The sequence below is a fragment of the Myxine glutinosa genome, chromosome 8 (assembly GCF_964187855.1).
Source record: "Myxine glutinosa chromosome 8, kmMyxGlut1.1, whole genome shotgun sequence".
In the NCBI taxonomy this organism is placed as follows: domain Eukaryota; kingdom Metazoa; phylum Chordata; class Myxini; order Myxiniformes; family Myxinidae; genus Myxine; species Myxine glutinosa.
Window position 1 is genome coordinate 135,951,903 of NC_136268.1, and position 72,089 is coordinate 136,023,991.

The window sequence follows — 72,089 nt, forward strand, 5'->3', positions numbered from 1 at the left end:
GACCTTGAGCAAAAGAGAGGGTGAAGAGAACAGAGAGAGGGTGAGACAGAGCAGCAGAGCAGGATTTTAGGACCCGTGGGCTGATGCCGTCGGGTCCAGTTGCAGAATCAGGGTCGAGGGTTGACAGAAACTTTTCCACCTTGTCAGGAGGAAAGGACACGGAGTCCAGGAGCAGCAGGGTACTACTGGGTATGGTGGGTACAGAGAGGGATGGGTTTGGGACACAAGATTTAGAGGCAAACACAGAGTTGAGGCATTCAGCTTTTTCACGTGCGGAGTCAGCTGTGTAGCCGTTTGAGGTAAGGGAGGGGATGGAGGGGGAACAAACACCAGAAACGGATTTGACCAGACGCCACCAGGATTTGGAAGAGGGAGACAGATAAGAGAGTTCGGTCTTGAGAACGGAGAGATATTGTTTCCTGGCTCTCCTGAGGGTGGACACACACTTGTTTCGGGCTTTGTGAAAGGAAATGAGATTTCCTTCCGTTGGATTTGCTTTCCAGGAGACGAAGGCAAGTTGTTTCTGGGCAACAGCCTCACCACAAGATTCCGTGTACCATGGACGGGAGGAAGGGTATGACAACTGAAGACGAGATGGGATAAATCTGTGCATGAGAGAGAGCAATTTACTTTGGAAGAATTCCCAGGATGAGTTGATGTCAGAGGTGGTAGAGATGGGAGACCAGTCCAGATGATTGATGGCTGCTTGAAGACCGTGCCAGTTGGCCTGAGTGAAATGCCAGACTCGTCGACGCTGAGCAGGCTCCCTGAGGATGGTCAGAGAGATGTCCACTTTAACAAGGACATGATCAGATGATCCGATCGGAGCAGAAGAAGAGCAGCAGACATTTTCAGGGAAGTTAGTCATAACCAAGTCCAGAAGAGAAGATGTTCCGTTGACTGAGATCCGGGTCGGGAAATTGACAGATTGTGTCAGTCCCAGTGAGTCGCAGAAGTCCTTTGCTGAGGAGCCATGGCTGGTGAGAGAGGTACCCACACCCAGCCAACTGGCATGATGACAGTTGAAATCACCACATATGAGGAAGAGAGAGTTGGGATGAGTAGATAGAAGTTGGTCCATATCATCAGACAGCGAGATGTAGATTGAGTCATCACTGTTTGGTGGACGGTACAACACACATATGAACAAGAGGTGGGAGCGAAGGGGAAGCCGTAGCCAGAGGTATTCCTGGGGGTGAGGTGGAGAGAGTGCAGTGCAGGGCGAGTGAGGAAGAGAGTTTTTGATAAAGATAGCAACCCCGCCTCCAGGACGAGGCTCAGGTCTATCATACCGGAGGAGGGAGTAGCCCGGGAGAGATACTATGGAATCAGAGACATCATAAAGGAGGAAAGTTTCTGTTAAGCAGATCACGTCTGGTTTGACAGAAGCAACCTGTATGGAGAGATCAGTTAAGTTTGAACGAAGGCCCCGGATGTTTGAGGTCCATACCGTTAATGAAGAGGAAGGGGGAGCATCAGATACAGAACAGGGGGGAGGAGGGGTAGGGTAAGATGTGGAAGAGGTGGAAGAGGTAGGGAGAGCTGTTGAAGGTGTGTCAGAGATTTCAGAATAGCTCGGAGAAAGGGAAGGATGGGGCGGACAAAAGGTTTGATGGTGATTGGGTGAGCCACAATGAGGTGTTATTTGAGGAGGGGGAAGAGCGAGGCAGAAGGTTGGGGGAGATGGAGGTGAGAGTTTGAAGGGGGAAGAAGCGGGGAGGACGCTTTGAGGAGGCGCAGTGAGAGGGGGGAAATTGAGAAGCAATGAGGGTGGGGAGATTTGAAGGGGAGGGTTGAGGGGGGAGATTTGAAGGGGAGGGGTGAGGGGGGAGTTTGGGAGGGAAGGGGCAAGGGGAGGGATTTGAAAGGGATGGGATATGGGGGAGATTTGGAGGGGAGGGGTGAGGCAGGAGTCTAGGAGGGGAGGGGCGAGGGGGCGTCTTGGCGGGGAGGGGTGAGGGGGTAGTTTAGGAGGGAGGGGACAAGGGGGGAGATTTGAAAGGGATGGGTGATGGGGAAGATTTGGAGGGGAGGGGTGATGGGGAAGATTTGGAGGGGAGGGGTTATGGGGAAGATTTGGAGGGGAGGGGTGAGATTGGATTTTTGAAAGTGTACGATTTATGGGAAACGAACATTTATTGCAAAATGAGTTTCTTGTGACCTTCGAGTTAAAAATACGTTTAAGGACGCTGGATGGAGGATGGAGTGCAGGAGAGTTTAGGGAATGTAGAAAAAAGGCACTATAGGAGATGGATATTTTTTTTGGGATGAATTGATTTGGTGAGCAAGTCGAAAGCAGCCTTTTAAAGAAGAAGAAGAAAAAGGTGTTATAAAATATGACGGAATACATAACTTGAGGGGAAAGTGTAAACATTGAAGGTTAATGAGTGAAAACTATCTGGGGAAATGGGGGAGAAACACGTGGTCGAAGAACGAACGAACGAATAAGAATGAATAAACGAATGAGAACAGAGAAGGAAATGTTATTTTTTTTTTTTTTTTTTTTTTTTTTGAGTTGAGATTTACACAAGGAAGTAGGCTATGGGTGAAAAGCCTGGGAATACAGAGAACGAAAGTTATTGGATCACAAAAGACGGACCGCTGAGAGAAAAACAAAGCCTCAAGGTTGTACAGTGCACACTGTACAAGGCCTCAAGACACGACACGGCAAACAGACGATCAATTTATGAAAGATAAACACCGAGAAACAACCAAAGTTGCACACAATAACTTCACACACCGAAAGATAAATACAGTAACGTTACCGTGTGGTAACGGTAACGGTAATGCCAGAGATAACGTTACCGTGTGGCAGGCGGTGCTTATCGCTCCCAGCAAGGTGCAGCAGCAGCTGTATGGGACACCTTGCTGGCGGTTCTCCACTGATGATATGAAGGTCGCATAGTGACTGATATAAAAACCGAAAGGTTCACAGAGTTACAAGTGTATGGAAAGCCTCACTGCGTTGCCCTGATGAAGCCCCAACAAGGGCGAAACCAGGTCGGTAACTGTGAGTTTTGCATGCACTTGTGACAGTATCTGAATTTATAATCCGTAATGACGCACTGCTAGATGGTTCCTCTGGAGCTTTGCAGGCAATGCGGACATGCTTGGCGATGACGTCATGCTGTCCGCTCATTAGGTTGGAGAACCAGATTACAGATACCATATATATATATATATATATATATATTTTTTTCTGACTATATATTTTTTTTTTTCTGACTATATATATATATATATATATATATATATATATATATATATATATATATATATATATATATATGTATATATAATAATAAGAATACATTTATTTTATATAGCGCTTTTCAAGAAGCCCAAAGGCGCTTTGACAGAGTACAAAAAACAAGTGCAAAAAAGACAAAAATCAATAGGTAAATAATCAAAGCAAAAGGAAGGAGAAGGAGAAGAGATAGTCAGGGGTTAAATGCTGTGGGTTAAATGTTGAATGCAGTGTTGAACAGGTGGGTCTTGAGTGATGTTTTGAATGTGGTGAGTGAGGAGGAGTCACTGATGGTGTGAGGTAGTGAGTTCCAGAGGGTGGGAGCAGCGATGGAGAAGGCCCTGTCCCCCCAGGATCTGAATTTGGTCCGGATGGAGGGGGTCAGGAGGTTGGTACCAGCAGAGCGGAGGTTGCGGGTGGGAGTGTGTCTGGAGAGGAGGTCAGTCAGGTAGGATGGGGCCAGGTTATGGAGGGCTTTGTAGGTCAAGAGGAGGATTTTGTACTGGATTCTCTGGGGGATGGGGAGCCAGTGAAGCTTATAAAGGACGGGGGTGATGTGGTCACGGGTCCGGGAATGGGTGAGTAGACGGGCAGCGGCGTTCTGAATGTATTGGAATTTATTGGTGATTATTGAGGGTGAACCATAGAGGAGGCTGTTGCAGTAGTCCAGACGGGAGGTGATGAAGGCGTGGATGAGCGTTTCTGCAGCCGTGGAGGAGAGGGATGGACGGAGACGGGCGATGTTTTTCAGGTGAAAGAAGGCTGTCTTTGTGATCTGTTTAGTGTATTTGTCGAAGGAGAGGGTTTGGTCAAAAATGATGCCAAGATTCTGGATGTGAGGGGAGGTGGATACTGGGAAACCGTCGATGTTGAGGGCAAAGTTATGGGTGGATTTGGTGAGCGTTTTTGGGCCAATGATGATTATTTCAGATTTATCATAGTTAAGTTTGAGGAAGTTGATTTGAAGCCAGGATTTTATTTCAGTGATGCAGTTTGTCAGGATAGAGTGGGTGGCGGTGGAGATGGACTTGGTGGAGATGGACTTGGTGGAGATGAAAAGCTGGATGTCATCGGCGAAGCAATGGAATTGGAGACCATGACGGCGGATTAAGTGACCAAGGGGGGACAGGTACAGGATGAAGAGGAGGGGGCCAAGAACTGAACCTTGGGGGACACCTTGGGGGAGGGGAGCAGTGGGGGATTTGCAGTTATTGATGGAGATGAACTGGCGTCTGTCAGAGAGGTATGATTTGATCCAAGAGAGGGCAGTGCCGGTAATGTTAAAGGTGGTTTCAAGTCGGGTGAGGAGGATGGTGTGATTGATGGTGTCAAAGGCGGCGCTGAGGTCGAGGAGGATGAGAATGTTTCGGTTGCCGGCGTCAGAGGAGAGGAGAAGGTCGTTGGTGATTTTGACGAGAGCAGTTTCAGTACTGTGGTTGGAGCGGAATCCGGATTGGAATGTTTCATACAGTTTATTGGCAGAGAGGTGATGTTTGAGTTGAGTGGCTACAGCACGTTCCAAAACTTTTGACAGAAAGGGTAGGTTGGAGATGGGTCTGAAGTTGTTTAGGGTGTCAGGGTTTAGTCCAGGTTTTTTCAGAATGGGGGTAACAGCAGCAATTTTGAGGGATGGTGGGACGATGCCTGTAGACAGGGAGGAGTTTATTGTTGCAGTGATAAGTGGAGAGAGAGCAGGAAGGGAGGCCTTGACAAAGCTGGAGGGGATGGGGTCAAGAGTGCAGGTGGCAGTTTTCATTCCTATGAGGAGTTCAGAGAGGTCATTAGGGGAGACTGGGGAGAACTGAGACAGGGGGTGGCAGGATAAGGGGGGGGGGGCAGGTGGTTTGAGGGGTAGCGGGTGCGGTGGTGGTTAAGCTGTTGTAGATGTTGTCAATTTTGCTTTGGAAGAATGAAAGGAAGGAGATGCAGTTTTCTACTGTGAATGACTGGGTGGCGGTGTTCAGGGGGCTGAGGAGTTTGTTTATTGTAGAGAAGAGTGCTTTTGGGTTTCCAGAGCCAGAGTGGATAATTTGAGAGTAGTAGGCGGAGCGGGCGCGGGAGAGGGCATCTTTGTAGTGCTGTAGGTGGTCCTTGTAGGCTTGGGAGTGAATTGTGAGACCTGTTTTATTGCGGAGTCTTTCAAGTTGGCGAGCATGAGTTTTCATCAGGCGGAGTTCAGGGGTAAACCAGGGAGCAGAATGGGTGAAAGAAACTGTTGAAGGAACTGCGCTCCAACGCGAGTCGAAAGAATTGACGCGACCAAAGACGGAATTCGTCCGAGTTGCTTTATTGAAACAAAACAGCTCAGGTATTCTGACAAGCCCGTTTATCGGGCAGCAATATATATACACATTTATGTCGGGAAGTTTGCCCGGCAAAAGCTATACCGGGCATGCCCGGGTGTCAAGGGCGAGCCTTGGAAAGTCGAGTCTGGACCTGCCCGGGCGTGTTTGGCTCCGGCCTGGCAAGTCGAGGCTGGACATGCCCGGGCGCTCTGGGCGAGCCCTGGAAAGGCGATAGCGGGCATGCCCGGACGCTCTGGGCGAGCCCTGGAAAGGCGATAGCGGGCATGCCCGGACGCTCTGGGCGAGCCCTGAAAAGGCGATAGCGGGCATGCCCGGACGCTCTGGGCGAGCCCTGGAAAGGCGAGAGCGGGCGTGCCCGGGAGGTTCGGGCGTGCCCGGGAACAGTGAGTCTGGGCATGCCCGGGAGAGGCGCGTCTGGCCGTGTTCTGGCCGGTGCAAGGCGATTGTGTGCATCCAGCGGTAACCGCTACACACGCCCCTCCAGAATCGACCTGCACCGGCAGGGTCAATTTAAGGGGGGTCCGGATGACCCGGCCGAAGTGACCCCTGGAGGGTCGTGGGGAGGGGTCCAACGTGGTGGTGGGTGGTCGAGCGGGGGGAACTGTGGACGGGGGGCGGCCTCGCCACCCGTGGTGGTTGGTCGACGTCCATGTGCGCCGGTTTGAGGCGGTCCACAGAAATCCGGTCCGGCCGGCCGCCGAAGTCGACGATGAAAGACTTGTCGCCCCGTCGCAGGACCCGGAAGGGCCCGTCATACGGCGGCCGGAGTGGCCCCCGGTGCGCGTCATGACGCACAAAGACGTACTCCGCTGTGCGAAGCGCCGGGGGGACTTAGGACTGGGGGCCACCGTGGCGGGACGTCGGCACGGGGGCAAATCGTCGGGCGGCCTCCTGGAGGTCCGATCGCTGGCGAGCGGCGGACCAGGGACTGGTAGCGTCGGGCACGAATTCGCCCGGGACGCGGAGCGGCTGGCCGTAGACGAGCTCGGCGGCGGACGCCTGGAGGTCTTCCTTGGGGGCTGTGCGAAGGCCCAAAAGGACCCACGGCAGCCGGTCGGCCCAACCGTCGTCCTGAAGGCCGGCCATGAGTGCGGCCTTCATGGAGCGGTGAAACCGCTCGCACAGCCCGTTGGCTTGGGGGTGGTAGGCCGTGGTGCGGTGCAGCGTGACCCCCAACGAACGGGCGACCGCGCCCCAAAGCTCAGACGTGAACTGTGGGCCGCGGTCGGACGAGATGTCCGCTGGTGAGCCGAAGCGCGCGACCCAGGTGGCGATGAACGCCTGCGCCACGTCGGCGGTGGTGGTGGAGGCGAGGGGCACAGCCTCCGGCCACCTGGTGGTCCTGTCCACCATGGTGAGCAGGTGGGTGAACCCCCGCGAGGGGGGCAGGGGACCCACCAGGTCCACGTGGACGTGGTCGAAACACCGTTCAGGCACGGCGAAAGGTGCCAGCGGGGCCTGGGTGTGGCGGTGGACCTTGACCCGCTGGCAGGCCGTGCAGGCGTTGGCCCAGTCGCGGATGTTTCGTCGAAGGCCGTGCCAGAAGAAACGCGCCGACACCAGCTTCTGAGAAGCTTTCCGGCCCGGGTGAGAAAGGCCGTGGATGGAGGCGAAGATGCGGCGCTGCCAGGAAACGGGCACGATGGGGCGAGGCTGGCCCTGGGAGACGTCGCAGAGCAGGACGGTGCCCGCGAAGGGAATGTCGGCCAGGCGGAGGCCCGTGTCCGCCACACGGAGTGCCTGCACCGAGGCGTCGGTGGTCTGGTCGGCCGCCATGAGCGCGAAGTCCAAGCCGAGGTGGACCGCGTTCGCGCTGTCCCGAGAAAGACAGTCGGCCACGGCGTTGTCTTTGCCGGCGACGTGCCGGATGTCCGTGGTGAACTCCGACACGGCGGAGAGGTGGCGCTGCTGGCGGGCCGACCACGGCTCCGTGACCTTAGCCATTGCGTAGACCAACGGCTTGTGGTCGACGAAAGCCGTGAACGGGCGGCCCTCCAGGAGGTGTCGGAAATGGCGAACGGCCAGGAATAGCCCGAGCAGCTCGCGGTCGAACGTGCTGTAGTTTAACTCGTTCGGCCGGAGTTGCCGGCTGAAAAAAGCGAGTGGCTGCCAAACCCCGTCCACCCATTGCTCATGGACGGCGCCCACCGCGTAGTTGGAGGCGTCCGTAGTGAGGGCGATGGGCGGGTTGAGCACCGGGTGAGGCAGCAGCGTTGCGTCGGCGAGGGCCCGTTTGGCGCTGGCGAAGGCCGCGTCCATGGCCGCGGACCAAACAATGTCATGCTTGGCCGGCTTGCCCCGGAGGGCCTCGTAAAGGGGCCGCATGAGCTGAGCAGCGCGGGGCACGAATCGGTGATAAAAATTCACCATGCCGAGGAACTCTTGGAGGGCCTTGATGGAACGGGGACGCGGGAACGTGGTGATGGCCTCGACCTTGGTCGGCAGCGGCACGGCCCCGGTCTTGGTGATGCGGTGGTCCAAAAAGTCAACGGTCGTCGCGCCGAAGTGGCATTTGACCGGGTTGACAATTAAGCCGTGCTCGCTGAGGCGACCGAACAGTGTTCGGAGGTGGAGGAGGTGCTCGGCACGGGACGTGCTGGCGACGAGGATATCGTCCAGATAGACGAAAAGAAACGGCAGGTCGCGCAGCACGCCGTCCATCAAGTGCTGGAACGCCTGGGCCGCGTTCTTGAGGCCAAACGGCATCCGCAAAAATTCGAACAGGCCGAACGGCGTGATGACGGCTGTCTTCGGGACGTCGGCCGCCCGGACAGGTACCTGGTGGTAGCCCCGTATCAGGTCAATTTTCGAAAAGATGACCCGTCCCGCCAAACGGGCGGAAAAGTCCTGAATATGCGGGATCGGGTACCTGTCGGGGGTGGTAGCGTCGTTGAGACGGCGGTAGTCGCCACACGGGCGCCATCCACCCCCCGGCTTTGGCACGATGTGCAGTGGCGAGGCCCACGCGCTATCGGAGCGCCGCACGATGCCGAGGTGCTCCAACGCGTCGAACTCGGCCTTCGCCATGGCGAGCTTGGCCGGGTCGAGGCGGCGGGCCCTGGCGTAGACCGGCGGGCCCGTAGTGGGTATGTGGTGCTCGATCCCGTGCCGCACCGCGACGGCCGAAAACGTCGGCCGCGTGAGGGCCGGGAATTCCGCGAGCAGGCGAGCGAACTCGTTCGCTGCCGGGAGGGCGCACGCCAGTTCGGTCGGCGCGGAGCTGCTCATCGTGCACGCCAGGGAGCTGAAGGTCTCGGCATTGACAAGGCGACGACGTTTGACATCGACCAGCAGCCCGTGCGCGCAGAGGAAGTCGGCGCCCAGCAAAGCCATGGGGACGCAGGCGGTCACAAAAGTCCATTGAAAACGCTGGCTGCCGAAGCAGAGGGTGACGACGCGTGGGCCGAAAGTGCGTATGGCCGAGCCATTAGCAGCGACCAAAGAGGGGCCGCAAACGGCGTCCCGCCTGTCCTGCTCGGAGGCGGGTATGATGCTCAGTTGGGCGCCGGTGTCACACAGGAAACGCCGCCCATACGCTTTGTCCCGAATAAACAGCAAGTTGCCTGAGTGGCCGGCGCTCATGGCTGGGAATGAACGCCGGCCCGGCCGTTTCCCGACCTGCCGAAAGTGCACGGGGGCCAGCACGTCCGAGCCTTGTGTCCGAACCTGGCGTGGTAATAACACCACGCCCAGTCAGGTGGAGGCCCCGGCCGTCGTGTCGGAAGCGGGCGGTGCGGCGTGGCGGCCGCCAGTTGCACCGGCAGTTCGTCCTCCAACCGCGCAGGGCGCTCGGGCGTCGTGGGCGTCGCCTCGGACGGCGGCGGGCTCCAGGTAACCGCGCCGATGTGCTGGCCCGCCGAGGAGATCTTATCGGCTTCCCTGGCGAGGGCGCGGGAATCCGTGATCAACGTGCCAGCCAGGGCGAGGCGTACTGGGTGAGGCAGCTGGCAAAGGAACAGCTCGCGGAACAGAAAATCCGGAGAGTGCTCACCGAGCAACGAGAGCATATAGTCCATGCGCTCTGACGGGCGCGTGTCGTCGAGCTCGGGTAGAGCGAGCAGGCGCCGTGCGCGTGCTGCCGGTGAGAGGGCGAAAGCGTCGAGGAGGAGTGTCTTCAGCGCGTCGTATTTGTCAGCAGCCGACGGGTGCTCGAGGAGGCTCAAGGCGCGGGCCGCGGTGGCGGAACCGAGCGCCGCCACAACATGGTGGAAGCGGGTGTCGTCCGCGGTGATGCCTCGCAGGGCGAACTGAGAGTCCGCCTGAGCGAACCAAACAGCCGCATGAGCCTCCCAGAAGGTAGGCAGTTTAAGCATCACTGCCGTATCCATGTCGGTAGGTCACCAATGAAGGAACTGCGCTCCAACGCGAGTCGAAAGAATTGACGCGACCAAAGACGGAATTCGTCCGAGTTGCTTTATTGAAACAAAACAGCTCAGGTATTCTGACAAGCCCGTTTATCGGGCAGCAATATATATACACATTTATGTCGGGAAGTTTGCCCGGCAAAAGCTATACCGGGCATGCCCGGGTGTCAAGGGCGAGCCTTGGAAAGGCGAGTCTGGACCTGCCCGGGCGTGTTTGGCTGCGGCCTGGCAAGTCGAGGCTGGGCGTGCCCGGGCGCTCTGGGCGAGCCCTGGAAAGGCGATAGCGGGCATGCCCGGACGCTCTGGGCGAGCCCTGGAAAGGCGATAGCGGGCATGCCCGGACGCTCTGGGCGAGCCCTGAAAAGGCGATAGCGGGCATGCCCGGACGCTCTGGGCGAGCCCGGGAAAGACGAGACCGGGAGGTTCGGGCGTGCCCGGGAACAGTGAGTCCGGGCATGCCCGGGAGAGGCGCGTCTGGCCGTGTTCTGGCCGGTGCAAGGCGATTGTGTGCATCCAGCGGTACCCACTACACTGTTTTGGTTTTTATAGGCGCAAGCTGGTCAAGGCAGGAGGAGAGAGTGTGGTTGTAATAGTCAGTGAGGTCAGAAGGGGTGTGGAGGTCAACGAAGGGAGAAGTGGACATTTTTTCAGAGAGGGTGGATGAGAATGAGGTAGGTGAAAGAGCGTTTAGCTTACGGAAGTTGATAGTACGATAATGCCTTGGTGCTGGGGTGGGGATGTTGATGGTCATAGTGATGGCTAAGTGGTCAGAGAGGATGAGGTCGGAGCCAGAGAGATGGTGCAAAATTAATCCAGTAGAGCAGACAATGTCCAGAATGTGCCCACGGTTATGGGTAGGAAAGTTGACATGTTGAGTGAGGTTAAAGCAGGTGAGTAAATCAGTGAAGTCAGGGGTTATTGTGGAGTCAGTGGAGTCCATGTGGATATTGAAATCACCGAGGAGGAGGATTGAGGGGGAGAGGGAACAGAGCTGGGTCAGAAAGTAGGAGAAGTCAGACAGGAATGATGGGTGTGGTTTGGGAGGGCGGTAGACGACAGCCATGACTGACTGCGTGTGACCAGAGAGTTTAAAAGCCAGGTGTTCAAATGATGGAGCAGATGAGAAGGAGATGAGGCTGGTCTTGATGTCCTGTCGGTGTATTACGGCAATTCCACCACCTCGGCCCTCCGAGCGTGGTTTATTGATGTATGAATATCCATTGGGTGTAGTGAGGTTGAGTGGGAAGTAGTCCAGAGGTTGTTGACAGGTTTCAGTGAGACAGAAAGTCCAGTTTATTATCCAGAATGTAGTCGTTCAGGATGAGGCTTTTGTTGTTGATGGACCGGGTATTGAACAGAGTGAGCTTCATGTTTGTTTGTATGGTGGGGATGAACTCAGGTGATTTAGCCAGGGTTTGCAGACAGGAGGTGCGATCGTGTGCATTGCTGTGACCAGGTGCGCTAGGACGATGAGTGGGAGTGCGCTGAGCCGACCAGAGTACGGGAATGAAGTGACCTGTTTGTAAGTAAACAAACTTACGACCAGAGCCTCTATGAATATATCTGGGTCGTCGCAGGAGTCCATGGTATTTGATTGCAGAGATGCATGATGGGGTGGAGTAAGTGTTGAGCAGAAGTAGCGTTGCAGCGGAGTACCTTAGAGCCATGTCAGGCAGGAGCGAAGGGGACGAGGACAAGGTCGAGGAGGACGAGTAGGCCTTGCCAGTGGAAGCGGCTTGCCAGAAGCGGCGAGCAAGACAGTAAAGGCCGAAGCGGCAGACGAGGCGCAGGACAGTTCGGGAGCAGGCCTGAGGCAATGGTGGAAGAGCCGGGCAGGCGAAGCCAGGAGCAGAGCCGGGACCGAGCAGAGAGCAGACCAACGGCCAAAAAGCCGCCACGACCACCAGAAAAGCAGACTATGTACAATGACCCAGTCGGAGAAGCAAGCGAGCAAGACATATATATATATATATATATATATATATATATTTTGTAGCCTTTTTGAATCACTTATTGTGATTTTTGTTCCGTTAGCAGCTTGCACAGAACATTATAGATTTTCTTTATTTCACCATATTAACATTTGTAAAGTACAGACTCTCCTCCGAGTTACGACATAGGCGACTTACGACGACTCGCACTTACGACCGTCGCAAAAATCTCAGTTGCCCCTTGTGCCTCCCACTGACAACATCCCTTATGCTCCATCGCCAAGAAGTGTGTGTGTACCGTACTGCCATCTGGCTCACAAGAGGAAGAGTGCATCGACTGACATATATATATATATATATATATATATATATATATATATATATATATATATATATATATATATATATATATATATATATATATATATATATATAATTAGTGCTGTGCCGATATCTGAACCAGCAATCAGAACAGGCCGATATCACCTATTTTTCTGGAATCTGTATCGACAGATTACAATCAGTGTACAGTTCTGATGACAGATTAAAGTTGGACTCTGCTCTATACAACCCCCAAACCTTAAGTATCTTTCACCCTTGTTTAGAATTAGAGCGAATTTCAATGATCAAATTGAAGAAAACAAAGTTGCACCTTGTGCTTTAGAAACACTGAGTTCAAAGTAAAACGCGAAGGCTCGTACTGTACCATGCGATACGCGATGGCTCTTCCTGACTTCCTGGCAGGGTACGTGTTCATGTTGACGTCATACGTTCCAGGCGTGCATCAAATTCAAAGTGTCCGTTAACTTAATTATTTTCACATTTCAAAGGTGGACTCACAGTATTCTGGCTCCCCGAGCAAAATGAGGCACATTATACATGCAGTTTGTAAATTTACTGCTTCATTCGTTAGACCGAATGCTGTGACGTCATCTCACGCAATCTCACGTGATCCAAACGAACATTGCTTTCCCAAAACACATTACCAAACACATGGAGCTCTATTTATTCCTCTATCATAACAATGACTTCTTTTTTTAATATCTTCCTCCTCCTCTGTTACCCTCGTTATTTCCCGGTGTGCCTCTTCACTCCATCTTTATGGCTCCCAGTTTCCCCTTGGTTTTCCTCTGTGTATTTTTTTTAAATCTAACAAATGATGCTATGGTGGAATACGGACTTCGAAATATGTAATAAGTAATATATAATAAGTCCATGAGCGGTGATTCGACTTACGACCACTTCGACTTACGACCTGCTTGTCGGAACGTAACCCCGTCGTAACTCGAGGACAGACCCCTTGACAGGTAACACATTCTGCTGTTCTGGTACCCATACCCCTAATAAGCTTCACAAGAAAGTCTATCGGAATAGCCTGGATTTCACTTGTAATGTTTTTCTTTCAGTTCATTGCGTGTGTGTGTGGCCTGTCCCTGTTCACTCTGTCTTTTAAATATCCCCACAGGAAATCATTCAGGAGGGCTGAGATCAGATCTGGGAGACCAATTAACATCTCCAAATCTAGAGATCAGTTTTCCAGGAAAAAGTTGGTCACAGAGATGCCCACAGATCCATGCATAGCCAGTTCCATGTGGCATGTAGCCCCATGTTGTTTCATGGAAGTTTTTGGCCCACATGTGTTTATTCATTTTATTGATGGTGCATCACGAACTTGGAAATGCCTTATGAATTATCTTGTGCCAAAATCGTAAAATATCAATGGAAGAAATACTGCTCAACCATAAATGTGACCAGGTAGTTGGTGGACAATTTGCCATCCCCAAGGGTTATGTTTTATTTTTTTTAAATCTCCAGTTAGTCTGATAAATATATACATTGTATAGCTTATATAGACACACACAAAGAAGAAGGCTAAACGTCTGTCAGAAGAGGCAAAAAATATTACAGACAAAAGAAGAGAGATGAAAACCAAAGGTGCATCAAGAGAGGACATTAACCGGATAAATGCCGACTTCCAATGACAAGCTCAGAAAGATTAAGTCAAATATTTCAAAGAGGCATTTACAGAGATAGAAAGTGCCAACAGAGCAGGAAAAGCAAGATATCTTTTTATAAAGATCAGAGAGATCACATGAAAGTTTAGGTCTCGGATTGGGATTCTTAAGAGTAGAACAGGAAAATATCTGACAGAAGAGACACAGGTGAAAGAAAGATGGAAGTATTGTACTACACCGAAACTGTGTACAAATGAGATAGCAATATGATGGAAACCTTCAAAGAAAGATAATATGACCAAGAACCAATAGCGATAGAATGTGAGGGATGTAGAGCCCTGGAAGAGATGGAAAAGCACCAGGTACCGACGGAATTCCAATGAAACTCTTTAAGGGAGTTTGGGAGAAGAAAATCCGAATATTAACAGCCTGGAGCAGGATGGTGAGGACTAAAAGGTGGAAGCAGTCAGTTTACATAACATTGTCAAAGAAAGGAGATCCATAGAATGTTCAAATAACCATATAATGTTCAAATAACCATAGAATGTTCAAATAACCATAGAATGTTCAAATAACCATAGAATGTTCAAATAACCATAAAATGTTCAAATAACCATAGAATGTTCAAATAACCATAGAATGTTCAAATAACCATAGAATGTTCAAATAACCATAGAATGTTCAAATAACCATAGAATGTTCAAATAACCATAGAATGTTCAAATAACCATAGAATGTTCAAATAACCATATAATGTTCAAATAACCATAGAATGTTCAAATAACCATAGAATGTTCAAATAACCATAGAATGTTCAAATAACCATAGAATGTTCAACTAACCATAGAATGTTCAAATAACCATAGAATGTTCAAATAACCATAGAATGTTCAAATAACCATGGAATGTTCAAATAACCATAGAATGTTCAAATAACCATAGAATGTTCAAATAACCATAGAATGTTCAAATAACCATAGAATGTTCAAATAACCATAGAATGTTCAAATAACCATAGAATGTTCAAATAACCATAGAATGTTCAAATAACCATAGAATGTTCAAATAACCATAGAATGTTCAAATAACCATAGAATGTTCAAATAACCATAGAATGTTCAAATAACCATGGAATGTTCAAATAACCATAGAATGTTCAAATAACCATGGAATGTTCAAATAACCATAGAATGTTAAAATAACCATAGAATGTTAAAATAACCATAGAATGTTCAAATAACCATATAATGTTCAAATAACCATAGAATGTTCAAATAACCATATAATGTTCAAATAACCATAGAATGTTCAAATAACCATAGAATGTTCAAATAACCATAGAATGTTCAAATAACCATAGAATGTTCAAATAACCATAGAATGTTCAAATAACCATAGAATGTTCAAATAACCATATAATGTTAAAATAACCATAAAATGTTCAAATAACCATAGAATGTTCAAATAACCATAGAATGTTCAAATAACCATAGAATGTTCAAATAACCATGGAATGTTCAAATAACCATAGAATGTTCAAATAACCATAAAATGTTCAAATAACCATAGAATGTTCAAATAACCATAGAATGTTCAAATAACCATAGAATGTTCAAATAAACACAGAATGTTCAAATAACCATAGAATGTTCAAATAACCATAGAATGTTCAAATAACCATAGAATGTTCAAATAACCATAGAATGTTCAAATAACCATGGAATGTTCAAATAACCATGGAATGTTCAAATAACCATAGAATGTTCAAATAACCATAGAATGTTCAAATAACCATAGAATGTTCAAATAACCATAGAATGTTCAAATAACCATAGAATGTTCAAATAACCATAGAGTGTTCAAATAACCATAGAATGTTCAAATAACCATAGAATGTTCAAGTAACCATAGAATGTTCAAATAACCATAGAATGTTCAAATAACCATAGAATGTTCAAATAACCATAGAATGTTCAAATAACCATAGAATGTTCAAATAACCATAAAATGTTCAAATAACCATAGAATGTTCAAATAACCATAGAATGTTCAAATAACCATAGAATGTTCAAATAAACACAGAATGTTCAAATAACCATAGAATGTTCAAATAACCATAGAATGTTCAAATAACCATAGAATGTTCAAATAACCATAGAATGTTCAAATAACCATGGAATGTTCAAATAACCATGGAATGTTCAAATAACCATAGAATGTTCAAATAACCATAGAATGTTCAAATAACCATAGAATGTTCAAATAACCATAGAATGTTCAAATAACCATAGAGTGTTCAAATAACCATATAATGTTCAAATAACCATAGAATGTTCAAATAACCATAGAATGTTCAAATAACCATAGAATGTTCAAATAACCATAGAATGTTCAAATAACCATAGAATGTTCTATCTTCTTTCCTGGAAGTCTGAGCAATGTCCACGTGTTTTTTTTTTTTTTACCTCACCAACCCCCATTCCCATGCCTCTTTCCCCCCAAGCCCTCTCCCTCCCACAGATCTCCCTATGTCCCTGCCCTCCATCTTGTTCTCCCGCTCCCTTTATCATATGTTTTATGTGTCAGTTTGTCTTTTTTGAGAACAATGGTAGCTCTTACACAAGCCTCGACCTTGTATCCAAAAACAAAACAAAATAAAACAAAAACCGAACCACCACCTTGATATCACATGCTAAGAAAATATTCCTAAAAATCATTGAACACAGAATATAAGAATTAATGAAGTAAGAATTGTCTGTTGGACAAGCAGGTTTCAGAAGAGGAAGATGTACTGGAGATCAAATCACAAATCTAAGGTGCATCATGGAAAAGCACGGGAATATCAAATGAAGGTATAACTCTGTTTTATCGATTACAGCAAAGCGTTCGATTGTGTTGATCATGAATTGATGTGGATTAAGATGAGAAATGTGGATGTCGGAGCACCTGATATGTCTGATAAGAAACGTGTACACTGATCAAGGGGCTACAGGAAGAAGGTATGGAGAGATGGAATGGTTTGGAATTGGAAAGGTGTCGGACAGGGGTCCATTCTCTCCCCTTCCTTGTTCAATCTGTTTCATGAGGAAATCAAACTTGGATGACACAGAGGCTGGAATCAGGATAGGAGGAAGCTGTATCAACAATCTAAGGTAAGGTGTGCTCATGATACCTTTCTGTTGGCAGAAAATAAATGGACAATGACATGTTCAGCTTGGGAGACGATCAGGTGGAAATTGTGGAAAGTTTCATCTTCCTGGGTTCTAAGATTGAAGGGTGTGTTAAAATATGAAGGAGAAATTAATGGGTGGTTCGCATTGGGGAGAACAGCAATGTCAGGATGGACAAAGATGTGGAAAGACAAAGATGTAACAATACAAACCAGAGCTCGTCAATACTCTTGTATTTTCAGTTGCAATGTCAGGATGTGAGTCATGCACCGTCAAGAAGAAAGGAAGATTGACAGTTTTGAAATGTTGTGTTCGAGACGAATGTTAAATATTCCATGGATTGCAAGAAGAGCAAACAAATCAGTACTTGAAGAAATTAGACCATGTACATTAGAAGTGCTGATGATAAAACAACAACAACTGTCATTCTTTGGACACATCAAGCGTGCAGAATATGAAGGTCTGGATAAATCAAGCATGCTGGGTATGTTTGCGTGAGGAAGAGGAAGAGGCAAACCTTGAATGTGCTGGATGAATGGGATAAAAGGTGCAAACAAGCTGTCTCTGCCAGGATAGGGATGTTTGGAGAAATCTGATCATGAATGTCACCAGAAGTCCGCACTTGTCCAAACTAGATAACTATACACAGATCTTTCCAAAAGCCTCAAAAGCCACCTTGAAAATATACACTTTCATCGTTCAATTCGGATATTTTGATAAATAAAACGTGTTATAATGATGATGTTTATTAAATAAACAGAAATCAGTTGTATTTTACAATGTCAATCAAAGAAATTTCAACATTGGGTGTCACCAACTTTTCATGCAGATATCCGTTTTGGAATGATTTCTTGCAATCTCTGGAGATATTCCATCGGGAGGTTGTTCCAATGTTCCATGGATTTTTCAGTGTGTGTGTGTGTGTGTGTGTGTGTTTGTGTGTGTGTGTGTGTGTGTGTGTGTGTGTGTGTGTGTGTGTGTGTGTGTGTGTGTGTGTGTGTGTGTGTGTGTATTCAAAAAAGAATATCACCATCTCTATCACCCTGAGTACTTGACATTGCAGCCACATCTGTTCTAAACTCGCAAACTGCTGCCCCTTGATAAATGTAACAGCACAGGTTGATCCTCCGGGAGGAGTCTTCTGTGCCAAAAAGAAACTGAAACTTGAACTCCTGACTTCGCTGTGATAAAGTCAAAGAAACTAACGTCACCTTGAAGAGCTAATCCCAGTGTGTGTGTGTGTGTGTGTGTGTGTGTGTGTGTGTGTGTGTGTGTGTGTGTGTGTGTGTGTGTGTGTGTGTGTGTGTGTGTGTGTGTGTGTGTGTGTGTGTGAGAGATACTTTTTGTGTCTATTAATTGTGTGTGTGTGTGTGTGTGTGATACTTTTTGTGTCTATTAATTATGTGTGTGTGTGTGTGTGTGTGTGTGTGTGTGTGTGTGTCGTTAATAATGATGTAAAACATGCCACAAAACAATTTCTCAGTTGAATGAGAATTTTATGACTTTATATAATCTCAAAGTTATCATAATGTTAGTGTGGCAACCATTCATGATGGATGTAGATGTGGTGGTGACATCCTCCGACAAGAACCTCAACCGCCTAAATGATAACCACAACCAGGAGGAAGGTACCTTGTCAATGGTCTTTGAAGAACATCGTAATTCGCAGGTCCCTGGAGGAAGATGAAAGGTTAGTGTGATACCTCTCACCTTCAGCTCGGTGGGTATCGGATTTGCAAAGAGGTTACTTCATAAACCTGTGCGACTGGCAAAGTCACAGCTTCTCTTTACGAGCTCTACACCTTATATACACTCTCCTTTGTCGACGTTTACATTTTTTCACTGAATGGGATTCCACTGGAAATGATCTACCGCGGCCTTCGAATCATACTGAAATACGCCATTTCTATCTGTCTGTCTTATGAATTTTTGACCCCAATACATTCAATCATTACTTATCCAATCTCAACCAAACTTGACAGGATGACGAAGGGTTACACAATGAAGGTTGTAGCGCATTCATTTGCCCCCCACCCCAATGGGGTTTTCTTCCCCCCTCCCTCCCTCCCTCCCTCCCTCCTCCCGAGCGAGTTTTCCCGCCATTGCCGTCAATGGGGTTGCACGTTGAGGTGTATATCAATGTTAAATTAGCTTTATCGTGGCGTTTTTCCAAAGACGCTATCAATAACAAAATTAATGATAATCGCATATTGATAATGTTATTACAAAACAATATTAATACGAAAAATGTCCCACTTCCCCAAGGCGTTTTCCTGCAATGATAAAGTGTATAAATTGCTTATAGTTGTAATGGCGTTTCTGTGGGAGCAATGGCAGGAAGTAAAAAGATTATACACCACAAACAGGTATGCTTAGCTTTTTAAACAGTCGCTAATGCTCTTTTTAACACTAAATGAAGAAATTTGGAGGAATGCCGACATCCGTGAAGTAAGGTTTACTTACAGAACTAAGCGAAGATGTACTGTACTCTATATAACCCTCAAATGTTGGTTTAAAAACATGGCCCTTTCTGCCGCTACCGTGGAATTTTTTGTAGCGAACTTTTGAAACTCTCCTGCTGTGTTTGATATGAAACTGAAAGGGAGAAGCTTCGGGTTGTGCTCCTTTACCAAGCAGCTAGCTAGCGCTTGCCAAGCCAGCCGTTCCTTAACGGTTTTGAATGGAGTGCTTGCTCGAATGCTTAAACCACTTCGCAATCTCTTCACAAGAAACTTGGTAAATGAACAGACACCCAATGTTCTTGAGACCCGACCATAGATCGACTGTAATCTATATACCCCAAAGAGGAATGACCATTGACCCCTTTGCCCTTCCCGGAGTCTGCGGGTGTACTAGTAGCTCTAAATCCATCAGGGTCCAGGGGAGTGGATTCCGAAGGAATTTGGAATACAGCAATAACATACATGCACCTAACTAGCCTCGAATACATGGCAGATAGGACCTATTTGTACACAGTACGATGGTACGGTAAAATACACTGGAAGTCTGATCTCCAGCTTCAAGCTTCACCTGATGAAGCCTCATGAGGCCACCATTGTTGAATAACGGGAATTCTTTACGTGATGGTGATAAACATTTTGCTCAATGCCTGCTTGAAATTTAGCTAGACCTACTCTTGATAAAGATAAACTTATCATATATTCCACATGGAATAACCTGCTCAATTAATTTATTCATTTTTTTTTTTTTTTTAATACTTGGTTCAAGGCTCATAATGGAGCTGTTAGACACACACACACACACACACACACACACACACACACACACACACACACACACACACACACACACACACACACACACACACACAAACACACATGCATGGACATACTGACGAGAAAAACACAACCCAGCCACTGAGCTTCGTGGAAGTGACGTTAATGACGTCACTTCCCGTGATACTCTGGGTACCAGTGACGTCATAACAATGGCGCCGCTTTTCTCACTGCACTCAGCGGGGCATGTTCTCAGGACGAATTTCATCTTCCCCATGGATGCCAACCGTTAGGGGGATTATTCATGCTCTATCCCTATAAATGCTGAACATCAACCAAGGAAGCAGCACGTACCATTTTTAAAGTCTTAGATATGACTCGTACCGGTCCAATCCGGTTGGGAGTTTCTTTTAAGACATAATCTCCTTACTGGATGGCCGTTGACTCCCTTCAGGATCTTATCCACATTTTGTCAGGTGTTGTGTTTCGTCCTGGCAGGTGTCACAGTCAACCTCCACACGAGCAACGCCAGTGGCACATCCACGATTGTAACTCTAGCCAATTCTCCACTTTGGCAGAACTGACGCGTTGTATAGAATACATATTTTAGATCAAAGTGCGATACAACATTTTATAATTATTTAAAACATGTGTGCGATATTATGCCTTGCCCACTGCTCGTACTACACCAAATTCCATTTATATTCTGATCCACCTTTTCCTGGAACTAAACCTCGCTCCAGCCAGAATAACCTTCCCTCCATACGTCATACTACTATTTGATATCATAGACATTGTGTAACAAGCCTTCAGTGATAGTGCCTATAGAAAGTCTACACCCCCTTTCAAAATTTTCACCTTTTGTTGCCTTATAGCCTGGAATTAAATTTCATTAAGTCAGACTTTTCCACCTTTATTTACAAATTGTAACCCACAACTTCTAAGTGAAAAACAAATTCTACAAATTTGAGAAAATTAATTAAAAATGCAAAACTAGAATATCTTGGTGGGATAAGTGTCCACCCCCCTTGTAATATTAATTGTAAATTGGCTCAGGTGTAACCATTCACTTTCCAAATCACACACCAAGTTAATTGACCTCCACCTGTGTTCAATTGTAGTGATTCTGATTAATTCAGAAAAAAATCAGCTGTTCCTGTAGGTTTCCTCTGCTGGGTAGTGAATTTCACAGCAAAGACTGAACCATGAGCACCAAGGAGCTTTCAAAAGATCTCCGGGATAAAGTTGTGGAAAGGCACAGATCACGGGATTGGTATAAAATATTTCAAAGGCCTTGAATATCCCTTGGAGCACAGACAAGACAATCATTAAGAAGTGGAAGGCGTACCTAGATCCAAATACCACCATAAATGGTACCACCAAAACCCTACCTAGATCAGGCCGTCCCTCCAAACTGGATGACCATGCAAGGAGGAGACTGATCAGAGAGGCCACAAAGAGGCCATTGGCAACTTTGAAAGAGCTACAGGCCTTTATGGCAATGACAGGTCACTGTGTGGATGTGATAAATAATATCCCAAGCACTGCACAAATCTGGCCTGTCCAGTAGGGTGGCAAGACGGAAGCCATTACACAAAAAATCCCACATTGAGTCCCGTTTGAGGTATGCAAAAAAACCACTCTGGAGATACTGAATCCATGTGGTAAAACGTTTTGTGGTCTGACGAAACCAAGATGGAACTTTTTGGCCAAAATGCAAAACGTTAAATTTAGCACACACAAAGAAGTGTATATCCAAAGAACATCATCCTTACTGTGAAGCATATCACCCAAAGAACACCATCCCTACTGTGATGCATGGTGGTGGCAGCATCATGTTATGGGGGTGTTTCTCATCAGAAGGAACTGGGGCACTTGTCAGGATAGAGGGAAAATGGATGGAGCAAAATAGAGAAAAATCCTAAAGGAAAAACCTGCTGTCCTCTGAAAGAAAGCTCAAATTGGGACGGAACTTCACCTTTCAGCATGACAACGACCCAAAGCAAAAAAAAGCCAAAGCTGCGCTGGAGTGGCTACGGAACAAAAAGGTAAATGTCCTTGAATGGCCCAGTCAGAGCCCCGATCTAAATCCAATCGAAAATCTGGAGCATAACTTGAAGATTGCTGTCCATCAATGCTCCCCACGCAACTTGACTGAGCTTCAACAGTTTTGTACAGAAGAATGGGAAAATATTGCCCAATCAAGGTGTGCAGAGTTGGTAGAGACCTATCCCAGCAAATTAACAGTAATTCCTGTGAAAGGTGCTTCCACCAAGTATTAACTCAGGGGGTGGACATTTATCCAACGAAGATATTCTAGTTTCATCATTTTTGATGAATTTTAAAAAATTTGTAGAATTGTTTTTTGTTTTTGTTTTTAAATGGGATTTTCCCCACCACAAAGCCTACACGGGCACTCGAGGTGGGGCTAAATTTGTTTTTCACTTGGAAGTTGTGGGTTACGACATCTAGATATAGGTCGAAAAAGTCTGACTTAATGCAATTTAATTCCAGGCTATAAGACAAGAAAAGGTAAAATTTTGAAAGGGGGTGTAGACTTTGCATGGTCACTGTAAGTATCTCGTGAAAAAGTATCACTCACAAGATGGAAATCTTGACTCGTATGTTTCTCCTTTGTCTTCTTACATGGCCGGCTATTTATATATGGAGAATAGTGATGGAGTTATATGGAAAGTAGATGAGGCCAAGCGCCAATGTCATTTTCATCATATCAGCCTCACTGCGATTGGTATGGTGCAGGTCTCGTTCAATAGGGTAGAAGAGCCTTATCGATTCTTGATGCTTTCATTTCCTTGGTGAAGTCAAACTTGGATTAGTGATCAATACCTTTCTGCACAAACGAGACGCTTGTGGTTGGGGTGTTCTGTATTTTCTGTCTGGGAGATGCTCTCTCAGCACATAGCAATACTCTCTCTCTCCACCACAATTACCGGGGACGCCTCGTTGCGGTGGTTGTACCCCTCAAACACAAGTCGCGGGCCAACTCTTCCCCATTCTTCCATGCTGCCTGGATTCGTCAGGGCAGCGCAGTCACGGTCAGAGTGCCGATCGGTCCCGATGGACCGGCCCTTTCCCTCTTGTCTCTCTCCCTCTTTCTCTGTCGTGGACCTGACTTCATGAAGGTGGGGGTACACCATCCTGGATGTGAGGATCTCTGGGTCGCTCCTGGGAGATCGATCGGCTGTCTCCGTGCCGTGGGCTTATTTGAGAGAACTGTCCGGGGATATCACAACAACAACAACTCTCTCCACCACCCAGTCAAATTTCCTGCGATGGAATAACAGCCAGCCTTGTAGCCTTCCAAAGGTACCTGGAAGTAAATAGGTGTTACTATTCACTATTGGTTGTCTCAACGGGCAGAGTACAATCTTAGTAGGATCGATCAAGCTTCAGTCTAACCCTCAAAGCACATAACCAGGCAATACAAGTTAAGCAAGTCAGATAAAACATTTTATAAAAATGAAAAAACATTTCGGGATGCAATCTCTGAAAAATAACCAAACAAGGTAGGAAGGAATGACAAGGTAGGAATGATACCACAATCCTTTTACAAATTGTCATCATGACATATTTGGACATTTTTTTATAGATGACTTTGCATCAATTGCATGAGGATGACTATGTTCGAGGTAGTTGTAGATTTGTAGTGTTGGTCGATGTATGTGGTTCGTGTGCAGCCTGTGGCAGCCGGTTGCATCATTTTCTGGGGGTGCAGCTGTGCCACTGATGCAGTGCATCTGTTGCCATGGTTAAGGTGGTTGGTCGTTGAATTAGCACCAGTTTGGGATTGACTCAGCCTGTCATCCTTCCGAAGTCGGCGAATTGAGTACCAGTGTACTGGGAATTCCACAACGGACGCAGAATAGCGAACTCCCCCCCCCCCCCACCTCCTCACCCTCCAATATTATAACTCACAGATAGATTGCATGCATGTGCTTTCCAGAAGCAGCTATGGCATGAATTGTATATATATAATATATATATAGAAAAATATATATATAGATTTATTTATTTATATATATATATATATATATATGTATATATATATATATATATATATATATATATATTGTTGCAGACGCGGTTTTAGATGTTAGTTTACCGAGCGGTTTGGTATTACCGCGTCCGAACAGTTACTCCCCGATTAGCCCGATTCCACCCGACGTTGACCAGATCGCCCCACAGATATTCAATCGGGAAACCTCTAAAGCGACCGAAAGAGAAGGAAAAGAGAAAAAGACAGAGTACGGAGGAAGAACAGATTTATTATACACACACAAGCAAAAAGGAAGAGCGACCAAAATTATTTACAAGCAATGGATGGAAAAAACAGTCACACAGTGCATCGTTAGCTTATTCTACTCAATTTACTTAATCCCAAGACAACGAGTAGGACAGGACGTTCACACTTACACAGGGGATATTGCAGGCAGGTAGGGCTTGAGGTGGATTGCTTGAGAGGGAGGCAAGGTCGGAGGCAGCAGCTCTCAATTCCTCGCGGTTTTGGCGGGAAAACCCTCCGTCGCGTATCCGCTGCTGTAGACGTCACGCGCTGGTTCGGCACACCTGCTCCTCTGCTTCTGGTGGAGCCGTCTCCCTCCTTTCAGCGCGTCTCTCCAAAGCTGGTTTCCTTGCCGAGTACCTCTCCTCTTTGGCTTGGAGCGTTTCGCATCTCACCGCTCACAGCTCACAGCTCACAGCTCATCTCTCATGTCCTCTCTCATATCATCTCCTGAAGCAGTCCCTTACAGTCGCTTTTATAACTCGGGGCGGAATCAAGCCGCCGGCTGCGAGGCACGCCTACCGGTTCGCTCACCGCGGTGCTGATTGGACATGCGACCCTCTGGCTCACTCCTCCCCTCTATGACGAGGTGGAGACACGCCTTTCTTCTCCGAGATTAGCACATGGGCAATGGCGGCTTGCGGGATTGAACACAACTCGCACCCTTTTGAAAGGAACTTTGGAGAGCGGAGATGTTTGGGGAAATTGCAAGGGCCTACTTTTATTTTGTTTGATACAATGCAAAGTCAATCTAGTGGGAAACACATATTTAACCTACATAGAATAAGGAAATACACTATTTAAAAAGATATATCGTGGCCTGCGTGTAAGTTTCATGGAATTAACTAGGAGGACGGCTGCGACCATTATTTACATTACGAGGATGTTACACATAACAAAACCATACTTTTGTAACGTTCACATTGTAACGTTTTCACATTCGTTACACTTCCTCCAAAATTGTTACATTTCTCAAAAAACCGTTACACTTCTCAAAACCGTTACAATATATTGTTACGGTTGCGGTTTAGATGTTACTTTGGGCCGAGCGGATGGTCCAACCGCGACCGTTACAGGATCCCCAATTGGCCCGACTCCCCCAACGTTTACCAGATCGCACCACAGATATTCAATCGGGAAACCTCTAAAGCGACCGAAAGAGAAGGAAGAGAGAAGAAGACAGAGTACGGAGGAAGAACAGATTTATTATACACACACAAGCAAAAAGAAGGAGCGACCAAAGTTATTTACAAGCAATGGATGGAAGAAGCAGTCACACAGTGAATCGTTAACTTATACTATTCAATTTACTTAACCCCAGGACAACGTTCAAGACAGACGACGTTCACACTTACACGGGGGAAATTGCAGGCAGGAATGGCGGAGGTGGGTTGCTGGAGAGGGAGGCAGGATCAGGTCCCTGCAACCGGCAGGGCTGGAGGTAGCAGCTCCCAATTCTTCGCGTTTTTGGCGGGAAAACCCTCGGTCGCGTCGACGCTGCTGATGCTGTAGACGTCACGCGCTGGCTCGGTCACACCTGCTTCTCTCCTTCTGGTGGAGCCGTCTCCCGCCTCTCAGCGCGTCTCTCCAAAGCTTGTTTCCTCTCCAAGTATCTCTCCTTTTTGGTTTAGAGCGTCTCTCATCTCACAGCTCACAGCTCACAGCTCACAGCTCATCTCTCATGTCCTCTCTCATATCATCTCCTGAAGCAGTCCCTTCCAGTCGCTTTTATTACTCCGGGCGGAATCAAGCCGCCGGCTGCGAGGGCACGCCTACCGGGTCGCTAACCGCGGTGCTGGTTGGCTGTTAGGGCTGTCCGATTCCTCCTTTGATCATGACGACATGCCACGCCTGTGAGTTGGCGGCTCCTACCCCCCTCTTCTCCGAGATGAGCACATGGGCAATGGCGGCTTGCGGGATTGAACACCACTCGCACCGCCTTTGAAAGGAACTTTGGAGAGCAGAGATGATTGGGGAAATTGAAAGGGGCCTACGCTTATTTCGTTTGATACAATGCAGAGTCAATCTAGTGGGAAACACATATTTAGCCTACATAGAATAAGGAAATAAACGATTTAAAAAGATATATCGTGGCCTGTGTGTAAGTTTCATGGAATTAACTAGGAGGACGGCTGCGACCATTATTTACATTACGAGGGTGTTACACACAGACAAAACCATACTTTTCACATTCGTTACACTTTCTCCAAAATTGTTACACTTCTCCAAAACTGTTACACTTCTCAAATTCGTTACAATATATATATATATATATATATATATATATATATATATATATAGAGTATACATATATATATATAGACGAGTATATATATATATATATAGACGAGTATATATATATATATACGAATATATATATATATATATATATATATATATATATATATATATATTATATTTTATATATATATATATATATATATATATATATATATATATATATATATATATATATATATATATATATATATATATATATATATATATATATATATATATATATATATATATATATATATATATATATATTGTTGTGGTTTTGGGAAACCACTAAAAAGTAATGACCACCACCATACAGGTCCCTTAGAAAGTTATTTCAAGCAGAACATTATCTTTGCCCCTTCCCCTTCTTTCGGATTAGTATGTCATGCATTTAGTATGGCAGATAGATGCAGGAATTGTGCCTTTGATGATACAAGCATGGCATTTGGCACACAGTCAGAGTATGTCCTAAGAAAGATATTTGGCTATAGGGCCATAGCAGATTTGTCCTTTTTTGAAAAATGGCCGCCATTGTTGTCACAGGACAAATCTGCGATGGCCCTATAGCCAAATATCTTCCTTAGGGCATACACTAACTGTGTGCCAACTCTCGTGCTTGTATCATCAAAGGCACAATTCTCCAAAATATTTCACCTATCTGCCATACTAAAAATTTGGCGCCATTTTTATTGGACACATCTGTGATGACTCTAAGAGTCAGAATATTTAAATGTGTACCAAATATCATGCTTGTGTGATTCAAACAAGTTTATACAAATTAATATACCATATACCATATACCATATATCATAATATACCATATAAATGGTGGCCATTTTAAAAACATTGTTGTCACAGGACAAATATATGACAACCCTATAGTTAGGGGTCTTTAATTATGTGCCAAATGTCAAGCTTGTATGACCACAACAACAGTTTATACACAGTAATGTACCATATATATTGTTACGGAAACGGGGACGGCGCTCCCCCTTAGCAAGGGGGTGGGGGGGTTAATCCCCCCTCTATTTGCACTGGCCGTCTCCGATCCTGAAGCTACCCTGCTCCCCTGTGGGGCGGGATTGCCCGAAGTGATTGGTCAAGGGATTCCCGTACACCTCCGGCAATCCCTCCACAAGGCAGGTGGGTAACTCCGCTCGAAACCACGGACAAGATGTTATTTGCCGAGCGGGTTAGCAGTCCGAAGTTCGAGCCATTAACCAAGACTAAACCCGATTCTGAGAGTTGGCCGAAATCGCACCACAGGAAGTCCATGTGGAAATCTCTAAAGCGACCGAATGTGAAGAAGCAAAAGGGGTAAAGAAAGAACACAGGTATTTATTAATTATTTACACACAACCAATGCAAGAGAAGAAAAGAAATGTAATTTACAGGGAAAATAGAAGAAGAAGAAGACACAGAGCAATTCTTAGCTTATCTACACAGGCTTAACTTATTCCCAGGGACAAGACACAAAACAAACACGTACACAAAAGGATGGAATGGTAGGGATGGTATGGGATGGCAGAGGAGGGTCCAGGCAGATCGTAGGCGTTGAGGTCCGGCTCCAAGCTCGCGCTTCGGTCCACGCTTTTGGGGTCGAGGCGAAACCCGGCACACAGCTCCGCTCCGGGCTGTCAGCGAGGAGCCGGCAGCTCCCCGTATTCGGTTTCACACCGGCAGCTTTCTCACTCGTCCTCCGCCTCCTGCGTCTCCGACGCTCCCTTAATACGCCACAGAATCTGCCTCTGGTCCAGCGCACCTCCCTCAAAAACCTCTCTCAGCTTCTCCTCAACTGAACTCTCAGCTCCTCCTCAACTGAACTCTCAGCTCCTCTTCAACTGAACTCTCAGCTTCTCCTCAACTGAACTCTCAGCTCCTCCTCAACTGAACTCTCAGCTCCTCCTCAACTGAACTCTCAGCTCCTCCTCAACTGAACTGAGGTGGGGGCTCCGCACGACGGGTTATATAACCACGCCCATGGGACTTTCGTGAACCTCCTCGATCGTTCGCTCTCCGCCCTCTCAGGCCAAACCCCTCATTCTTGGTTGGTTGTTCGGGGTTGGCTCACTCCTCCTCCCGATGATGAGGTGGGGCCACACCCTTCTTCTTCGAGTTGACCACGTGCGTAATGGAGGCAAATGCAGTTGGCAATGATGCAGTTGGAAATGCGGCTTTGGGGAATTTGAAAAGGGGATCTATTTTATTTGATTCGGTGCAATGCAAATGAACTAGTGGAAAAACAGAGCCTTATACTGACATATAATAAAGAGATAACTATTTAGAAGGGCCTCTGATTTTCTACATGTATGCGATGGACTAGCTAAAGGGACGACCTTTGACCTTTACACAAATGGAGGTATTTACAAAGAATTATTACATAATTTACAGAGGGTGATATTTACAAACACAGGATTCTCAAATCCGCAACACGTCACCCTTCTTCCTCCAGGCACGTCCCGCGCCTATAAAACTTTACTTAATGTGACACGCAGGTGTAATTTCCCTCTACAATTAACCTGACCCTGATTGCGACAGTTTTTAAAACACAAATAAATATGTCCCGCTATTTGCATTGCACCCTGCCTGACAGATTCACGCCCACAGTTAACCGAATTGCGGAATAGTTTCCAAACTATACATGTACGGTGGGGAGCATTATTTACAAGTTACACTATTTAATTATTTACAAAACGCAACCCAGGACCTGTCATTGTTTGTGGGAGACAAAAAGAAATTCCTGTGGGAGGGAGGAGACAGCATGCATTGCATCGACGCACCAGCACCAATAAAGAGCACCAAAACACCAAAGCACCCAAAAAGCAGTCAGTGCACAGTCATCACAATAATAATAACGCAACTGGTGATCTTGTTCTTCTGCTCCCTCTGCTGGCCGATGTTCTTCCAGATGTTGTCTTTCTTCATGTTGTTCTTTGCTTGCGGCCTATTTGTAATAATTAAAATGCGCACAACGCGTCCATCTTTATTTCTGGCCCACAGGGGCCGACTATGGGTGGTTCACCTGTATGGCTGGTGCCACCACACCGAGGTCCACAAGCAAGATCTCCCTTGGGCCATCGTGGCTGGTCCCAGCAGAGGGGCTAGGCCCCAACACGTGGGGTCCATCAGTGGTGCTCGGCCACAACAACGTGGTCCATGAAGTGGTGCCTCGATGCAAGCAGCTGGTTGTGGGAATTCGGGCACACAGTGGCGGACTCCCGCACGCTCCCCCTCAGTGCCCAGAGAGCACGATCCATGGGTCGGGGAAGGAAGACAGAGATGGCAGCGTTAGCAAGGGCAAGGGCGCAAGGGTACACATCAATCGAGGCAATGCAGAATGAGGTGCGCACGGAGAGCAAAGTGAGAAAGCTCGTCCCTACCGTACGTCACCCCCCCCTGTCACCTACTCCACCCTTGCCGTTACCCATATTTACAAACAATTTACACATTTACAAATTCATCACTACCGTCACGTCTTCCCCATATCTCCCCTAATCCAAATTCGTTGCAATCCCAATGTCTAAATTTGCCATCACCAATTCATCATCAATCCCTCTTAAGGAGGAAGAGATGGAACATCAGCACAATGTCACACCCACGTCATGATGCGTCTTACAATCCAAAACATTTGCACTGAAAATAAACAATAACAACCATAGCATGGTGTGGAGCACCGTCGTCACCTCAGGTGAGTGGATGCAGGTGGTGCGAGGAGATTTCAATCCTATCTACCTTCCAAATGACTTTAACACACTTCACACTACCCGGGGTCTTTCCCTGCCAATCCATTGGCTATCTTACTCTATGCGGTTCTAAAAACCAATCTCCCATTGACCAAACTGTGGTGCTCATCAATTTGGGATCTCACTCCCCCGATTCAACTCCCTGTGCCTTTGCACAATTTCAGGACTGGGTCATGTGGCTCCCCTAACAGGTCTACTTACGTGTGCGCCTCCGCCACTGAAGTTGCCACCCGAGCTTACCTAGCTCCTCACCCTACCTATCTACCTGGGGAAGGCCCTCCTTGGCGCTTACCCCCTCGGTGCCCTCTCTGGCACTGGGCTACCCGGGTCCGTCCTCCGGATCCTCGGGCCCCATTCACAACTCTACCGGCTCCCAGAGCCCACCTGCGGCCTCACCTGGACAACATCCTCACAGTGGCGGAGTGCCCAATTAACTACACACACTAACAGGCCACACGCCCAGCCATTTCCACGTCACTAATGCACCCATCCAAACACCATTCTTCCACACGCACCACAGATGCCAATATCCAACCACAATTTACCTATACCCTCTACCTAACTCTTAGACTACCCTCCCCGGGTACTCGTGATGGGATCCATCCTCCCCATACACTCCCTTCGCACCAACCACTCCACTCCACAGTTTCCAACATACTCACTCCACACCATCCATTCCATACTCCATACCATTCATTCCGAAAACCATTCTCCATACACCTGTTCACTTGCACAACTGTGCAATCACACCTGGTGCCTCCTGCACCCTCCTTCCTCCCAGGCTTCTCCATTCAAAACAATGCAATGCTCAATCACAATTATTCACCCATGCACTACTCCGTGCACACTCCATGCACACTCCGTGCACTACTCCGTGCACTCCGTGCACAACACAAACACACGGCACCATTCACGAGCATTGCCTCATTTGCTCAATATGCTCACCGGCAAAGATTCTCACACACACGGCATCATCTGATCTACCTGGTGCCCTTCTAACTTGGTGCTCCCCGTCTTCCCTTTAAACTAAGCACATACCATGTCCATTCTAACCTCTCTACATCCCCGACTACCTGTACAAAGTCGCTACTTACCTCTACCGTTACCTATTGTCATTTTTCTAGATCCATAATCCATTATCCAAACCCTCCCTCGGCAAGCTTTTACACTGCCATAACCCCATAACTAGTGCTCATGTGCCCCGGGGTGTGAGGGATGGTGGATTTGCCATCCCACCACCTCGGGCGTCTTCCATTATCAATTTTGCCCATCCAATCCCAATTCTTGCCAATCCAAAATTTGCCAATCATCTGCCAATCAAATTTTTGCTCATCAATTTTTTTGCCAATCATTTATGCCAATCCTATTCACTATTCCAAAATTTTGAATCCACAACACTATTACCATCACAGTCCGCTATATCTGAGCCTCTCGGTACGTCGTTACATTCTTAAAACTCGGCTTCGCAAAGCCGAGCAATGCATTCGGGTGGTTCGTCTACCTGCAGGTTGGGTCCGTCCGGCATTCACGATTCTGGGGAGGAGGCATGCTCGGGCCGCGGTTCCACGGCCCATCGCGGCGCGGGGCCTTCCGGTCTCCGGCCCGATGGCTCAATCTCACCCGGCCGGAACGCCGCAACCACAAGGGGGCACCGCTCCGGTCCCTCCTACCTGCCCTTGAACCGGACCGGTCGCCTTGCCCGGCAAGGCACGGACTCGACCGTGCGGGGCGGGGCCAGGCCCGGATCGTGCACGACACTTCGAAGAGAAGCGACGCAGCACCGATCCGCGCCTCACCTCGCATCCAACAAAGCGCACCGCGCACCGAGTGCTCGCATCGGCTATCGGTCGACCTAAATGCTGCCCCGGTCAACGTCGATGCCTCCCGGACATGCTCACACCACGCGTTCCTTTCTACACTCACGAAACCCGGCGGCTCAGCGCCTCTCATGCATTCCACACACACCGTCCATTCTACCACTGCACTCTCTGTTACACGCCACTCCTCTCGCGCACCTTCTTGCGCACATTCTCCCGGTATGTACTCCGTACCACTCATGGGGGTTCACTCTTGCATCCACCCACTCACGCACTCCGATGTGCTCTCCCGCACACGCGCCACATCCAACTCAGGTGTGCGTTCTCGCACACTCTCGCCGTCCATCCCAAGCGTGCATCCTCGCACCCGCTCCTCCACCAACTCACTCTCCGGGTCACTCTCACCCTCGCACGTACACTCCGTATCGCTCTCACTCTCTGTGTCACACTCCGTACACTCCGACGTGCATTCCCGCTCGCATTCGGTTTTACTCCCACACTTTATAACACACTCACTCGCCGACGCACACTTTTTCCTCACACGAGTGCCATTCTTTCGTACACCACGCACCACGGACCTCCCACAAACGCATGGGTGCCATATCGACCCCAATCGCGCGACAATTCTTTTCGTGCCTAACACTTTGCCGAAAAACCTCTTAGCACCATACACAGCCCTTCTCACCTGGGAGATTCTTCTTCCTCCTCGCTCCGAAACCTGCAAATCTTTATAAGGATTAAGCACGGCATCACGATGCGAATTCAGACTTTGTACAATTTCCATTCCTCCCTGCCGCGAGTGCTCTTCTACGTCTGCGGTCTGCTCAAATGCAATTTCCACTATTGATACCGCTTTTTCTTTATTCACTTCGACGACCGCTGGCTTTAATAAAATTTTCTCTCCTACCTCAGCGGTCGCCGGCTTCCCTAAACCCCGGGTCGCGATCTCTATACCCGTCATTTTAACCGCGCTTTGCTCCGCCTCGCTCAACCAGCGCTTCTCAAACCGCTTCACCTCATCGTGCACCCCTGCAACCTCTTTGCTCAACCTGCGGTCAACCTCCCTCTCGGCTTCCCTTATCTCATATGCGGCTTGCCCCCTTGCCAACCCCTCATTAATTTCTTTGGCTTGGCCAATTATGCCCCCCAGTTTGTCCCCTAATCTGCTTCCGAATCCCTCAAATTTGCTTCCCAACTTGTTTCCTACTCCTCCCAATTTGCTGTTTATTCCCTCACATTTGTTGTCTAAACCCTCAAATTTGGCTCCTAGCCCCCCGATTCGATTTCCCATCTCAGTTTTCAATCCTCCAATTTGGTTTTCTAAACGCTCCCCCATTCTGTTTTCCAATACTATATTCCCCATTGGTATGGCTGCATTAATCTGCGCCATGAGGTCCCGCACATCAATTCCCCCTATTTGTGCAGCGGGCGCGGATACCGCGGCCACGTGCGAGCCGCCGCCATTTTGTGCACCTGAACTCTCCGCAACCCAATGCATATTGTGCTCCTCCTCCATTACTCCCACTGCCTCCCCGGGGTCCTGGGTCGACTCTACCCCCTCTAACTCCCCGACCGGCATCCGGTCGCCTTGATTATCCATGGCACGATTTAATTTAGAATATTAAATAAAATGTTGGCCACTCGTAATTTTGAGTGCATTAAGCACACTTTGGGTCCGTATCCCACTCTTGACACCAATTGTTATGGAAACGGGGACGGCACTCCCCCTTAGCAAGGGGGGGGGGGGTTAATCCCCCTTCTATTTGCACTGGCCGTCTCCGATCCTGAAGCTACCCCGCTCGTGAAGTGAATCCCGTACACCTCTGGCAATCCCTCCACAAGGCAGGTGGGTAACTCCGCTCGAAACCATGGACAAGATGTTATTTGCCGAGCGGGTTAGCAGTCCGAAGTTCGAGCCATTAACCAAGACGAAACCCGATTCTGAGCGTTGGCCGAAATCGCACCACAGGAACTCAATGTGGAAATCTCTAAAGCGACCGAATGTGAAGAAGCAAAAGGGGTAAAGAAATAACACAGGTATTTATTAATTATTTACACACAACCAAACCAAGACAAGAAAACAAATGTAATTTACAGGGAAAATAGAAGAAGAAGAAGACACAGAGCAATTCTTAGCTTATCGACACAGGCTTAACTTATTCCCAGGGACAAGACACACAAAACAAACTCACGTACACAAAAGGATGGAATGGCAGGGATGGTATGGGATGGCAGAGGAGGGTCCAGGCAGATGGTAGGTATCGAGGTCCGGCTCCAAGCTCACGCTTCGGTCCACGCTTTTGGGGTCGAGGCGAAACCCGTCACACAGCTCCGCTCCGGGCTGGCAGCGAGGAGCCAGCAGCTCCACGTATTCAGTTTCACACCGGCAGCTTTCTCACTCGTCCTCCGCCTCCTGCGTCTCCGACGCTCCCTTAATACTCCACAGAATTTGCCTCTGGTCCAGCGCACCTCCCTCAAAAACCTCTCTCAGCTTCTCCTCAACTCCTCCTCAACTGAACTCTCAGCTCCTCCTCAACTGAACTCTCAAACTCCTCCTCAACTGAACTCTCAGCTCCTCCTCAACTGAACTCTCAGCTCCTCCTCAACTGAACTCTCAGCTCCTCCTCAACTGAACTGAGGTGGGGGCTCCGCGCGACGGGTTATATAACCATGCCCATGGAACTTTCGCGAACCTCCTCGATCGTTCTCTCTCCGCCCTCTCAGGCCAAACCCCTCATTCTTGGTTGGTTGTTCGGGGCTGGCTCACTCCTCCTCCCGTTGATGAGGTGGGGCCACACCCTTCTTCTCCGAGTTGACCGCGTGCGTAATGGAGGCAAATGCAGTTGGCAATGATGCAGTGCGGCTTTGGAAATGCGGCTTTGGGGAATTTGAAAAGGGGATCTATCTTATTTGATTCGGTGCAATGCAAATGAACTAGTGGAAAAACAGAGCCTTATACTGACATATAATAAAGAGATAACTATTTAGAAGGGCCTATGATTTTCTACATGTATGCGATGGACTAGCTAAAGGGACGACCATTGACCTTTACACAAATGGAGGTATTTACAAAGAATTATTACATTATTTACAGAGGGTGATATTTACAAACACAGGATTCTTAAATCCGCAACAATATTGTTGCAGTTCTGCCGCCGGCCTTCTCCCCTTACCAAGGGGGGATTAGTCCCCTTGTCTTTGACTGACCTGGCGCGACCCGGGACCTATTACGTCCTTTCCAGACAGCGCTAAATAGGGTTTCAGAACCAAATTCGTTGTTACCTAAGTACGAGCGCTGCCCTGGAAGCGAGGAAATAAGCCCCGCACGAACCATGTGTGTTGGTGATACGCCGAGCGGTTGCGTAGACGTGATCCGCGCCGTTATGGATGGTGGAACCCGATTCAAGCGGTTCTATTCGTACCACGCTTAGTCAATGGAGAAATCACAGGCACGATCGAATCAGAAGGAAGAACAGAATTTATTTACACTATACAGTGGTAGAAGAAAAGGGGACACAGAGCAGCCTTATACAGTCTTACTTAATACCCAGGACAAAAAGGGCCCGTCTCACACACACACTCACATGGGGATTGCTGTTGAGCAGGATGATGTTCACCAGCTCACCCAGGGATGGCTCTCGTGCAGTTCTCTCCAGTCCCCGGCACGTCCCTTGGAGATGGAAGTAGGTGAAAGCAGGAGCTCGCCGCATGTCGTCTGAACGGAGCGGGTTATCACGGGGCGAATGGTAGGGAGCGGGCTTTGGCGCAAATGGCGGTTATTCACTTGCGGCTATGGCCGCGTTCACTCGCGTGGCCGAAATGCGCTACATGCGTTACCGGCGCGTCTGGCTGCGTCCGCGTACTTGTATGGTTCAACGCCTCTTCTTCTCTCTCTCTGCGCAAGTCCTCAAACAAATCCTTTACGAGCAGGTCCTTTTGCCACTGCCGTGTGCACGCGAGTCCTCTTATCAAGCTCCCTCCCTGCAAGTCCTTTGCAACACGCTTATCCTCTGCCAGTCCTCTTGAGGGCTTTTCGCAGCGGGTTATATAGGCACGCCCCGTGAACCTTCTGGAACTCACCAGACGCGCTTCACCACGCCCTCTCACGCCAAATCCGCTCGAGCTCTGATTGGCTGGTGGCTCTTACCGTCATCGCCTCTGCCGCTCCCGACCTCAAGGCCGCCCCCACCTTTTTAGGCCTACCTCGTGTTAGTTTGACTAGGGGACAGCCAAATGGGGCGCGGGATGGATTACGCCCATAGAGGTAGAATTGGCGGGTGGACGCAAAATGAATGAGGCCTACTCTCCTGTCTTTACACAACGCAGGTACTTTGAGGGGAAATGGCCTATTCTTACACATACTAAGACATAACTCTACTACAAATGGGTATATATGTTGCTCATGGAACTAACTATGGGGGGCAAACCTTTAACCTTTAACCTTTAATGCCTTCGATGTGCCAATCTCCAAACCGCAGCACTGCCCCCCTCCCTTGCCAGACTCGTCCCCGAGTCGAACCCACACAAGTGAGAACGACCGGTTTTGAGAAAGGTTTGGGACTACTTTTTAAATTACGTGTGACACTTAGATGTGGTTCCCCTCTAACATTTAATCTAACTCCCTGTATGTGACAGTTTTACAACACTATGTTATGATATGTCCCACATACTGCGTTGTGTAACTAACTCTAACCGACTCACACCCACAGCTAACCGAATTGCGGAATTGTTTTGAAACTAAACATAAAGCCGGTGGGTAGCATCTTATTTACAACACTAAACCTAATTATTTACATTTCTATAACCCAGTACCTGTTCTTTTTGGAAAGAAGTTTGGAGGGGAGAAAACACAGCAATGCACCAATGCACAAAATAAACATTTTACAAAAAGTTCACATTTCAAATGTCATATTTGCTGCTTGGCTGCATCTTCTTGCTTCCTGCTTCATCTTCGGTGTGCAATACTAAAAAAAACTTAAAGGTCTTCTTTCCTGGCACACCAGAATACAATGTACAAACCGTGTCCGTTTTTATTGCCAGCAGGGCCAATCTCATGTGGTCTGACTGCGTGACATCGACGCCACTTAAAACCAGTGGTCCACAGGTGCAAGGTAAGTTTGCAGCAAATGACTGCTCAGCAAAAATGCAAGGCCACAGAACATGTGGTCCATAAGGTGTACTGTGGTGCAGCAAAATGCAGCAGGGGTGCCGCACAGGTGTAGCCAGGTGCAGCTGCACAGTTCAGTGTTCCTGCACACTCCCCTCCAAAATGGGTCCATGGGTGGGGAGGAGAGACAAAGCACAGTTAGCAAAGGAAAGGATGCAAAGGTACACATCAATACGAGGCAATGCAACATGAGGGGCGCGGGAGAGCGAGCAGAGCAAGCTCGTCCCTAACAGTTCGTACCCCCCCATGTCAGCTTACACTACCCTTGCCCCTCCCTGTATTTACAATTTACAAATCCGTCGCTACGTCTTGTCTCCCATATCCCCCTCTAATCCAAATTCGTCTTCCAATCCCTCCCAAGAAGAAAGAGATGGAATCACACACAATGTCACACTTCCACGTCATGATGCGTCTCACTTACTCAACAGTTTACAAAACCTGGTGTGGAGTTCCGTCTCCCTTGGTGAGTGGATGTGGATGGTGCGAAGAGATTTCTCATCCTACCTATCCTCTAATAACATTAACTCGGTTACACTACCCAGGGTCATGCCCTGCCAATTGGCATCTTTAAACTATGTGGTTCTAAAAACCGATTCCCATTGACCATCCTGTGATGCCATCCAATTTGGGTCTCACTCCCCAATTTTTCACTACTGTGCCTTTGCACAATTTCGGGTCTGGGTCGTGTGGCCCCACTAGCAGGTCCAACTACCTGCGCAACTTCGTCACTGAAGTCGCCACCCGAGCTTACCTTGCTCCTTGTGACTACCCTACACTGGGGAAGGCCCCTCCTGGCTCTCCCACCCCTCTGATGCCCTCCTCGGCATTGGGCTACCCGGATCCTTCTCCTGGATCCTCGGGCACCACTCAACACTACTCTGACTCTAACTGACTGGCTCCCAGAGCCTATCTGCGGCCTCACCTGGCCGACAAACTACCAGTGGCGGAGTGCCCCAATAACCATACGCAACAACAAAGCCCACACGCCCAGCCATTCCACAGACTCATGCACCCATCCAAGCACTTCCTGCTACTTCCTGCACCACAGGTGTCAATATCCAACAATTTACCTAAACCCTCTACCTGACTTTAAACTACCCTCCCCGGGTATTCATGAAGGGGTCCATCTCCCCCCATTCACTCTTTCGCACCATGCATTCCACACCACTCATTCCACAACATTTATTCCACACACCAAGCTCTCTTGCACACCTCTTGTGCTCTTACACCTTTTCTCCACTTGCACCCCATGCAAGTCAATTCACTCAACACAATTCCATTCGTCCTCAATACCCCACTCATACACCACCTCTGGTCATCCCCGACCAATGCCTCATTTGCGCCTCAATCTCAAGCCCAACACACACAGTGATTCTCATTCACACAGCATCATCGAACTAGCTGCTTTTCCCCCTAATACTCGTGCTTTCCCGTCTTCCCTTACACTGACACTCCCTCGTCATTATCATCCTTCTAATCTCTCTATGTCCCCTCTACCTGTACAAAAGTCACTACTTAAACCTCGTCCCTATTGTCATCTCTAAATCCCTAACAATATCCTAGCCCGCCCTCGGCTAGTTTTCACTGCCACCCCATAATCTATTGCTCATGCGCCCCAAGATTCGTGAGGAATGGCGAAGCCACCACTTTCCCACGCCGGGTACCATTCGCCAATACTACTGCCATTTGTCCACTATACTTGAGCCTCTCGGTGCGGAAATACATTTTCGTCATCACAGCTCGGCTTCGAAAAGCGGAGCAATGCATGCGGGTGGTTGTTCTACTGTTGGTTGGGTCCGTCTGGCATTTTGGATTCAGGGGAGGAGGTTTTGTTGGGCCAAGGTTCCAGGTGCCATCTCTCCGCGGGACCTTTCGGACCCCGGCACGATGGCCCAACCGCCCACGGTCGGAGCACCGCGGCCGCCAGGGGTCGAAGCTCCGACCTCTCCTACCCCCCCCCCCCTCGAACCGTGCCGATCGCCTTTCCCGCCAAGGCGCGGCACCGACCATACAGGGCAGGGCCCGGCGCGAACCGGGCATGGCGCTCCTTGCGAGACCGCCGCGGCAACGATCCCCGCCGGTCCCCGCTGCACACAAAGCACCTCGCGCACCGAGGGCTCACGTCGGCTATCCGTCGCACTACGCGCTCCTCCGGTCTGCGTCGATGCCCGAGTCGCATTCACACACCCACATGCGACCCACTCCACACTCGTACAACATGGCGCTCCAGCGCCTCTCATACATTCCCTGCATTCTATTACCGCATGCTTTTGTGCTCACCCTGGCGCACTCATACTACTCGCGCACTCCGTTACACACTTTTCCTCCACACACTTCGTCACACAATCGGCCATCGCACACCCTCGCGCACACTCTCTTGTTACACCCTCAGTAACAACCATGGGTGTACACTCTCCTGGTACACACCCAATCAGCGCACACTTACCCATGGGTGTGCACTTTCTTGTTGCACACCCAATCACGTGCTCTGGTGTGCACTCCTGCACACTCTCCACAACACGCTCTGGTGTGCATCGGCTCTCACTCTCCTCGTCCATCACACACTCTGTTTCACACTTGTCTCCGACACACTCTTCCCACTCACATCCCGTCATACTCTCGTGCTTCGGTGCGCACTTTTTTTGCACGCGCACGCCATTCACTCGCGTACATCGCACCACGGATCTTCCACGAGCGCCCGGGTTGCGTCTTCGCACCACGGATCTTCCACGATCCCAAGTGCGCCAAAAATCTTTTCACGCCAAACACTTTCGCGCCATACACGCTCCTACTCACCTTTGGGATTCTCTTCTCTGCCAGCACCTGCAAACCTTTATTGGGATTAGCAAGCACGGCATCACAATGCGAACACAGACTTTGCACATATTCCATCACTTCCCTCGATTTAATCTCTAACTCTGCCGTCTCTTCGGCCCCAATTTCAATTATAATCATTTCATTGTCCCCAACGACCGCCGGCGCCAATAAAATTTCATCTTCCAATTCGACCTTCCCCTGCGCTCCCGACATTCCTTTAACAATTTGACAGTCGTCGGCTCTTCTACACCCCGAGTCGCGATTTCTACCCCCCTGATCACTCCGGCCGCGCTCTGCTCTTCCTCGCTCTCCCCGCGTTCCTCACATCGCTTTACCCCGTCGCGTCCCTTTGCGACCTCTTCGCTCAACTTGCGTCTTATGTCCTTCCCTGCCTCTTTCGTTTCCTTTTTCGACGCCACCCTCATTTTTTTCCCATGATTATCATGGGGCCCGCAAGGCTAACCCCCGCTCTAGCGGGGAAAAATGGCCTTTAAAAAAAAAAAACGATCAATTCATTCATTCATTCATTCATTCCTCATTTTTTTCAATTCGTTCTTTCGGATGTCCATTTTGCTTTCCAGCCCGTTTTTCACCTCTTCCAATTGATCACCCATCTGTTTTATGTCCCGGGTGGATTTGTCCCCCATTTCCTTCAATTGGCCCCCATTTTGTTTTCCAACCCTTTTCTTTCCCAGGTGGATTTGTCCCCCATTTCTTTCATTTGGCCACCCATTTTATTGATGTTATCATTCACTTTCTCGAAGCTTGCCGCGAGTTGAAACATAAAAAGACCCCAGTCCCCTGGCACCGTGGGCTCGGCTCTCGCCGCCATGTGCGAGGCGCCGCCATTTTCTACCCCCACCGGCATCCGATCGCCTTGGCTAGCCATGGCACGAATTTAATTTGGATTGTAATAATTAAAAAACGAAATTTCGGTTGCTCGTAATTTTGGCCAAATTTGTCCAAAGAAATTTGGTTTGTGTTCCAAATCCCACTCCCGGACACCAATTGTTGCGGATCTGCCACCGGCCTTCTCCCCTTACCAAGGGGGGATTAGTCCCCTTTTCTTTGACTGACCTGGCGCGACCCGGGACCTATTACGTCCCTTCCGGACAGCGCTAAATAGGGTTTCAGGACCAAATTCGCTGTTACCCAAGTACGAGCGCTGCCCTGGGAGCGAGGAAATAAGCCCCACATGAACCACGTGTGTGGTGATACGCCGAGCGGTTGCGTACACGTGATCCATGCCGTTATGGATGGTGGAACCCGATTCAAGCGGTTCTATTCGTACCACGCTTAGTCAATGGAGAAATCACAGGTACGATCGAATCAGAAGGAAGAACAGAATTTATTTACACTATACAATGGCAGAAGAAAAGGGGACACAGAGCAGCCTTATACAGTCTTACTTAATACCCAGGACAAACGGGCCCGTCTCACACACACACTCACACGGGGATTGCTGTTGAGCAGGATGATGTTCACCAGCTCGCCCAGGGATGGCTCTCGTGCAGTTCTCTCCGGTCCCCGGCATGTCCCTTGGAGATGGAAGTAGGTGAAAGCAGGAGCTCGCTCATCGTGTCATCTGAACACGTGACACAGGAGCCAGGAGCGTGTCATCTGAACGGAGGGGGTTATCACGGGGCGAATGGTAGGGAGCGGACTTTGGCGTGACTGGTGGTTATTCACTTGCGGCTATGGCCGCGTTCACTCGCGAGGCCGAAATGCGCTATATGCGTTACCGGCGCGTCTGGCTGCGCCCGCGTACTTGTATGGCTCAACGCCTCTTCTTCTCTCTCTCTCTGCGCAAGTCCTCAAACAAATCCTTTACGAGCAGGTCCTTTTGCCACTGCCATGTGCACGCGAGTCCTCTTATCAAGCTCCCTCTCTGCAAATCTTTTGCAATGCGCTTATCCTCTGCCAGTCCTCTTGAGGGCTTTTCGCAGCGGGTTATATAGGCACGCCCCGCGAACCTTCTGGAACTCACCAGACGTGCTTCACCACGCCCTCTCTCGCCATTCCGCTCGAGCTCTGATTGGCTGGTGGCTCTTACCGTCATTGCCTCTGCCGCTCCCGACCTCAACACCACCCCCCACCCTTTTTGGCCTACCTCATGTTAGCTTGACTAGGGGACAGCCAAATGGGGCGCGGGATGGATTACGCCCAGAGAGGTAGAATTGGAGGGTGGACGCAAAATGAATGGGGCCTACTCTCCTGTCTGTACACAACGCAGGTACAAAGAGGGGAAATGGCCTATTCTTACACATACTAAGACATAACTACACTACAAATGGGCCTATATGTTGTTTGTGGAACTAACTATGGGGGGAAAACCTTTAACCTTTAATGCCTTCAATGTGCCAATCTCAAAACCGCAGCAATATGTAAAATAACAAGCAATAGAGGCCATTTTGAAAAATGGCCGCCATTGTTGTTACAGGAAAATCTGCGATGGCCCGAGAGCCAAATATCTTCCTTCGCGCATACTCTAACTGTGTGCCAACTTTCGTGCTTGTATCATCAAAGTCACAATTCTCCCATATATTTCACCTATCTGCCATACTAATTGGGGAAAGGAAAGATAGGTCCTCCACTCATAAGGGATAATTTGCCAGTCAATGCACCAGGCTCAAAGGCACACCATCCAAGCACCAGGTTAAAGTTCCTTCGAGAGAGTTTGTGGGGGCAGAGGATCTTTTCAAACCCACCAATCAGGGCCTGAGACACTTCGGGGAAGCTTGTGGGGCAGAGTAACGGGCTCCACCAATCGGGAGCCAGGACCCGTCCAAGATCCCCCTCAAATTGTTTAGTAGGGGTAAGTTCCCCCCTATGAATTGTAGTTTCAAAAATTCTGGCAATTTGGTTTTTTGTTGTTGTTGTTGTTGTACGGTTGTCATGTGAGTCAGTTAGTTAGTCCCCAATGCATTAGGTGGGAAATATCTCATTTAAATTGTCGCACACACAAGGGGTAAGGTTAAGAGACAAACGCAAGTAGTTAGTGGATAAACACCTGCCACACTATGTTTTTTTATTGTTAAAAGGTAATGGTAAATGGCCCAACTCACCTTGCGTTTCACATGTGTGCACAACTCGGGACGAATCTAAAGAGGAGAGGGGGTAGTGTTGTGGTTTTGGGGAACCACTAAAAAGTAATGACAACTACCATACAGGTCCCTTAGAATAGTTATTTCATAGCAGACCATTATCTTAGCCCCTTCCCCTTACTTCGGGTTAGTATGTCATGCATTGGGGAAAGGAAAGATAGGTCCTCCACCTCCACTCATAAGTGATAATTTGCCAATCGATGCACCAGGCTCAAAGGCACACCATCCAAGCACCAGGTAAAAGTTCATTCGAGAGAGTTTCTGAAGGCAGGGGAACTTTTCAAACCCACAAATCAGGGCCTGAGTCACTTACAAGATTCACCCCCCGCCCCCCACCCACCCTCAGCGAGGATGAACAAAGAGATTTTGAACACATTTTTGCAGACTCTGCGCCTATCTCCCTCTGCTGGGTTCACTGAACTCGTTTTTGACTCTCTTCGGCCTGGAACATCATTGATCTTGCCACTGAGCACATGTGCTCCACTTATGGGCCTGGATTGTTCACCTATCACGTGCCTGAATTATTGACTCTCTTGGTTTTTGAACATTGTGGACCGAGCACGTGCCTGCATTACTCTCTTTCGCACTGGAGCTTGTGGCTGAACACGTTTTATTGGCACTCCTCTTCGCATCGGACTTTGTTCACCTGCACATGCCGACCTCACCTGCCCAAGTCCGTGTTGACGATCAACCTCACCTGCCCAAGTCCGTGTTGACAATAAACCTTCATCTGCCTGTCGGTGCTTTTATCGTCATTACCTGCTCATGCTGCTCGGTGGCGACACTCTGGCGGTTACCAACGGTTTTCGCTTGGCCGTTTAAAGTGGTGTACCGCCGGAGGGAAGGTACATTCCCCGACTGAAACTGTCACGTGGTACAGGTATCGTGCGACGGACCAATTGGCGTTCGTAGTTGCTGGTTCGCAACCTGCTGAAGTACAAAGTTATTCGTGTGCGGTATCCACAGGTCCGATAAGTTCGGGAGGGAACGGAGGCTAACCCCCTCACAGTAGACCGAACCCCGGGCCGTAACTATATATATATATATATATATATATATATATATATATATATATATATATATACATGCATATACAGGTAGTAGACAAAATAATGGATATATATATATACATGCATATACAGGTAGTAGACAAAATAATGGAAGCACCTGGGTAATTGAGAGACACCAGGAACATTGAAAGTATTGGCTTCCAGGTGTGGCCATGTGTTAATGCAAATAACATCCCAGCATGCTTAGGGTTATGTATAAAAATGCTGCACAAACCTGATTGTCTTTAATTATGGCTCGCATGGCTGTAAGAGGAGACCTCATTGACTATGAAAAAGGGGTGATTGTTAGGGTGCGTTTGTCAGGAGCTTCATTAACAAAGACAGCACAACTTCTGATTTTTCATGAGCAATGGTGTTTAAGGTGATTTCGGCATGGAACTCCAAGGGAAAGACGTCATCAGCAAAGGGCAACAGTGGGCGGAAGCGCATATTCCAGGATCGTGACATCCTTGCATTAAATTGATGTGCAAAGTGTTACATATTTATGTGAATGTATGTGAATTACCATTCAGGTCTTTGCTTATCCATGTGTAATAGATTAAGGGTTGTTGTGGTTGGAGGGTCAGGAGCCCTTCTGAAAAAGTGTCCGGAAACGGAAGTGACCGGAAACGGAAGGAGAAACGACACGAGGAAGAAAAGCGACGAGTATTCTTCTTCCTCGCCCCGCTCCGACGAAAGGTGGGATCGACCTTGCGCTGCGTGGAAAAGCGGCGTTCCGAAGCCCGTCTGGCGAGAGGAGTTACCGGGACGTGTACCTGCCCGGTGGAGACGTCAAGTTGACGTGGGGCCGTGCATCGACCCCGCGTCTGGCACTGTTCGCGGCACCGTCTAAACAGACGCGTACGGGTCGCACGTTGGGGCCTAACACGCTTTGCAAGCGGCGTGGGGCTTTTGGCTTGTTTTACCGTACCCGCTTCGCGTGGCCACGAGGGGCTGCAGCCGCAGTGCCTGGTACGATACCTGCCCGGTGGAAACACGTCCACCCAGGGTTCGTTCAACCGCCCGAGTGCGGCGACGCCGACCAGCATCTCGGTCAGGAGGGGCCCAGAGACATTGTGAGGGGCAGAGACCAAAAGGGGGTCGTGAGTACAGAAGTGGACACACATATATAAGATGGCCATCTTAATCATATAGGGAATTGATTGTGGATTGGGAATTGTTGATGGTTGTTTGTTGCTGATTGCTCGGGGAATATCCGTGATTGTATCATTGAAATCGTATGATATCCTTACCCTGGAAATATATCATTGCACATCAGTTTCTCTTGGGTGGAATTCATAGGGATTGCGTTGCGAAAGCGCATATATATAATACTACTTTCTGGCGAAGGTCCTCTCACGGTCCGGGGGTCACCGAGACCAGGTAGTCACCGAGGGGACCACGTAACAGAATTGGGGGCTCGTCCGGGATCTAAAAGTGTATTTGTATAAAATAATAAAATAATATTTTTATTAATTAAAATTTATTAATTAAGTATTAATTGGTGAAATTTTGGGGAAATTGGGGTAAAGTCTTGGGTGAAGGTTAACAGGTGTTAACGATAGTCACCATGGCGTTTGTGGCACAGAACTTTGCGGTAACACCGAGTGAGGCACAGTTCCGAGCGTTACTAAAGTCGGACCTCTTGAAATTGGCCAAACATTTTAACTTGGAGGTCCGAACTAATTTGAGGAAGGCAGAGTTGCAGGCCACGGTGATACAATCTATGGTGGGATTAGGAACATGGGACGAGTTAGCCTGGGAGTGGCTACCCGAAGAACCAGAAGATGTTGAGCTCCGGAAACTGGAGTTGCAATTACGGAGCCAGGAACGGATTAAAGAAGAAGAAAGGAAAGCAGAAAAGGAAAGAGCAGAAGAAGAAAGGAAAGCAGAAAAGGAAAGAGCAGAAGAAGAAAGGAAAGCAGAAAAGGAAAGAGCAGAAGAAGAAAGGAAAGCAGAAAAGGAAAGAGCAGAAGAAGAAAGGAAAGCAGAAGAGAGGAGAGAAGAGAAACAAGCAGAGGAAAGGAGAGTGGAACGAGAACTCCAGGAAAGGTTAAAAGAAGAGGAAAGGAAAGCAGAAAAGGAAAGAGCAGAAGAAGAAAGGAAAGCAGAAGCGAGGAGAGAAGAGAAACAAGCAGAGGAAAGGAGAGTGGAACGAGAACTCCAGGAAAGGTTAGAAGGGAGAAAAGCAGAGGAGAGGAGAGCTGCAAGGGACCTCGAAGCAGAGGAGAGAAAAGCGGAAAGGGAATTAAAGGAACGTGACATGGAGCTTCAGCAAGAAATCAAATTCAAGGAGCTGGAGTTAATGAGAGAACGGGGAGAGGCACCACCCTTGCTGACGGGGTCGACACCTAACCAGAAAACCTGGGATGTGGGCAGACATGTGAGGCTGGTTCCACCGTTCAGTGAAAAGGAAGTCGCGAAATTTTTTCCACACTTTGAGAAAGTGGCTCGACAATTAAACTGGCCGGAGGAGGCCTGGACCATACTCGTGCAAAGTGTGCTGGCGGGGAAAGCTCAGGAAATTTATTCGGCGCTACCAATGGACCAATGTGCAGATTATGAGGTACTGAAGAAGCACATCCTCAAAGCCTATGAGTTGGTTCCGGAAGCTTACAGGCAAAAATTCAGGAATGCCAGGAAGAGGGAGAGTGAGACCCATGTGGAGTTTGCCAGAGTGAAAGAAAACATGTTTGATCGGTGGTGTGAGTCAAAAGGAGTCGGGAAAGACTTCGAAACATTGCGTGACTTGATCCTGGTGGAGGAATTCCAGCAGTGTGTCCACGAGGACATCAAAGTGTACCTGCAGGAAAAGAATACCAAAGTTGTGGGACGCAGCCACCATGGCAGATGATTATGCTTTAACCCACCGAATAGGGGTCCACAAACCTAACTCCTCGCCTAGACTTCAGCAGGGGAGTTATGGAACACCCGGTGCGGAGAACGACCTTACATGGCGGCGGCCTCGAGATGATTATGGGGACAACTATGATACCCCAACTGTTAGAAATCCGAGGGCTACGGGCCCAAGACAAACTTATTTTTCGGGGGGCTCAAGGCCGACCCCGAGGTTCTCCCCCGGGCCTACTTGTGCTTTTTGCCATAAAACTGGACACTTGATGTCCCAATGTTACCTCCGGAAAAGGGAGAACCCGGAACGGAATCAGTCTAGTGCGACTCCGAATGCACTGGCAAGTGTGAGAAATCATTCTTGGAGAGCAGAGCTGGGGGAAGATTCCCCTGTCAAAGGTACGGCGTCCCGGGAGAACCTTGTTCAGGAGGGCTACAAACATTTCATTTCAGAGGGGTTCGTGTCGCTGGATGGCGACCCGAGTAACCAGAAGCCAGTTAGGGTATTGAGGGACACAGGAGCCCACCAATCGTTGATGCTGGAGGGCATTTTGCCATTGTCGGAGAAGACGGCAACTGGGGTTAGTGTGCTTTTACAGGGGGTCGGGGGCTATGTTAAAGCTCCGCTTCATGTCATCCAGTTGAGTTCTGAGTTGGTATCCGGGCCGGTCACCGTAGGCTTACAAGCCACCCTTCCTGTGGAGGGAATCTCTTTTATTATCGGGAATGATTTGGCCGGGGGGCGAGTTTCGGGTAATCCAATAATGGTGGACAAGCCCAGTAAGAAAAATAACACCACTCAGTTAGAGATGGAGATTCCGGGTATCTTTCCATCCTGTGCAGTGACTCGGGCTATGGGTAGAAAGCACGCGGAAGAGAAGGAGGAAGAAAGAGAGGGGGAGTTGGAACCCTTAGAGGTACGGGAAGACAACTCGGAAAAGGGAAATAACCAGGGGAGGGATTCCCAGGAATTTCGAGAAATGGTAGCGTCTGGAACGCAAGGGGACGTGGAGTGTCCGTCGGAGACCGCGGAGAACGAAGTGGAGCAAACCGCGCTGGTCCGAAGGAGACTAGTGGAAGAACAACACGAAGACTCGGAGATCCAGAGGTTAATTGAGAAAGCCGTTACGGAAGAAGAGGCTACGAAGATACCTGTGGGGTCTTTCATGAAGGGGGAAACCCTAATGAGGAAATGGAGGCCCCGGAGGTGCCCGCAGACGATGAGTGGAAAGTTCACTATCCGATTGTGGTGCCACCGCTGTACCGGAAGGAGATCTTGAGTTTGGCACATGAGACCCCTTGGGCCGGGCACCTGGGAGTGAACAAGACCTGTGACAGGATATTGGTACATTTTTTCTGGCCGGGACTGCGACGGGATGTGGCGGAGTTCTGCAACTCCTGCCATTCTTGTCAGCTGGTGGGAAAGCCAAATCAAAAAATCCCACCCGCCCCGTTAAAGCCAATTCCAGCTTTTGAAGAGCCATTCAGCCGAGTCATTGTGGACTGTGTGGGCCCTTTACCCAAAACCAAAGCTGGACATCAATACTTACTGACCATCATGTGCGCGTCCACCAGGTTCCCCGAGGCAGTGCCTCTGAGGAAAATAACGGCGGCAGTTATTGCAAAGGCCTTGATTAAATTTTTCACTTGGGTTGGTCTACCTAAGATCATCCAATCGGATCAGGGGTCCAATTTCATGTCCACACTGTTCCAGCAAGTGGTACACCTGTTGGGGGTGGAACAAGTAAGATCCAGCGCCTACCATCCCGAGAGCCAAGGGGCCCTGGAAAGGTTTCACCAGACTTTAAAGAATATGATCCGAACGTATTGTTTTGAATGTGCCAAGGATTGGGATGAAGGGATACCCCTATTGTTGTTTGCGGCGAGGGAGTCCGTGCAGGATTCCTTGGGATTCAGTCCGTTTGAACTGGTGTTTGGACACGCAGTGCGGGGACCGTTGAAATTGGTGAAAGAACAGTGGTTACTACAGGAGTCCCGGACACCGATGGTGGAGTATGTGTCCACAGTGAAACACCGATTGGCAAAGGCGTGTGAGGTGGCACGACGGAACTTGAGAAGGGCCCAGGGGAAAATGAAGGAGAGACATGACAAGACCTCGCAGATAAGGAATTTCAGTCCTCAGGACCGGGTGTTAGTATTGCTGCCCGTTCCAGGTCAGCCCCTCCAGGCTAGATATTTCGGTCCTTATGCAGTGGAGGAGAGGGTGAATGAGACAGACTACGTGGTGACCACTCCCGACCGACGAAAAAAGCGACAGTTGTGTCATGTCAACCGACTGAAGAAATATCATGAGAGGGAACCGGTGGAAGACGTAGTTCCTGTCTCACCGGTCGTACCGGTGAAAATGGACGGAAACGCCGGTGTGAAGTTTGATAACTTGGATGACCAGGCCTGCCCCAAATTGACGAACACCGAAGTGTTGAGTCATTTGGATGAGAAGTTAGGTCATTTAACAAGGGAACAGCAAGGACAACTGTCCAGCCTAATGTTCGAATTTAAACATTTGTTCACAGATGTACCTGGTCGTACGGACTTAGTATATCATGATATCGAGGTGGGGGAGGCCACTCCAGTGAAACAACACCCCTATCGGATGAACCCGGTGAAGATGGAGTATCTTCGGAAGGAGATGCAATATATGTTGGACAATGACATCATCGAACCAAGCAACAGTGAATGGAGCTCCCCATGTGTGTTGGTTCCGAAACCCGATGGCAGCTTCCGGTGTTGTACAGATTTAAAACGGGTGAATGCAGTGACCAAGACCGACTCCTATCCGCTCCCGAGGATTGACGACTGTATTGATCGAATAGGCCCAGCTAAATTTGTTACCAAATTTGACTTGCTGAAAGGGTATTGGCAGATCCCTCTTACCGATAGAGCCAAAGAAATCTCAGCTTTGGTCACTCCGAATGGGTTATATCAGTACAAGGTCCTCCCTTTTGGGTTGAAGAACGGGCCGGCTACATTTCAACGACTGATTAATAGGCTCATTGCAGACCTGGAGGGGGTGGAGGCATATCTGGATGATGTAATCATCCACACCATGACCATGGAAGACCACATTAAGCAAATCCATGCATTTTTTCAGACGATGTCCGAGGCAGGTCTGACCATCAACTTAGCCAAGAGTGAATTTGTAAGAGCACAGGTAGTGTTCCTCGGCCATGTAGTAGGGCAGGGTCAAGTACAACCAGTGACCGCCAAGGTAGAAGCTATCGATCGCTTCCAAGTCCCAAAGGGGAAGAAAGAGCTGATGAGATTCTTAGGTATGGCGGGGTGGTACCGGCGGTTCTGTAAGAATTTTTCGGATGTGGTAGCCCCTTTAACGAGTTTGTTGAGAAAGGAGACCCCATTCGTTTGGGATGGCAAATGTCAGGCGGCCTTTGCCCATGTCAAAGCGATACTAATGAGCTCTCCGGTCCTAACCGCTCCGGACTTTCAGGCACCTTTCAAGTTGGCCGTAGATGCAAGCGATGTGGGGGCTGGAGCGGTCTTGTTACAGGAAGATGAGGATGGGGTGGACCACCCCGTGTGCTACTACTCCAAAAAGTTCAATAAACATCAGGCAAATTATGCCACCGTGGAGAAAGAGACCCTGGCTCTCCTGCTAGGGCTTCAACATTATGAGGTGTATTTAGGAATCACGTCCTTTCCCATAAAGGTCTTTACGGATCACAACCCCTTAACCTTCATTCAAAGAATGAAAAATAAAAATCAGAGGTTGATGAGATGGAGTTTGGCTTTGCAGGGGTTCAACTTGGAAATTGAACATGTACGGGGCCGGGACAATGTCGTGGCGGACGCTTTGTCCAGATTGAGTTAATCTGGGGGGGGGGGGGGGGGGTTGAGTTATCTGGTTGGTTTCTTGGCCGGCAAAGAAAGTTTTCGCTGGGTTCGAACTTTCTTTCTTGAAGGGGGGGAGTGTTACATATTTATGTGAATGTATGTGAATTACCATTCAGGTCTTTGCTTATCCATGTGTAATAGATTAAGGGTTGTTGTGGTTGGAGGGTCAGGAGCCCTTCTGAAAAAGTGTCCGGAAACGGAAGTGACCGGAAACGGAAGGAGAAACGACACGAGAAAGAAAAGCGACGAGTATTCTTCTTCCTCGCCCCGCTCCGACGAAAGGTGGGATCGACCTTGCGCTGCGTGGAAAAGCGGCGTTCCGAAGCCCGTCTGGCGAGAGGAGTTACCGGGACGTGTACCTGCCCGGTGGAGATGTCAAGTTGACGTGGGGCCGTGCATCGACCCCGCGTCTGGCACCGTTCGCGGCACCGTCTAAACAGACGCGTACGGGTCGCACGTTGGGGCCTAACACGCCTTGCAAGCGGCGTGGGGCTTTTGGCTTGTTTTACCGTACCCGCTTCGCGTGGCCACGAGGGGCTGCAGCCGCGGTGCCTGGTACGATACCTGCCCGGTGGAAACACGTCCACCCGGGGTTCGTTCAACCGCCCGAGTGCGGCGACGCCGACCAGCATCTCGGTCAGGAGGGGCCCAGAGACATTGTGAGGGGCAGAGACCAAAAGGGGGTCGTGAGTACAGAAGTGGACACACATATATAAGATGGCCATCTTAATCATATAGGGAATTGATTGTGGATTGGGAATTGTTGATGGTTGTTTGTTGCTGATTGCTCGGGGAATATCCGTGATTGTATCATTGAAATCGTATGATATCCTTACCCTGGAAATATATCATTGCACATCAGTTTCTCTTGGGTGGAATTCATAGGGATTGCGTTGCGAAAGCGCATATATATAATACTACTTTCTGGCGAAGGTCCTCTCACGGTCCGGGGGTCACCGAGACCAGGTAGTCACCGAGGGGACCACGTAACAAAAGCAAACCAGGCGAGCAACTGCAGATCAATTGACTGTAAATTTCAACCTGGGATGCGAGCAGCCAGTTTCATCAAAAACAATCGGCCGAGAACAGAGTGTGGGACATCATACAGTGTGGGACATCATAGTCGGGTTGCAGTGCACAAACTGCTCATCACACCTGGAAATGCATGTTTGTGAGTCTATTGGTGCAAAGAGCACAGGCAATGAACTACCAAGCAGTGGAGAAATGTGTTGTGGTCAGATGAATCATCCTTCACCATGTTCTCAACAAACAGACGAATGCACATGTGGTGCCAACCTAAATAAATCTAAAATTCTGAGTGCTTGCTCCCAACACTGAAGGGTTTTCGTGGTTCTGTAATATTGGCCGCGCTGAAAAGTAGGGTCTGGAATCCTATGGTAAGGCTAGCTAGTACGGAGTATAATAGAGAACAGTGGATCCAGGAATAATGCCATGATCAAACGCTTTGGATAAGATGAGACACTAAACTTCCTTTTCTGCACAACCGTTTAATGAAGCAATGCAAAGATGGCGGCAACAATCTCACACACATTAGCCACAAGCAAGCATCTGGAAGCCCCCTCCATTTCCAGTGGAAATAAATTATCAGAAAAAGGCAAGAATTACGTGCCCGCACTACGCCGACATGACATCAATAGGTTGCATAACAACATTTATAAGCACAGTAGTAAAAACGTTCATGCATATAAGCATCGCAGCAAAGACTTTCTACCAGGCGCATTTCCCTGGCATGGTTTGGGTGCAGTCATTCCCTTATAAGGCAAGGTCAATGCCAATCATTACTTTGTGGTACTGAGTGATCATCTTCACCCCGTGTTGCAGCATTTCTTTCCTGCCAGGCAGGGTGTCTTCCTGGATGGCAATGCCCAATCCACAGAGCATGTGTGGTCGCCCAATGGCTTGATGAGCATGACACTGATGTTATCCAGTTATCCATATGTCATGGCCTTCTCAGTCACCAGATTTTAATCCGATCAAGCATTTATGGGATATTCTGGAACGATGCCTGAGACAGCGTTTTCTAACTCCATCAAACAGGTTGAGTTGATTCACTTTTTGGTGGAGGTATGGTGCCACATACAGTACCTCCTGCAGAAAACCAGACACTGGTGGACTCTATGGCATGGCACATACAGGCCGTAATGGCCGCCCGTGGTGGCCCAACAAATTTGTAACTAACTTTACATTGATGTTTCCAATTTTTGTCCACTACTTGTATGTATATATATATATATATATATATATATATATATATATATATATATATATATATATATATATATATATATTGTAACGAATTTGGAAAGTGTAAAGAATGTGAGAACTGGTTTGCTGTGTTTTAACTGGCCCTCGTAGAGTAAATAAGATCGAAAGACGTCCCCCTAGTTAATTCCATGAACCTACAGACAGGCCACGATATATCTTTTTTAAATAGCTTATTTCCTTATTCTATGTAGGCTAAATATGTGTTTACCACTAGATTGACTCTGCATTGTATCAAACGAAATAAGCGTAGGCCCCTCCAATGATCCATGGCAGCTCAAGTGCCAGGGATTCCCCCACTTGAGCTTTGACAGCAACCGTTTATTGCAGTACTGAACTGCTGTGCAGCGTGACGGCGCATTACCTGCAGCTGCTGACCGGTTTTCGACATTTGCGGCCATTACGAACAAGGGGAGTGGCTAGAGAAGACGGGTCGCCCCCCTCGTCATAGGGGGGGAGGAGTAAGTCGGCCCCGCTCATCCAACCCAGAACAAGGGGTTTGGCTGAGAGAGGGCGGAGCGGGAACCCCCGAAAAAGTGCGCGAAGGTTCGGTGAAAAACCAATATAAACCGCCGCGGGACGCCCTCCGTCCTCTTACTCTCTTGCTCTGACCCCGTCCTCTTGCTTGCTGTCGCTCTTTGGTGCTGGGGAGAAGGAAGACGCCTGAACGAGCAGGTGTGACCGAGCCTGCGAGCCATCGTGCAACCAGCTGCGCTGCAGTTAAGAGGACGCAGGCCACGAAAAGGGCGCGCCAGGCAGCAATACACGTGGAAGCTGAACCTCCCTTGCCTCTCAATAGCCATCCATCCTCAAGCCATACCTGCCTGCAATTTTCCCCGTGTAAGTGTGAACGTCGTCTGTCTTGAATGTTGTCCTGGGGTTTATAAGTAAACTGCATAGATAAGCTAACGATTCACTGTGTGACTGCTCCTTCTATCCATTGCTTGTAAATAACTTGATCGCTCCTTCTTTTTGCTTGTGTGTATAATAAATCCTGTTGTTCCTCCGTACTCTGTCTTCTTCTCTCTTCCTTCTCTTTCGGTCGCTTTAGAGGTTTCCATATTGAATATCTGTGGTGCGATTTGGTCAACGTTGGGGGAGTCGGGCTAATCGGGGATCCTGTAACGGTCGCGGTTGACCATCCGCTCGGCCTAAAGTAACATCTTGTCCGCGACCCGTAACAATTGGTGTCTAGGAGTGGGATACGAGGCCCGAACCAAATTTTTAAAACGTGTAGAAAAAAATTTGGTCAAAATTACGAGCTGCCGAAATTTTGTTGTTTTATAAAACCCTAATTTTGAGATCGCGCCATGGACAATCAAGGCGATCAGATGTCGGTGGGGGAGATAGACGGGTTAGGGGTAACCCATGACCTTGGGGCAAATGCGCTATAGATTATGGGGTGTATGGCAGTGAAAACTAGCCCAGGTGGGTTAGGTTATATTGATAGGGACTAGAGGTGACTATGGGTGACAAGATTTAAGTAAGAGACTTGGTACCTGTAGTGGGGACGCAGGTAGATTAGTGTGGATTATAATGACGAGGGAGCGCAATAGTTTAAAGGGGCGACTGGGAAGCGCAAGTTTCAGAGGGGAGTAGTTAGCAGATGATGCCGTGTGAGTGTTGGAGGTGTATTCAGACGAACGATTGTGAGTGTACAAGTGATGAATGAGAGAGCATTGTGGATGAGTGTCATTGTGAGTAGTGAGTGTTGTGGATCAGCGCGAATGTGCTTGGGGAGAGAAGGGTGCAGGCGGCACCAAATATGAGAGCACAGGTGTGCAAGTACAGGTGTGTGGAATATAAGGAGCAGAGAATGAGTGGTGTGGAGAGAGTTGGAGTAAGTGGTACGGAATGGTGTGCATGGTGCGAAGGTGTGAATGGGGGAAGAGTGGACCCCCATCACAAATACCCGGGGCGGGTAGTGTAAATGTTAGGTAGAGGGTATAGGTAAATTATGGTTGGATATTGGCATCTGTGGTGCGGGTGGAAGAATGATGTTCGGATGGGTGCATTAGTGTGGTGGAAATGGCTGGGCGTGTAGCCTGTTAGTGTGTGTAGTTGGTTTGGGCACTCCACCACTGTGAGGATGTCGGCCAGGTGAGGCCGCAGGTGGGCTCTGGGAGCCGGTAGAGTTGTTGTGGATGGGGCCTGAGGATCCGGAGGACGGACCCGGGTAGCCCAGTGCCAGAGGGCACCATGGGGTGACAGAGCCAGGAGGGGCCTTCCCCAGTTAGTTAGGTTAGGGTGAGGAGCTAGGTAAGCTCGGGTGGCAACTACAGTGGTGGAGGTGTGCAGGTGGGTAGACCTGCTGGGAGAGTTACACGGCCCAGTCCTGAAATTGTGCCAGGGCACAGGGAGATGAATTGGGGGGAGTGAGACCCCAAATTGAGAAGCACCACAGTTTGGTCAATGGGAATTGGTTTTTAGAACCCATAGTGTAAGTTGGCCAATGGATTGGCAGGGAAAGACCCCGGGTAGTGTAAAGTGTGTTAATGTCATTTAGAGGATAGATAGGATGAAGGATCTCCTCGCACCATCTGCATCCACTCACCTGAGATGAGGTAACTCCACACCATGCCATGTTTTGTTATTTTACTGTGCATATGTTTGGAATGTGAGACGCATCATGACGTGGGTGTGACATTGTGCTTGATGTTCCATCTCTTCCTCCTTATGAGGGTTGATGACGAATTGGGTGATGGCAAATTTTGGATAGGGGGATTGGAGACGAATTTGGTGTAGAAGGGAAAGATGGGGAAGACAAGACGTAGTGACGAATTTGTAAATGTGTAGATTTTGTAAATATGGGGTAAGGGCAAGGGTAGTGTAGGTGACAGGGGGGGGGGGGGGTGACGTATGGTAGGGACGAGCTTTCTCATTTCGCTCTCCGTACGCATTTCACCTTGCATTGCCTTATTGATGTGTACCCTTGTGACCTTACCCCTCGCTCATTTGTCTTCCCCCTTTTGTCTCCCACCTGAGGACTGTGCGCCACTGGGTGTTGAGGGGAGCGTGCGGAGGTCGTCTTGTGTGCCAGGACCCTCTCAACCAGCATGCATTGCATTGATGTGCCACTTTATGGACCGCTGTTCTGGGGCCAAGTACCACTTGATGGACCCCAGGTTCTGGGGCAGGGCACCTCTGTTGGAGACCGGCCATAGTGGCCAGGGAATCTTGCTTGCGGACCTCGGTAAGGTGGCACCTATGCCAAACAGGTGGACCACCCTTAGTTGGCCCCTGAGGCCCTAAATAAAAATGAACACAAGTTGTGCTTTTTATTATTTCCAAGTAGGCCGCATGAAGCCAGAAGACGTCGTGAAGAACATCGGCCCAGCAGAAAAAGAGAAGACCACCACCAGTTGTTTTGTTGTGTTTATTATGAACAGTGGTGACTGTGCACCGAGCGGTGCTTTTGGTGCTTTGTGGTGCTTTTGGTGCTTCGTGGTGCTTTTGGTGCTTTTGGGTGCTTTGGTGGTATTGGTACTGGTGCATCGATGCAATGCGTGCTGTCTCCTCCCTCCCAACAGGAATTTCTTTTTCTTGTTCCCTAAAAAGAAAAAAAAACACAGGTCCTGGGTTGCGTTGTAAATAAGAAATAACGTCACTGTAAATAATGCTCCCCACCGTAAATGTATAGTTTGAGAACAATTCCGTAATTCGGTTAGCTGTGGGCTTGAGTCTGTTAGACAGGGTGCAATGCAATAGGGGGACATACTTATTTGTGTTTTAAAATTGTCACACTCAGGGTCAGGTTAAAAGTAGAGGGAACTACACCTACGTGTCACACTAAATTAAAGTTGTAGGCCCGGGTACGGACCCGAAGAAAGGAGGGTGCAGTGTAACGAATTTGGAAAGTGTAAAGAATGTGAGAACTGGTTTGCTGTGTTTTAACTGGCCCTCGTAGAGTAAATAAGATCGAAAGACGTCCCCCTAGTTAATTCCATGAACCTAGAGACAGGCCACGATATATCTTTTTTAAATAGCTTATTTCCTTATTCTATGTAGGCTAAATATGTGTTTCCCACTAAATTGACTCTGCATTGTATCAAACGAAATAAGCGTAGGCCCCTCCGATGATCCATGGCAGCTCAAGTGCCAGGGATTCCCCCACTTGAGCTTTGACAGCAACCGTTTATTGCAGTACTGAACTGCTGTGCAACGTGACGGCGCATTACCTGCAGCTGCTGACCGGTTTTCGACATTTGCGGCCATTACGAACAAGGGGAGTGGCTCGAGAAGACGGGTCGCCCCCCTCGTCATAGGGGGGGAGGAGTAAGTCGGCCCCGCTCATCCAACCCAGAACAAGGGGTTTGGCTAAGAGAGGGCGGAGCGGGAACCCCCGAAAAAGTGCGCGAAGGTTCGGTGAGAAACCAATATAAACCGCCGTGGGACGCCCTCCGTCCTCTTACTCTCTTGCTCTGACCCCGTCCTCTTGCTTGCTGTCGCTCTTTGGTGCTGGGGAGAAGGAAGACGCCTGAACGAGCAGGTGTGACCGAGCCTGCGAGCCATCGTGAAACCAGCTGTGCTGCAGTTAAGAGGACGCAGGCCACGAAAAGGGCGCGCCAGGCAGCAATACACGTGGAAGCTGAACCTCCCTTGCCTCTCAATAGCCATCCATCCTCAAGCCATACCTGCCTGCAATTTTCCCCGTGTAAGTGTGAACGTCGTCTGTCTTGAATGTTGTCCTGGGGTTTATAAGTAAACTGCATAGATAAGCTAACGATTCACTGTGTGACTGCTCCTTCCATCCATTGCTTGTAAATAACTTGATCGCTCCTTCTTTTTGCTTGTGTGTATAATAAATCCTGTTGTTCCTCCGTACTCTGTCTTCTTCTCTCTTCCTTCTCTTTCGGTCGCTTTAGAGGTTTCCATATTGAATATCTGTGGCGCGATTTGGTCAACGTTGGGGGAGCCGGGCTAATCGGGGATCCTGTAACGGTCGCGGTTGACCATCCGCTCGGCCCAAAGTAACATCTTGTCCGCGACCCGTAACAATATATATATATATGACTCCATGGTAAGATCTCCAACCTTTAATTGAACAAACAATGACTCAACGTTTCGATTAACAACATGTGAAGCCACACGCCTCCGTTAATCTTCCTCAAGAGTGATAAAATCATCTCAACATCCCCTTACATGCACAGTGGGCGGGGTATATGCAAAGTGGGGTGGGCAATGCTGGACAGCCAATGAAACCGTATCACACCGCTCTCGTGAACGGAGACGTTACCGACCAAATTCAAAAATCAACCGCATATTAACAGCTCAAAATAAGCCTGTAAGCAATGCTGGCTTATAACGCAAGTGTTGAGAAAATCCGGAACAATCATTACATTTAATCAAAAGTTAAACTTGCAAACAATTAAATTGTAAATTAAATTAAAACTGTAAATATATTAAAGCCAAAAATTTTTTTAAGACAAAATAAAATTGTCACATTATCAAGATCATCACATGTGGCCCTATGCGGTAAAGGTGAATGCGGGAAGGAGGTTGGTTTTAGGGGGGATAAAATGGGGGGGGGAACCAGAGGGGGTTGGAAGTGGAGGGGGGGGGTGTGGGAGAGGGGTGGTTTGGAGGGATTGGAGGTGGGAGGGGGCAATTTGTCCGAATAAAAACCTTGTGTGATATATTATGTGGACTCGTTGTTCAAAGTACGGAATGCCTGCTTCGTTTACACAAGAGTGGGTCAAAAGCTACCGGTAAGTCAACGACCTCTTGTGTGATCGAGGTAACAGTTTCTTCTGTGTGCCAAGCCTCCAAAACACGTCTTCTGTTTCTGTTGGGTGTGGAGCCCAAAATATCAACCCTGTCCCATAAAGGTGTGTGGCCTTCCTTAAGGCCGTGTTTGGCAATAGCAGATCTGCTAGGATAATTACATTATTGGCTGTCCAGCATTGCCCACCCCACTTTGCATATACCCCGCCCACTGTGCATGTAAGGGGATGTTGAGATGATTTTATCACTCTTGAGGAAGATTAACGGAGGCGTGTGGCTTCACATGTTGTTAATCGAAACGTTGAGTCATTGTTTGTTCAATTAACGGTTGGAGATCTTACCATGGAGTCATTTGGATATACTCCCAACCGCAAATCTTTGCTTATATATATATATATATATATGTATATATATATATATATTTATTTATATATATATATATATATATATATATATATATATATATATATATATACGTATATATATATACATATATATATATATATATATATATATATATATATATATATATTGTTGCGGATATGAGGATTGTATTTTTTTTGCTTGTGTAATATTGCTTGAATATGGCCCCTCCTGCCTCCAGAGTTGTGTAAAGGTAAAAAGGGCGTCCCGGTAGTTAATTCCATAAAGCATCCATTGAAGGACACTATAATACCCTTGTTCAGTAGTTTATATCCTTATTATGTGTTTTAGGGTAAGGCCTTGTCTTCCATTAGAATGACACTCCATTGCACCAAGTGGAATAGATAGATTCCCTTCATTCCCATTCCCAAAACCTCCATTTCCCCTTTCGTCAATTGCCATTCGCATTGCCAACCAACAATTGCCGCCATTGGCCACGAGGCAGGGTTGGGGAAGAAAGGCGGGTCCCCACCTCGTCATAGAGGGGAGGAGTGAGTCAGCCCCACTCAACCAACCACGAACAAGGAGTTGGACTTGGAGAGGGTGTGGAGAGAAACATCAAGGAGGTTCGCGAAGGTTGAGGGGCGGGGCCTAAATAACCCACCGCGGGACGTTCCCGAGAGATGAGATGAGAGATGAGCTATGACAAGAGCTGTGTTGTGAGGTCCAAAAGCAGAGATCATCCAGGGAAGCAAAAAGCCTGCTATTCGTCACCTTGTTCGCCCGCAGCAGCGTCCACAGCAGCAACAACACTCGCCAGCCGCTTGGGGCCTGGACGGCGGTTTTGAGCAGGGCCGCGAAGGAACGGCGGCTGCCCAACGCGCGGATCGTGCTGCCGGACCCATTGGACTTTCCTCTCCTTCCAGCCATTCCTGCCTACAAGTTCCCCATTCGTGTACGTGAGTTTGTTCTGTTTGTTCTGTCCTGGGTAGTCAATTAAGTCTGTATAAGCTAGTATTTGCACTGTGTCACCTGCTTTTTCATGTCCCCTGTAAATAACCGTGACTGCTCTTTTTGCTTGTGTGTGTGTAAATAATAAATCCCGTTACTCTTCTGTACGTCTTCTTCTTCCTCTTTACATTTGGTCGCTTTAGAGTTTTCCACATTGAATATCTGTGGCGCGATACAGCCAACGTTCGAGTGAATCGGGTGAATCGGGGAAACTGTTAGGTCGCGGGGCCTCCGCTCGGCAAACATAACATCCTTAACCGCGAACCGTAACAATATATTGTTACGGACGCGGTTTAGATGTTATTTTAACCGAGCGGTTGGTATGACCGCGACCAAACAGTTATTCCCCGACTAGACCCCGATTCCACCCAGACGTTGACCAAATCGCGCTATGCTAAATCAATGATGGAAAGGACACAACGACTGGGATAGATGAAACGACGCAAGGGGTACAGTTCTCAAGACCTCCGGAGGAGGGTATAATTACAGTGGTGGAGAAAAGGGGGTAGATTACACGGCAGAGTGAGGTAAAAGACACAGAAGAGATAGGCACTTAAATACCGTCTTATCTTAACCCAGACAGACCACAGACAAACGGAACAAGGCTGACTTACACAGGGATTGATGGCAGGAAGGGACAGGTAGTCGATAGCACAAGGTGCACCTTGGCTCGGGGACAGGATAAAGCATGGTCCAGTCCAGAGATGCGGGGAGGCCTCACAGCGCTCGGAGGGTACGTCTTTCTTGCTCCAAGCTCAGCGCGCATCTGACGTCACCTCCCTCTTCCTGCGCATGCTCAGCGGGGAGTGACACGCCCTCGGCTGGTTGGCTCCGCCCCAGATGGGACCGGTCCGCCGCTTCCATTGGGTGCAGGGGTTACCGGGCTCCGCCCTTGACGAGGAGCTGACAGGGAGCCCCTATTTGGTAACCCCGTCGAGCACATGTTCGATGGCGGCTCGTTGGGAAGGCCTCATGCCCTGCCAACACCCCCTACCAACCAAGCCGGAGTGAGGACGCGCACCCCCTGTGCACGCCGCCGCCGTTGCTGTTGTTGTTGTTGTTGTTGCTGAACCGTGAGGAAGAGCTGCGGGGAGGTATTGGGAGGTCCTAAACTTCCTAACGGTGCCATACAATCACATTCTGGTGCAACAAAGGGTCAGAATTAATGGAAACGAGTCCTTAACTGACATAGACTAAGAATAACTAGCAAGATGTCCTATAGTTGTCTTACATGAGATGCGGTGAACCTGGGCACGACATTTAATGGGGGAAATAGGGGGAGGTCGGGTCTACAGAGTGTTGTTTACAGAAAATGGGACTAGGGGGAATGGGGGATTGGGGATAGTTGGGAAGTATTGAGGAAATAGGGGAATATTTCCAAGCGGATATGGATGGATGCAAATCCCATATCCGCAACAATATATATATATATATATATATATATATATATATATATATATATATATATATATATATATATATATATATATATATATATAGACAGTCACATGAAAAAGTAAGTACACCCCATGTAACGTTTTGACTTGTTCAACATATTTCAACAATATTGAAAGATAAAGGTGATATAATATAACAAATATTATGAAACATTTACATTTTGTAGTCCATTGTATAATTTAAATAAACATAAATGCAAATTTCGCATGTGGAAAAAGTAAGTACACCCCTACATTTATCACTACTTCAAATACCTCAAATTAGAATCAGGTGCACCAGCTAAGGTGCAAATGATTAGGACATCGTTCGAGAGGATCTTGGAGGAACCTGTCTTATTTAAACCTCAGACATTTAGTTTGGTTTGCTCTTTGTTGTTGAAGTGTGCGGCGTCACCATGCATAGATCAAAAGAGCTCTCTGAGGCCTTCAGAAAGAAGGTTATAGATGCCTACGAGTCTGCGAAGGGATCTAAAAAGATCTCCAAACAATTTGAAATCAATCATTCGACTGTCCGGAAGATCATCTACAAGTGGAGAAGATTACAAACAACTGCCAACTTGTTCAGGCCAGGCCGCCCCAGCAAGTTCAGCCCGAGAGCAGACCGCAAGATGCTGAAAGAAGTCTCTAAGACCCACAGAATGTCATCACGGGACCTACAGGTAGCTCTTGCCACTGTTGATGTCAAAGTGCACGAGTCTACCATTAGAAAGAGGCTGCACAAATTTGATCTACATGTAGTCAGGTTCACTGTGTTTTTTCGTTCAAAATCATGGTGGATTAGCAAACCTATACATTTTTGGAAACGTTATTACATGGAAAATCTGAAAATCAATGTTTACATTTGCCAATTCCGACCAATTCGATTCGACCAATTCGACCAATCGACCAATTCCATTCGACCAATTCGACCATTCGACCAATCGCTTCGAACGACCATTCGACCATTCGACCAATTCGATCGATTCGATTTGCCAATCAATTTGACCGACCTTTGCTTGTGTGGAACGGACTGTGAAAACGATGCAGACTATATTGTCGGATACGACACACAGGACAGTGATGACGAACTCTAAATGGCATATTCTGTAATCGTGTATGTTTGATGCCATTGACTGCCTGTGTATATTTTGTCATTGACTGCCTGTGTAGATGTGAAGTTATACTGACTGCATGTGTATATATGATTTTGCTGACTGCCTGTGTATGTTTGGTGATATGAATTATTGTGACACATTTTGATGTTATTAACTGCCTGTACAAAATGATAACATGTATTTGATTATGCAACTTATCGCGAATATAAAGACAGTATTTTGCAATTCAAAACCTTTGATTCGTGTCTTACCATTCCCCATAGCACTAATTTGATACTTTCATTGGATTCCTTGTCCCTGAAAATATAGGTTTAGTATATTTTAAAAAGTTTTTAGGGTAATTAGAGGCAGAAATAGAACAAAATATGTATTTTACAGTGGCCATTTTGAAAATCCAAAATGGCCGCCATACAGGTATCTCTCCAAATGTAAACATTGATTTTTAGTTTCCTTATGCTATAACCTTCCCAAAAATGTATAGGTTTGCTAATCTACCATGATTTTGAACGAAATATAATTTATTGACATAGTGAACCTATATGAACACCTGTCGGCGTTGCCTGGCGGTGACGACGCGCAATCCCGCAAGATCCAGGAAAAGGTAGGGGAGGTGAAGCTGAAGGAGAAATACCACAACCTTCCTCCTCGTACCGATTACCTTCAGAAACAGCTGCACAAACCCGAGCAGAAACACTTTAATTCCGCAGACTACTTCATGGCTAAAGACAAGTTGGAAAAAAATAAGGAGTCTCCAAAACATGTCCCAGATGCGACTGGAGACCACAGAGCAACATCTCAGGTGCTGCCGGGCAAGGAATCCTCTGCTTTTGGACAGCAAACCACACCTCCAAACCTGACTACCTGACTAGTAGATATAGTCACCTGTATTCATGCACACAATGCTAAATGCTCATTTGTGCGCACATTGTTTTGTTTGACGCATGCAAAATATGATGTAATGTATGTATACATGGTTATGTTATTAAAATGTGAAGTCATGCACATTGTTGTGCTAATGTATGTGCATTGGTTTGCTAATTTGCAGGTTTGCAGGTAAAAGCCTGGCGTTGGCCTAGCGGTTAAGGTGCCGGCTTGGGATCCTGGGTTCGAATCCAGGTCGATCGCTGAATTAACGCCAGGGGGGTTGACTCAGCCTGTCATCCTTCCGAGGTCGGCTAATTGAGTACCAGCTTGCTGGGATGAATGATCACGGTGTGTACCCCGATTTAGAATAGGTACACCATATCCCTGCGCATCGTAAGAGCGTGACCAAGGGTTGGCGTCAGGAAGGGCATCCGGCCATAAAAACATTGCCTCAAACAGGGAACCATGATTGTCATGGGGCCCGCAAGGCTAACCCCCGCCCTAGCGGGGAAAAGTGGCCTTAAAACGAGCATTCATTCATTCATTCAGTGAACCTGACTAATGGGAGGTGTGCCAGGAGGAAACCTTTGCTGTCCAGAAAGAACATCAGGGCAAGACTAAAGTTTGCCATTGAACACCAAGGCAAAGACCAGCACTTCTGGAACAATGTGCTCTGGACAGATGAGTCAAAGGTAGAGCTATTTGGCCACAGTACCAGAAGACATGTTTGGCAAAAACCAAAGACAACATTTGACCACAAGAACCTGATACCAACTGTAAAGCATGGTGGTGGAAATATTATGGTTTGGGGGCAGTTTTGCTGCATCAGGGCCTGGGCAGCTCACCATCATAGAATCCACTATGAATTCTTCATTGTACCAGAGGGTGCTTGAGGATAATGTGAGGCCATCTGTCGGAAAGTTGAAGCTCAACCAATGGTGGACCTTGCAACATGACAATAACCCTAAACATACCAGTAAATCCACCAAGGAATGGCTGAAAAGAAAGAAATGGAGGGTTCTGGAATAGCCAAGTCAAAGCCCAGATCTAAATCTCATAGAGATGTTGTGGGGGGATTTGAAACGAGCTGTGCATGCAGGAAACCCCTCAAACATCGCACAGCTGAAAGAATTCTGCATGGAGGAGTGGGCAAAAATTTCTCCCAGTCGATGTCAGAGACTGGTAGACAGTTATAAGAAACGCCTACTTGAGGTTGTTTCTGCCAAAGGTGGCAATACCACCTATAAGACCCAAGGGTGTACTTACTTTTTCCACATGCAAAATTTGCATTTATGTTTATTTAAATTATACAATGGACTACAAAATGTAAATGTTTCATGATATTTGTTATATTATATCACCTTTATCTATCAATATTGTTTAAACTAGGACGTGCCCGTACGTGGGTGCCCGTTCCTTGCCAAAAAAAAAAAAAAAAATGTCTTCGCCCATGCATGCATGGGCGTGCCCATGGGCCCATGGGCGTGCCCGTAAGTGCGTGATGTGACCGTACAATGAATGTATCGTCCCGACGCCGCAGCTCGGATGGCGCTGCAGTTAATCGGGCCTGTATCGGCAGAGTTATTATAAACGTGTACTACAATCGATCGTACCTTACAGCGTCTGCTCGCCACGTTCAGCATCAGTACGTCGTCACTATGACTATCCGTAAGTCCGGAAGTGACGTCCTCATTTGACTGTCCGGAAGGTCGCATATCGCAGTTACGATGAATCGCAAATTAGTTTTAATTAGTTTTAAAACATAGTTTAACGCCAACATAGCGCCAACATAGTTTGCCAACGTGAAATAAATGAATACGCTCTCAAATGTGCCGTCCGAGGCAGAGTCTGTTCGCCACGTTCGGCACACGTGATAGCTCGCTGCTCTCTGATTGGTTGAATCGTTTTTTGGACATAGCTCGGTAACTACTTCTCCGATTAATATGAAACCTTGAAAAGGCACATCCTCGGGTCCCCAGCAATATACCTGGCAAGTTTCAAGTATATCGGACCCGTGGTTGTCGAGAAACAGCGGTCACAGACAAACAAACACACAGACACACAGACACACACACACACACACAGAGATTACTGGAATTATAGATAGATGAAGATCAAATAGCTGTATGTTGAAATATGTTGAAAAAGTCAAATCTTTACATGGGGTGTACTTACTTTTTCACGTGACTATATATATATATATATATATATATATATATATATATATATATATATATATATATATATACATATACATACATACATACATACATACATTGTTTTTTAATGTAGAGCAGGGATTACCTTGGCTTAGTCGTACACGGAATAAGAGAGTGAGTACGCAACTTCTGAGACATCAACTTTTCACATTGAATTTGAATTTGTTTTGATAGAATAAAATTAGCAGACAGAGATATCAAGATAATTGAACAGGAAAGTTTTGGTTCCTGTGTGATGCAGACCTACTTTTAGTCTTGAAGCGATGGCACTAAGAGAGAGACAACAACAGAGGTTGCAGGTCTGTGAGAACAACTGGGTGAGGAGCTATTTTTAATGTCTAACTTTTTCTTGGTGCCAAGGTTTATTATGTCTCAAAAAAGTCTCAGCAAGCAGATGTAAACGTGCATTCATACTTTTATTATTATTATTACTACTTCAAGATCTACAAGCATGTAGATTAGGGGAGGCCCCCAGAGGCCCAGAGGGGGGCAGAGGCCCCAAGAGGCCATTAAGGGAGGCTCCCCAGGCCCCCAAAAACAAAAACAAAACAACAAACGGTGCATGTCCATATAAATGCTTGGCAGGGGAGCCCCTCCTTCTGACTCCCCATTTATTTTTGTCCCCTCTTCCTCTTCCTCTGTAGCTGCTACTAACACAATAACTTTGTTTGGGAAAATTGTCACAAGAGGATGAAGTAATACTGAAAACGACGGACTGGAAAGCAATTGCTGGAGTACCACAATAGCATTGTTTCCATGGAAACCACCACATTGTTAAGTGGTGCCGAGCACTCCATTGTGTTTGACTGGTTGGAGTGCATGTTTTATTGCTTCAGCCATAATTGCGCTAGGCACGGTGACATTTATCAACATTTTGAGGATGAACAAAATCGCGATTTTTCCAATCTCTCGCTCTGATACTTTAGCGATGTATTTTGGCATATTTATCTTTCTTCTTCGTTATGAAAAAATTCGAGAATAAAAACTATGGCTTTTAAATTCTTAGGACTTCATTCTACAGTAGTTTTTAAGTGTATCTATCATTTTGCATACATTTTAATGTGTGGTCATTATTTTTTTCCCGGTGCCATTCTTACATCTGGAATACCATCGCACACCATGATAAGCAGGGGAATAAACTATTTCAAAATGGTGCACATACCTCAAATGACCATTTTTTGTTTGATTTCAGATTATTTACATTTTGAATGCAGTGTTCTGTCTTTAAGCTCCATATTTAATCATGGTACCTTGTTTACCTCTATATTGTAAGCCACATGACTTTTCAGATTTTGTTACATCCTTGGAAGCCCATCAGATCTTAACTAGTCTCTCAAATCCACTGTCGTGGAAGAGTGTAAACAGACCAAATGTCCACACCTAAAGAACAATTTCCAAAGATTTAATTCACTGGAGAAGACTCACTCGAATATATAATAAGGATTACAACACAGTTTAACAGTACTATGCCAACGTACTCAAACAGGACTCAACACAACGTATCCAGCAAATCTTCTGCCCAATTCGGTTGCATCTTGTCTTTTATAGTGTTTTGTTGAGACAAAAGGAATTATTCTGTGCTTTGAGGCATCAGACTGAATGACAAGGGGTTGAACAAGGGGTCAGGGATTTGAGACAAGTTGTCACCATTAGCATGGTAAAACATCTGTTGTTAATTCAACTCAGGCCATTTGAGATAACCTTTTAAACATGAAAATAATACACACATGGTATTTTGCCGGGCCGCCGCCAGTCAGGCGAAACAATGTTGTTCTTTACATATTCCTTCTTTTCACAGATTATCAATGTAATCTTTATTCCTTAGTATTTCAAACTACAGCAACACACCATCTATAATTCATAATGCAGATGACTCAAAGATTTATCATTAATTATACTCCTGACCTTTATTAGCATTCCATATTCCAAGGATTATAATACTGCTGTGCATCACTATTTGTATTATACACCAACACCGATGTTCCCTAGCTATCCTGAAATTGAGCAGAGTAAGAACAGATTTGAACAGGAATGCAAGTGATAACTCACCTACTCCACAGAAGAGGGACATTTCAATAGAATCAGAAATCCATGTGGACTTCTAAACCACTCTGGCACAAATGGGACCCTGTGAAGATAATGAGACCTACATTGTGTCTGAAACTGCCTCTGGGAACCAAACAATGTTTCAATGTTTGTTCCAATTTGACCTGAAAGAATTGTTGGTTAATATTCTCTCATATACTGTATATTGATAATGTCAGGCACAGCAAATTAACTATTTCATGTTGTTAGGTAATCTACAAGGGGGCATCCAAATATCATGCTGATGCAATAAAGGAAAGTAAATTGAGAAAATAATTGCTTAAATGGAATGGAAGGTGAGAATGGGAGAGAAGTGATAGAGCTAAGATTTTTCTTTTTGTATATAAATTGGTCTGGTGTTGATGTTTCGCAGGCATGATGGGCCGAATGGCCTCCTCCTGCGTCTAATTTCCTTGCATATCCTTGCGTGTAAGATACGTGAGATGGATTTGGATTTAAGGGGGTGGAGGTACGGGGTGTATGCCTATAGGGGTATGGATAAGAATCCCACCATTTCCCATATGTAATATGTAGACACACCCAAGCACACAGAAAAGGCTTCATCAGGTACACTATTATAAGCCACAAATAATTACCTCTGCCACCGAAGGGGGATGGAGGTTATGTTTTCACCCCTGTCTGTTTGTCTATCTCTATGTCCATCGCCTACAGGTCACAATTTTAAACCGATCTTCCCAAAACTTCACCAAAGCTCTAAAATTGTCAATTTTCATCAGATTGACTTGAATTTTGAAGAGGATTTGCATATCAGGCCAATAAATTCAACAATTATTTTTTAGGTCAACATAAGCCAAAAGGTTAACATAGACCAAAAGGTCAACATAGGCTAAAAGGTTAACATAAGCCAAAGGTCAATAACTTATTTTGGGGGATTTTGCAATTATCGTATATGCACTACAAATTTATTTGTTTGTTTGTTTGTGAACAGGATATCTCAAAAAGTTGTGGATGGATACAGACGAAACTTGGTGGACAGGTTGGGTATGTGAGAAGAAAGAATTGATTCAGATTTGGTGAAGATTTTAATCCAGATCCTGAACAGAGAATTTTTTAAAGTGATTCTTCACCACTGAGTAATAGGGCTAGAACCGATATATAGCACGATGTCTCAACAAGTCAGAGACGGATTGGGACGACACTTGGTGGACAGGTTGGGTCTGTGACAAGGACAAATCGATTCGGTTTTGGTGAAGATTTAAATATGGATGGGGATACGATAATTTTTTTTGTAAGTGATTCTTCACCATTGAGAGACAGATCCAAAAACGATGTAAAGCATTATGAGTAATTAATTCCCTGTTTGTAATTGCCTCTGTAATAATTTCCTATGTTCCTTAAGACACCGCACTGCAGACACCTAGTAAGAAATCGGCCATTAAACACACTAAGTAAAAACCAACCGGAAACCAGGCGTGAAGCATAACCGTGAATAACACCGACTTGGTGAGCGCAGAGGCACAAAAGCTTTTGAGGCCACACCTAGAAGAGCAGTGATTGGTCCAAGATTTGATTGACACAGAGGACTGGTAAGATGGGACTATGGGATTGGTGAAGCAGGCATGGATGACGTCAGAGCCACGCGTACAAAATAGTTGAGGCTGTGGATATTTCCCCTCTCGTTCTGGACTTTGTTGGCAAACAGTCGCATTTTGGCTCTCTCAGCATCGACATCCTCTCGCCCTTCTCCGTTTGGAACTGGTGGTGAATGGTCGTGTGCCGACATTTTCTCGTATCTCTTGGGTCCGGACTTTGTTGGTAAACGGTCGCTATTGCTCTTGTGCAAGGAAGCTTCATCGCAAACGGTCGTGTTCCGACATCTTGATAGTGGTCGTGAGGAGGGGACCTGCAGACGGAGAGTGGCGGTTTCCGTGCAGAGATCGTGAGGACAATGACGGCTGGAAGAGCGAGCTGCACACCAAGCTCGTTCGCTTTGCGCGGGAGGCTTACTTCGCACTAACGAGCACGTTTCGTGCACAAAAACGCCAAGGCCTCAGACGATCTTGATGATTCATGACGAGACACACCAGCCGATTGGAGATGAGTGCCACCCAAATAACACATTTATTTTCAGTTATTTATCCTTTGTCTGTATTGGGGTCTGTATGGGAGCCCTCCATTTAAGAATCATAGTTTTATTTTATCGTGCTTTCCTTGTTACTGGCATTTCTTCAATTAAACCTGTTTATTTTTGAACATTTTACTGTCGTGTTGTTTGAGTTAATTTATCCAGGTGTGAAGACTGCTGGTGGGTTCCGTGAAGGTAAGCGCTTATGGCTTCTCCCCCACTCCCTACCCGCGTGTATAACGAATACCGTCATATTGAATTGAACGCCTCGGAGTGTTAAGCTAGTTCGGCAATCCGTTTCTTTGGAGGCATTTTAATTCCTATGAACACGACAATATATATCTATAGACAGTGCATGTATATATACTATATATATATATATATATATATATATATATATATATATATATATATATATATATATATATATATATATATATATATATATATACAGTATATATGTATATATATATACAGACTTGGCATTTAATATGGAATATTTTTTTGTGGGGGTGAACTTACTTTTCAAGATGACTTACAACCAAAAGTTCCTTGGAATTATGTTGAAATTATTCCAGATTTTGTTAATGTGACCTTTAAAAGAAACAAAAACCACATTTGACATTTCGAAGCAAATAAATTGATCCTTGAAAGTGATGTAAACTGATATCGAACTCAATTCTCGGACAGTACTGTGTTAAACTTCTGTGCGTTTTCCAGAAGTATTTCTTTATTTTGCACATTAGCCAAAAATTCTTTTAACAAAAACAAAAGTTAAATTACAACTGGGATTACGGACAGTAAAATTACAGTTCAGTACTTCGTGTAACCCCCACGAGCATTCAGGAGAGCACATACACGTTGAGGCATGCTGTTCACGAGATTTGCCAAGGTTTGGACAGGAATCGCTTGCCATGCAGTGACAATAGCCTGCTGCAATTCATGCACAGAGGTTGACTGCTGGTCCAAGTTGTCGATTTGATGCGTTAATTCTGCTCACAAGTTCTCTATCGGATTCATATCCGGGGACATGGCAGGCCACTCCATATGCTCTACACCACGGTCAGCAAGAAAGTGTTGGATCATGCGAGCACGATGAGGCCGTGCATTGTCATCTTGGAAGACAAAGTTTCCTCGAAAGGCTGCACGAACAAATGGAAGCAATGTTTCTTCCAGAATGGCCTTGTGCTTGAACTGGTTCAGGTTTCCATTCAGAACAACCAGGTCAGTTTTGCCCCCTGCATGAAAAGCAGCCCAAACGGTCACCCCACCACCTCCAGCTTGGACTCTTGGCACTATACAATCTTCGTTGTAGGCTTCATGCACTTGTCTGCGCACTCGGACGTGGCCATATTGACGATAGACCAGAAATCTAGACTTGTCACTGAAGATCACGTGATTCCAGTGTCCTGGCTGCCATTGATGGTGCTCTCTGGCCCACTGCAATCTGCGCTGGCTGTATTGTCTGGTCAGACGTGGCTTTCTCAGGGGACGCCTGGCACGATAGCCTGCTTGAACCAGTCGTTGGTCGACTAGCCTTCTGGATACAGGCACATTTGTCAGTTGCTGCCACTCAGCCCAAAGCCGATTAGCTGACTTGGTACGGCCATTGCTGACTAACCGGTGCAGCTGGCGATCATCCCTCCTTGTGGTTCTGCAGGGACGTCCTGACCTCGGTATTGGAGTAGGGA